The sequence below is a fragment of the Styela clava genome, chromosome 13 (genome assembly GCF_964204865.1).
Source record: "Styela clava chromosome 13, kaStyClav1.hap1.2, whole genome shotgun sequence".
NCBI lineage: Eukaryota > Metazoa > Chordata > Ascidiacea > Stolidobranchia > Styelidae > Styela > Styela clava.
The window spans coordinates 14760155-14821102 of NC_135262.1; the positions used below are offsets into that span (position 1 = coordinate 14760155).

Consider the following 60948-nt stretch of genomic DNA (forward strand, 5'->3'; position numbering starts at 1 on the left):
TTTTTTGTGCGCTGTGTGTGGTAGCGTGTAAATTCAGCAATGCACCAACAATAGAGGCCTCATCCTCTGTTTCAAATTCACATTCGTTGATTGGGCATCTGATCTTTGGCATCTTGATGTCACAAGGTATCCCACATAGGGTAAATCATAGATAATTATATATTACTATTTGTTTATTAGGCTATCAGTAAATAATAATTTACCCACTATATGAAAAGAAAGTATATGGTGAATAACGAATACCAATAAATATATAGACATAAAGAAATGCTCAATGCTACTGATAATCTACTAATAACTTTGTCATTTTTTAGCTCTCATTCTAAAAATAGGTTGGCTCTGGTTTTACTTGCGAAATTCTGTTGACGAGCTGGTATATATAATTGTGATGGATCATGGCTAAGGCAACGTGCTAAATTTGTTTTCGATTGATATTCATGCTAAAAATTTAAAACAAAATGATATTTTGTAATGTGGTTTAATATTTTGATAAAATTATATTTAAGCAGGATCAAAAAAACGCCGCTCCCGAAGTATGTGCACCAAGATGGCGCACAACCTGAACCATAACCTGGTACAAATACTATGTTCAGGATGTGCGCTATCTTGGTGCATATACTTCTGGAGCTCTGAAAAAAAAAACGGAGGTTGGCAACAGCAAGCGGATGTACTTGATGAATATCCAGCTTGTCAAGTTGAAAATAGTACGACAAATTGACATGTAAAAATAGGAATGATTTAAAACAGAGGAATAAGACTCGAAAGCATGAAAATGTTTTGTCAAACCGTACGTATATGCATAAGCTGCCGGGAGACCATTATGAACGTAGAGGATAAGAGCATGTATATATACTGAAATGAATTTTCTCGAATCATTGACTATACTCTATCGACCGTAAAGAAGATTTCGAATTTTTAAAACTATTAGTATATTTTGCAATAGAAACGTGAATGCAAAGAGAAGTGAGAATCTGTGAATGGCTTGTGTGTAAATCTTGCCAATCCTTCTGACCATTACTTTTTACCGACGGCGTCTATATTAAGAAACGTATAGCAGTCACATCGCATGAACTAAACTGACAACACAATCTTGTCCCAAGCCAAGCTAATTCGTGGCGGGTTCGCTTTACGTAATATCAATACCTTTCGAAATTCTCAAAATACCCAAATCAAAACCTAATTAACAATAAATTTGGTCATAGTAATTATATTTAACGTATTTTTTAGCATTTTACAGGTTACGAGTTAGTCATTATTTTCATTCATATACGGGTGTGATAAAATATATTTAGGTAATTATGAAACAACGTAATCAGCGTTATTTTTTAAAATACAATATTCTGAATAATAGCAAACATCGAGGACTGTTGATGAAATTAGTATATATATATATATATATATATAGATATGTAACTAACATTGATAAATAATAGTTGGTTAGCTCAAATAATGACTTCAGTCAGTTTCTGGACATGTTGAAGGAGAAAATTTTGCAGATATTGCGACATCATGCAAGACGTTAATGAAGGCTGCAACCTGTCACAAAGTTGGATTTGGACTTGGAAAAACTCCACGAATCACCTTATGATGTGAACAAAGTAAAGCACACAAGTTTTTTCGATAAGATTCTGATATCACGAGAGCCTTGCATATATATATAGCTAAGGCAAAACGAGACTGCTGTTCATGTCCACAATGGGTAGGGAACAAACGTTTGAACTTAATGGAAGGAGTATTTATATTCCGGTATTTGTACTAGTTCATGATGCAACAACAAATACTTCGACTTGGTAATTTAATTTACAATATCTTCCAGTACTTAAAAAGTTTGATATAAGTTTTCATACCTTTGTCGAGTGGACATAACAAAGCCGCAAAATAATTGTCATAGTCAGAAAGAAAAACTATAGCTGCATTGTCTAAAACAGGCCTGCACAACATACGGCCCGCGGGCCGCATGCGGCCCGCTAGATACTTCTGTGCGGCCCGCGGGTAATTTGGGAACACGCCACTTCTCAGGTCTAACAGCCTAAGCCGGCATTGTTATGCAAGCGCGCCGCTACTCCGATCGTACTCGAAATCGTGAGATTTATGTTTTGCACTAGTTTCAATAAATATCGAACGTTGTGTGAAATTGGTGTGCCCTCCGCGACCCTTGAAATTCGTCGCTCGACCTCTCGTCCCCCATGCAGTTTGGGAAACCCTGATTTAGATATCTCAGTATTCAAACTGAATCACGCTTAAAACAATATCGATATACAATCTCACACCTATTAGTGCATATTAGCAACCTATTAATAACCCGTTATTTTTTACTAGCAGGTTATGAAACTGAAGTTTTTTTTTGAATCAAATTTAGAACTTAAAAAAGAAATTCTCGCACAAAAAATATTGCTATTTACTGTAAAATTTCAAATAAATTGAAGCAGATTTTGTAAAAAAATGTAATTTAACAGTCAAAAAAGTACAACAGATGAAGATCTATCTATTGCTACTAAACGGATTATTTGTCCAGCCTACAATGGAAATATCCAATAATGGTGGATATGACTAAATAAATTGTCATACATATATTTGGGACGATTTTACAAAACGGAACCTTAGTGAAATATTTACCTGCAGTCAGTTTATACTGCAACACGCAATACCTAATTATAATAAAAAAGAAATATTGAAAATGAAGGGTGGGTTTTCAAGGTAGATGAACCATTAAATACATATTTGCCATCTCTTATTCAAAAATACTGTACCTTGTTTTTACTAAAGAAAATAAGATTCTTCATATTTTTGAGCTCCTCAGTAATGAAAGTGTTTCATTAAATTGAACTGTTTCACAATATTATTTTGATTTGTAGTTCATCTTGTGAAATACGTGTGTGGCAAAGTTTGCGGCCCGCCGGGCCTTCAGATTTATGCTTGCGGCCCTCGTGGTAATTTGAGTTGTGCAGGCTTGGTCTAAAAGGTTGTCTGATTAAAACAAATAGAATTAAATGAGTTTAACTGCAGACCAACACAAGAATAATAATTTATCTATATATCGAATATTATATTATATATGTACATGTATTAGTAATTTTACCCATATTTGACACCGCTTCATTCGCAAGTCCGTTCATTTCCTCTCCGTGCTCGAGGTGAATAAATTCTGCAAACGTTCAATTTGTGTCAAAAAATTAACAAATGTCTTAAATTAGAAGGAAAATAATAAAAGAGTTTACTAGTACTTTTCATTGTTATGCTAATCAATAACTTTCCACGACGTTTTGAAAGCATTCAATTGGGATACATTTTGTTTACACAACATACCATCGTCTGATTTCCTAATATGATAAGTTCCATCTCCTTCATAGTCAACATGAAATTCAAATTAAACATATCTGGCAAATAAAACGGTGTTACAAAAATTGTCCTTCTATGCAACCTGTTATCTAATTTTATAATTGTGTTTTCGAGAATTTATTGGAAAGCATTATTAATTAGTATGCTATCAGATCCGAGGAAATAGACTCGTAACTCTTGGACGAGTTCTCAGGTAGATTTGGTAATTTAAACAACATATGAAAATGTAGAAGAATCACTATAGGTAAATAATTTATTTTTAATTTTAGCTATTTTCAACAATATTTTACTTATTGTAACACATTTATACTCTGTAGATTTTTCTTTTTGTTTTCATATATTTACCTGGACCCCTTTTCCTTTAAAACAGCTTGGAATCCAGTTTCTGTAGACGTGATATTAGTGAATCAGGCACAAGAGACCTTAGACGTTGTTTCATCAGTCCAGAATACCACGTAGTTTTTGATAACTACAAAATGAGAAAAACCTAAATTACGGTGTTTCCCCGAAAATGAGTCCAATAGCCTGAAAAGAGGACCTAGCCCAAATTTAAAAATGATTTTAATCCAAGCCCTACCCTTAAAATAAGATCTAGCCGATAGCGTGAAATTTGTTTTGACCTAATCGAAAGCAAGAAATCTCTCCTACACGTTTCAAATGGTTAAACTAAAACGCGTGAGAAAGGAAAAGGTTCAATGAGTAAAATCTTCATTGGAATTTATGAATCTAGTGACTGGCATGACATTCCAGATGATGATGATATGGTCAATTTTGAATAATGGCAGTTTTTTGTTTAATAAAAACGTGTTATTTTTAAGTAAATGGATATCGGGTTTCATATTTTGTATATTTGAAAATCTCGTAAATTTCTACTTCGTAATTTTGTTTTTGATAAATGGCATCCTCCCATATAAGCCCTAGTGTTATTTTTTGAAAAAAAATTAAAATAAGACCCTGTCTTATATTTGGGAAACACGGTGTATGTTAGCATTGGTTGATTAGAATTTAATACTAGTTACACAAAAATGGTTTTGACTAATAACGGATTGTAAGTAATTACTTTAATATTAACTTAAAGCGTCATGTTTTTCATTAAAATCAGCAAAAACAAGTGGGTTCAACACACTTCTATAATTTAGTCTCAATTTGATTTGTTATCTTCATCTCCACCGTACCTTTCCAGCATCGATTTCCATGCCCTCTGAAATACAGCTTTTCTGTAACTGACTTGCATTTGTTATCAGTGCAATTGATGACAATAGTAAGAGTAATTCAACAATTGAAATCATGCTCATTATGACCATAAAAGTTTCGTGATTTTTCTAATTTACCTGTAACAAATAAGAAAACGTGTTGTTCGTATATGGGTTTGCTTTGTATAAAAGTTCATCTGTATTATATGTATCAAACAAAGGTTCTTTAAAACGCCTTATTCAAAACATCTCAACTATATTATCAAAAATTAGAAGTTTATTTCAATGAAACAACCAAAAATAGACTGAACTGTTGTTCGCATAGCTGCAATGTGAATGCTGTCATAGTCTATATTCTATTGTGCTGCTTTTATGCCTCCCAAGGCCCCTTTCCATTTCATAGTTCTTGAGTAGAATCTTACTCATTGTTTCGTTCTATCCTTCTATGTTTACTTTACGTCAAAATGAACTGTTTATAATTTGGGTGAAGATTCTCTGAGTCAGAGGACGCACAGGATACACGCAAAAAATCAATTCATGTTGTGACGATACAAATCTGTGGCAGTTCCACATGAAATATCCTGATTCAGTAACATTTGAATGAACTAGTTTGAATGAAATATATTTTATTCGCATTGCTCAAATTTTCTGTATATATATTTATATATATATATATCTATTTGCTACATTGAGGTTACATATTATTTTTTGCTGCATTTGGGCCACTCGTTTTCTGTGGCATATAGTGAGCTACTCACAGCGTTAATTTGGGTGGTTTTCAGTGGGAAATGTTTTGACAAAATTTCACGCAAGTAATACAGTTTGTTTAAAATATAGTCGAGTTGGGGCCCAATCGTCGTCGCCCAATTCCGAGAGACTATTTTTTTTTCCTATTTGCGGGAATGAGGAACATTATTGGATATGATCGTCACCGCAAGGAATAGATATAGTCATTGAATATTTACTCATTGTCCCTCATTAAAATCGTCCACAGCTACCGCTAAATGATTTGCTTGTAAGGTAAATTAAACCCCGGTTACAATTTGTACGCTGAAAGAGCCAAGAACAGTGGTTTGCATGTTTTAGGGCGTGGCTGAGGCTTGGCGTCTGACACTATTTACAGCATGGTACGATGTTATTTTGGCGTCACAGTTGATCGCTCGCTGAGCGATGTGATATTCATCCGCCGCTGATTTTGATTGCCTGTATCTTCAATTCTCGATGCCCTCACACGAAAGTATAAAAAGTTTGCGACCAACTCCCATGTGTTATACTGGTCGAGGATGCCAATGAGATGATTCAATCGTACGTCGACAAAACATGATTGACGGCATTCGTAAATGTAGGCTGGAATCTCAATTGGTAATCAATAACCATAATTAGTGGATTAAAAATGTGCTACTAATTAGGCTACTGATGGCATCGGGCTTGGAGTCACTGTTTTTAAAATTTTAACAGGCCTTTCGATATCGAAATATCTGAGTTCCTTTTCAGAAACTCATTTAATGTCGCCTGTATTTCCGTGCAGGGCAAAACGACGAGGAAGTAATCGAATATTTGCACGCTTAGTCTTTTTCAACGAATGTTCTGCCATATCCTTGTTGTATATACAATTTTTTTCTACGTGGCTGAGGAGGCTGAATAGTCAAAAACAGTCAAAAATATAAGTCGCTTAGTGAGTGTAATTCCTTCAAAACTATTTTTAAGACATGAAATGTTTTGTCGTAGCTAGCGTTGCCAACTGCCCTCCAATCCAGCGTGTAGTCCCAAAATTGAGCTTATCTTATCTGAAACTTATGAAGCTGCAAAGGTCGCAGCTTTTACTATAAAATGTCAAAGAAAAATGCTTTATACGAACAGGAGCACTACTGCTCATTTCGGATCGGCATCATATTGTCACAAGACTCACGACATGGCCAATTATTAAGAGCATAAAACGGCTTGTTAAAATTTAGAAAGAATTTCCAGCAAGAAACCATCAGTAGCCCAATTAGTAACACATTTTTAAACTGTCAATTATGGTTATTGTTTACCATTTGAGATTCCAGCCTACATATTATACGAATGCCGTCAATCCTGTTTTGTCGACGTACGATTGAATCATCTCATTAGCATACACGACCAGTTTAACCCATGGAAGTTGGTCGCAAGATAGTAAAGTTCAGTGTGGCGATCGGGTAGTAAATAATAGTACTGAATAGTATAGCACCGTAGGTCAAAGATAGGTTGTAGCAGATAGGGCAGTAGGTCGAGGATAGGTAGGTTGATCGAGATAGGGCAGTAGGTCGAGAGGGGAAAGGTTCAGGGAGATAGAGTGGTGGTTCGGGGATGCGAAAGTTGGGGGATGGGGCAGTGGGTCGTGGATAGGAAGGTTGAGGGAGATAGGGCAGTGGGTTGAAGATAGGAAAGTTGAGGGAAGTCGGGCAGTGGGTCGAGGATAGGTAAGTAGACTGATGAAGGGCAGTGGGTCGAGGACAGTTTTCAAGTGAACGAATAGCTCGCGGAGGTCTAAGTGTCTTTAACAGAGTCCTGAGGGTGCGTACGGAGCATTTTGAAAACCTGAAGTCTACGTAGTAGGATGTAACAATGCGAACAACTAAGTAACGAATGTTTCCTCGACTTTTGATCGCTTGAATTCTTCCTCTTGGATCTACACTCTACCATTGCAAAATTATTGGTTCTTATTTCAAGAATTAGGACTTAGTTATTTGATTAGGACGTATATTTACCAAAACACAACTAAAAACTAACAAACAACACGCGAAAATTACCAAAACGAGATAATATCCACAACCACGAAAGACTGTCTGAATGGAAAAAGTATCTGAGCGCTTCTGAAACGTTTATTGTTACTTCATTTTTGCAATTATGCTGATTGGCCAATGTTACGACAGTAAATAAGGAAGTGTATACTCGGGGAAACATTCATAATTATAATCAGTGATTTATAAAGTTGTTATACATAAATACGCTACACAGACGCAATGCTCATATTTATGGAAAATTTAAATTGTTTCGCGATCCAGAGCGGGGGGTTTCGCGTCACAAATTTGGGTCGCGACCCCGTAATTGCGGACCCCTGCCCTACAGTACGTCTAATTGTTACGTATTTTATGACTAAGATATTACTTTTTATTTTAAGATTAGAGTGACTAAGTTTAAACACGTAATCTATTACCCAAAAGCAGATAGTTTACCCAATATCCTATAGTCCTATAAGTGTCCCTGTCTAGGCCGGCTTTTACCTCTTCTTTCCAGTCGAGGGGTACTGGTACTGGTGTGTGATGAACGACAGGCTTTGCTTCAGGGTCTATCATAAGTTTTATTGGCGGCCTGTCCATCATATAGGGAGCGGTTGGTGTTCGCTGGTGTTGAAAGTGCTAGATTTGTATTATTCGATTAGATACTCCTGTAGCTTCTGTCGGTTTTCCCCATTCGACGAGTATGGTAACGACGTTGAGATTGGTAGGGGAAGTTTGCGGCGGGGACATGTGCCTATTTATATGTCATCATTTTTAGTCCCTGTCAAAGTTTTGTCCGTCATGTTAATTGATGTCATTTCCCTGTTGACTCCGCCAATCTTTGAAAAATTAAACAAGTTCAATGCATGCTTTCCTGCTCAAGAACAGCTTGTCCGAGCTGTCGATAATGTAAATGATCTGACGGGAACGAACTATTTTCCCGTTATCAGTTGTTTCTGAAAATCTTGCAACTAGGGCGCCAAGGATATGTATCCATTTGTTATTGGTCGCAGTCATTGTTGTTGGGGTTTGAAATTCTTTTTAAACCCCAATTTAGCAAAGTCAGATGGCAGTATGTCGATCATAATATCAAAAAATAGCTGTGGATCTGACTTGCGTTTTTCCCAACTTTGGCACATATTGGTGGTGGTCCAGAGTCATTCCGTTGGATGAATTCTTGTAAACTGAGCGTAATGAATTGGACATAGAGTTCTCCATGTCATCAGGTTCCTGTGATGGTTTGACCATTTTTGACGATGTTTTGCCTCTACAAACTGATTCAAAATGGTGTAGTTTCAAGCAGTGGTAGCAAGTCTGATTGAAAGCAGGACAGGAACGTTATTTGATTCTTAGTGGAAAACTTTTGCCGTGTCCTGTTTCTCCGCAGTAAGTACATGTGGCTTGCATCTTATCGGATGTGGGCTTGACTTGAATGCGACCCTTTCGATATGAGCTGATGGCGTCTGTGGACTGGGAATCTGTCGCTTGGCAGACTTTCGCTTGGCCACGAATGCGGGCGCCAAAGTTTCTTACTGGTTCGTCTCTGTCTTGTTTCATGTTGGCGAGCTTGACTCTGGCGATCATGACATTTTCCTTTGATAGCGTTCAGTATGTCATGTCCTGATTTTCCTGTAAGATTAGGTGAGGTTCGAGTTAGATCTTTGCGCAGTGGATCGTCACAGCATTCCAATAGTTGGAAAATTATGTCTTGGCCAAATATTTTTGTGGCAGCTTTGTAGTCTATCCATCTTGATTCAAAATATGTCCATTCTTCAGTTGAGCTAGCAGATGTGATGGTTGGACGTTTTACTTTCTCAACTTGGGTTGTGGGTTGTTGAGTTTTTTGTGCGCTGTGTGTGGTAGCGTGTAAATTCAGCAATGCAGCAACAATAGAGGCCTCATCCTCTGTTTCAAATTCACATTCGTTGATTGGGCATCTGATCTTTGGCATCTTGATGTCACGAGGTATCCCACATAGGGTAAATCATAGATAATTATATATCACTATTTGTTTATTAGGCTATCAGTAAATAATAATTTACCCACTATATGAAAAGAAAGTATATGGTGAATAACGAATACCAATAAATATATAAACATAAAGAAATGCACAATGCTACTGATAATCTACTAATAACTTTGTCATTTTTTAGCTCTCATTCTAAAAATAGGTTGGCTCTGGTTTTACTTGCGAAATTCTGTTGACAAGCTGGTATATATAATTGTGATGGTTCATGGCTAAGGCAAAGTGCTAAATTTGTTTTCGATTGATATTCATGCTAAAATTTAAATCAAAATGATATTTTGTAATGTGGTTTAATATTTTGATAAAATTATATTCAAGCAGGATCAAAAAAACGCCGCTCCCGAAGTATGTGTTGCAGCCTAGTTCATGATGCAACAACAAATACTTCGACTTGGTAATTTAATTTACAATATCTTCCAGTACTTAAAAAGTTTGATATAAGTTTTCATACCTTTGTCGAGGGGACATAACAAAGCCGCAAAATAATTTTCATAGTCAGAAAGAAAAACTATAGCTGCATTGTCTAAAAGGTTTTCTGATTAAAACAAATAGAATTAATTGAGTTTAACTGCAGACCAACACAAGAATAATAATTTATCTATATATCGAATATTATATTATATATGTACATGTATTAGTAATTTCACCCATATTTGACACCGCTTCATTCTCAAGTCCGTTCATTTCCTCTCTGTGTTCGAGGTGAATAAATTCTGCAAACGTTCAATTTGTGTCAAAAAATCAACATATGTCTTAAATTAGAAGGAAAATATTAAAAGAGTTTACTAGTACTTTTCATTGTTATGCTAATCAATAACTTTCCACGACGTTTTGAAAGCATTCAATTGGGATACATTTTGTGTACACAACATATCATCGTCTGATTTCCTAATATGATAAGTTCCATCTCCTTCATAGTCAACATGAAATTCAAATTCAACATATCTGGCAAATAAAACGGTGTTACAAAAATTGTCCTTCTATGCAACCTGTTATCTAATTTTATAATTGTGTTTTCGAGAATTTATTGGAAAGCATTATTAATTAGTATGCTATCAGATCCGAGGAAATAGACTCGTAACTCTTGGACGAGTTCTCAGATAGATTTGGTAATTTAAACAACATATGAAAATGTAGAAGAATCACTATATGTAAATAATTTATTTTTAATTTTAGCTATTTTCAACAATATTTTACTTATTGTAACACATTTATACTCTGTAGATTTTGCTTTTTGTTTTCATATATTTACCTGGACCCATTTTTCTTTAAAACAGCTTGGAATCCAGTTTCTGTAGACGTGATATTAGTGAATCAGGCACAAGAGACCTTAGACGTTGTTTCATCAGTACAGAATACCACATAGTTTTTGATAACTCCAAAATGGGAAAAACCTAAATTACGGTGTTTCCCCGAAAATAAGTCCTATAGCCTGAAAAGAGGACCTAGCCCAAATTTAAAAAGGATTATAATCCAAGCCCTACCCTTAAAATAAGATACTGCAATATCTCTTGGCAGACTTTCGCTTGGCCACGAATGCGGGCGCCAAAGTTTCTTACTGGTTCGTCTCTGTCTTGTTTCATGTTGGCGAGCTTGACTCTGGCGATCATGACATTTTCCTTTGATAGCGTTCAGTATGTCATGTCCTGATTTTCCTGTAAGATTAGGTGAGGTTCGAGTTAGATCTTTGCGCAGTGGATCGTCACAGCATTCCAATAGTTGGAAAATTATGTCTTGGCCAAATATTTTTGTGGCAGCTTTGTAGTCTATCCATCTTGATTCAAAATATGTCCATTCTTCAGTTGAGCTAGCAGATGTGATGGTTGGACGTTTTACTTTCTCAACTTGGGTTGTGGGTTGTTGAGTTTTTTGTGCGCTGTGTGTGGTAGCGTGTAAATTCAGCAATGCAGCAACAATAGAGGCCTCATCCTCTGTTTCAAATTCACATTCGTTGATTGGGCATCTGATCTTTGGCATCTTGATGTCACGAGGTATCCCACATAGGGTAAATCATAGATAATTATATATCACTATTTGTTTATTAGGCTATCAGTAAATAATAATTTACCCACTATATGAAAAGAAAGTATATGGTGAATAACGAATACCAATAAATATATAAACATAAAGAAATGCACAATGCTACTGATAATCTACTAATAACTTTGTCATTTTTTAGCTCTCATTCTAAAAATAGGTTGGCTCTGGTTTTACTTGCGAAATTCTGTTGACAAGCTGGTATATATAATTGTGATGGTTCATGGCTAAGGCAAAGTGCTAAATTTGTTTTCGATTGATATTCATGCTAAAATTTAAATCAAAATGATATTTTGTAATGTGGTTTAATATTTTGATAAAATTATATTCAAGCAGGATCAAAAAAACGCCGCTCCCGAAGTATGTGTTGCAGCCTAGTTCATGATGCAACAACAAATACTTCGACTTGGTAATTTAATTTACAATATCTTCCAGTACTTAAAAAGTTTGATATAAGTTTTCATACCTTTGTCGAGGGGACATAACAAAGCCGCAAAATAATTTTCATAGTCAGAAAGAAAAACTATAGCTGCATTGTCTAAAAGGTTTTCTGATTAAAACAAATAGAATTAATTGAGTTTAACTGCAGACCAACACAAGAATAATAATTTATCTATATATCGAATATTATATTATATATGTACATGTATTAGTAATTTTACCCATATTTGACACCGCTTCATTCTCAAGTCCGTTCATTTCCTCTCTGTGTTCGAGGTGAATAAATTCTGCAAACGTTCAATTTGTGTCAAAAAATCAACATATGTCTTAAATTAGAAGGAAAATATTAAAAGAGTTTACTAGTACTTTTCATTGTTATGCTAATCAATAACTTTCCACGACGTTTTGAAAGCATTCAATTGGGATACATTTTGTGTACACAACATATCATCGTCTGATTTCCTAATATGATAAGTTCCATCTCCTTCATAGTCAACATGAAATTCAAATTCAACATATCTGGCAAATAAAACGGTGTTACAAAAATTGTCCTTCTATGCAACCTGTTATCTAATTTTATAATTGTGTTTTCGAGAATTTATTGGAAAGCATTATTAATTAGTATGCTATCAGATCCGAGGAAATAGACTCGTAACTCTTGGACGAGTTCTCAGATAGATTTGGTAATTTAAACAACATATGAAAATGTAGAAGAATCACTATATGTAAATAATTTATTTTTAATTTTAGCTATTTTCAACAATATTTTACTTATTGTAACACATTTATACTCTGTAGATTTTGCTTTTTGTTTTCATATATTTACCTGGACCCATTTTTCTTTAAAACAGCTTGGAATCCAGTTTCTGTAGACGTGATATTAGTGAATCAGGCACAAGAGACCTTAGACGTTGTTTCATCAGTACAGAATACCACATAGTTTTTGATAACTCCAAAATGGGAAAAACCTAAATTACGGTGTTTCCCCGAAAATAAGTCCTATAGCCTGAAAAGAGGACCTAGCCCAAATTTAAAAAGGATTATAATCCAAGCCCTACCCTTAAAATAAGATCTAGCCGATAGCGTGAAATTTGTTTTGACCTAATCGAAGGCAAGAAATCTCTCTTACACGTTTCAAATGGTTAAACTAAAACGCGTGAGAAAGGAAAAGGTTCAATGAGTAAAATCTTCATTGGAATTTATGAATCTAGTGACTGGCATGACATTCCAGAGGATGATGATATGGTCAATTTTGAATAATGGCAGTTTTTTGTTTAATAAAAACGTGTTATTTTTAAGTAAATGGATATCGGGTTTCATATTTTGTATATTTGAAAATCTCGTAATTTTCTACTTCGTAATTTTGTTTTTGATAAATGGCATCCTCCCATATAAGCCCTAGTGTTATTTTTCGGAAGAAAATTAAAATAAGACCCTGTCTTATATTTGGGAAACACGGTGAATGTTAGCATTGGTTGATTAGAATTTAATACTAGTTACACAAAAATGGTTTTGACTAATAACGGATTGGAAGTAATTACTTTAATATTAACTTAAAGAGTCATGTTTTTCATTAAAATCAGCAAAAACAAGTGGGTTCAACACACTTCTATAAATTAGTCTCAATTTGAGTTGTTATCTTCATCTCCACCGTACCTTTCCAGCATTGATTTCTATGCCCTCTGAAATACAGCTTTTCTGTAACTGACTTGCATTTGTTATCAGTGCAATTGATGACAATAGTAAGAGTAATTCAACAATTGAAATCATGCTCATTATGACCATAAACGCTTCGTGATTTTTCTAATTTACCCGTAACAAATAGGAGAACGTGTTGTTCGTATATGGGTTTGCTTTGTATAAAAGTTCATCTGTATTATATGTATCAAACAAAGGTTCTTTAAAACGCCTTATTCAAAACATCTCAACTATATTATCAAAAATTAGAAGTTTATTTCAATGAAACAACCAAAAATAGAATGAACTGTTGTTCACATAGCTGCAATGTGAATGCTGCTATAGTCTATATTCTATTGTGCTGCTTTTATGCCTCCCAAGGCCCTTTTTCATTTCATAGTTCTTGAGTAGAATCTTACTCATTGTTTTGTTCTATCTTTCTATGTTTACTTTACGTCAAAATGAACTGTTTATAATTTGGGTGAAGATTCTCTGAGTCAGAGGACGCACAGGATACACGCAAAAAATCAATTCATGTTGTGACGATACAAATCTGTGGCAGTTCCACATAAAATATCCTGATTCAGTAACATTTGAATGAACTAGTTTGAATGAAATATATTTTATTCGCATTGCTCAAATTTTCTGTATATATATATATATATATATATATATATATATATATATATATATATATATATATTCATGATAAGGTGTGTCGAAAACGAATTGGCCCACAATGAACTTTGTTCTATCTTACAGAACACGTTTTTTCTCAGAAAACCAAAATCTCGTATTTATATTTACAATCTCACATTTAGTTTATTGGAAAAAATAATATTTTTGTAAAGTTGCACATATTTAACAAGATTTGGTATGTCTGAGATTAATCTAAAGTATTTACTGAACTGAAATAAATTTTTGAGGTTGAGAGAATGTTGTTGTAAAGAATTATTTTGTGGCTAATCGTAGACCACGCGTGTCCGATTGCAGTATAAAAATTATAAAAAAAAAAAAATTTGCCCATTTTCAACGCAACACGGTTGAGCAAGAAGCATACGCCTCTCGAGAAACGGCTGGCATAATTTCGGCAAAATACCGCTTTCCCATGATATCTAAGTGAAGATTCTCGCACGTTTGAACAAAAAGTTTGACATTTTTTAGGAGGGGTATTCAAAATGCCCCCCGGCAGAAGTCGGCTACATAGGATTTTTTAAATCTTGGTTTCGTAGTTTTGTTCATAATTGTAAAACAATCTTGATTATTAATTAATTCTATAAATCGCTGTAAATGAAAGACTTGTGCAGTGTGCTTTGTTAATTAAAACAAACAGCTAAACTACAGAATTTCATAGATTTATCAAGAATATATACTGCTGGATGCTATAATGCAGGGTGGCCAACCAGCTTTCAGCCAACACGCATACAAAAACTTCCACCGCTGCCGATAAGAAGTCTTTGTGGGCGCATTCGTAATAAAATCGACACAAAATTTGTATTGTTATGTTTTATTTTAGTTGATTATTTATTTGCACCTGGAATAAATGTTTCATAATTTATTTGAGATTTTTTCAAATCATACAATTCCGGATACTCCTGAATTATGCGCACCATGATGTCGCACAATCTGAATCCTAAGCTGGTACACAACCTGAGTTCAGGTTGTGCGCCATCTTGGTGCGCATACTTCAGGAGGTCCCAATTCAGATATGTAGCGTGCCTAATTTTCAGTCGTAGGTGTTGAAAATTCATCAAGAAACCTCGCAAAGTATTCATGCATTATCTAAAAGCAAATAATAAACATTCTCAAACCTTAAATGTCATATGACTGCTCAAACTTACAGTATATAATTTACAATTTCGTCCAAGTGCGATTCTTTGCTCGATTGTAATTGAAAAAAAAGTGCATTTTGATGCCCCTCATGCTGTAGTTGCGAATATAATTTATCACACTACTTTTGAAGTGAGACAATAACTTTTGCGTACTGCAAAAGTTATTGTAGGATCGTATGTCAGTCAAGACACGCGATACTAGGCACTTCATTTGCAAATCTGAGCAGCGGCAAAACTTGCATTTGCTACCTAATAATATGCTCTATCAGTCTATCGGGCTTGCCCAGACTCAAATATTGCATGTGTATATTGTATTTTGCGCATGTGCAGTACTGTATTCTTCCTGTTTAAAACACACAGCTGGTTCAAGGCAATTTTTTGGGATATTTTATCAAATTTACCCAACATCAGACGATCGACGTGTTCGCCACCCCTGATATAATGTATGGCAATTTGAATGTATAGTGAATATAACGTTACTTACGAACGCTCCGGTCGCTTGAAGATTCACTGATGCCCATGTGTAATCCTCGTCGGATTTACCGGTTGTGAAGATCATAACTTGGTCTTGTACGTTTAGACGATTTCCTGCTTTGAGCGACATCATGTATTCAGTAACATACTGAATTGCTTTGCCAAGATTTGAACCTAGTTATGCAAAAAAGATAATGCTGTTGTATAAACTGTCCCCTTTATTTGCTTTTACCCTCAATGCTTGAAAATAAGTCTGAAATCAAACGTTTAAATATTATTCACCTTAAAATTAGTATGGAGTTTGCTCGAACATATTATGGATCAACAAACCATTGGTAATAGAATTGGATTGAATTTAATTAAACCTTTCAGTTTTATTGCATTTAAAAACGCTTTTCTTAGATTTGTTTAATCATTTTTTGAATGTTCTGCTGGATTATGGATATAACAGATAACTTTACATTAAAAAGAACAATATCTTCTTTACAAAATCTATCTCTGATATAATTTCACTCACCTGTACCACCATATGGCAGGGAATCTAATGCGTACCAAAATTCCGAAGGTTTGTCACAACAATCATCCCAAGAAATCAAATTTTTCGTATAAACTTTGTTATTGTAACGCATTATAGAAATTTTCGTATAATCAGAGGATAATGCATAATCTCTGAACATATAAATATACATGATTATAAATTATTTTACTATAAATAGGAAAAACCGAGAAATAAGTCTTTTCTTTGATTACCAGATATTTATTCATAGTAAAGTGAATCCATTTGCCAAAATTACTCTAATTAATGAATTTTTCAATATATACATCAATAATATTTATAACTAAATTATACCTATTATATCTGTATTTAACTAAGCATATCGCATTCGCAGTTGTAAGCGGACCAACTTCATATGCATATCGTATCGAAAAGACTTGGATTATTAACTGAAGTTTAACATAATAATGATGGTAATCTACTCCATGGCAATTTATATTATTATGTACGTTGCAGTCTTGTTTCATTTGGAGTCTTATTGTCATGCCTAATTATAAATTATCCCGAAAAATAATGATCAACTAAATAGTCCCAAATATTTATCACAACCTGTGTTGATATATTTCACAGAATGCTAACTTCAAAGTTTTTGTTTTCTGGCTTAAAAAAAGAACTCCGGCTTAAATTGTACATCTGTCTTGTGCACTGCCCAATGGCATCGCTCAAATTTGCTGTAGTTATGCTGTGGGAGGTATAATCAGTCATATTTTCTTGAATAGAAGCCAGGTTAATAATTTTAAACTATATCGGACTAAAATTAAAAAATGATTTACCGAAAAGTCTGCTTGACATATTCTTTCATTAAAACCCAATCTTTAGCTCCCACCAAATCCGAAGAATCCAATAGAATATAGACATCTAGAACGCTAAGTGGAGGACATGGAGCTTCAATAACAAAAAATAAAGTTTATTGGACGATTATTATACTGTTATAATATATATTATCATATGACTATTATATACTACTATTGGAACGATAACTTTCCTATTTCCAATACTTTTCACGGAGGATGTTACTGGTAGAGTATCACGTAAATTTAATTGAATTTTTTCTCTAGGTCTTATGATAGCAGATATTTTCACCAGAGATTTCTTAGTTTGTGATTTTTTAAAGAGGTTTTGCTATACGGTAGATTATTTGCTTGTCAGCCAAACCTTTGCACAAAATCGATACTTTTTGGTCTTACCGAATCGTACTGGCAAAAAGTTTAGATTCATTTAAATTATTAAAAACTTACGTGCACAACATGGTATATTCCCGCTCCACTCTTTATTTGGCATACATTTGATTGTCTTGCTACTAACAGGATACAATGAATACTTCCGTTGCAAACATTTAAAATGACAAACTGACCTCACTCGGTTTTCTCGTGTACAACTGACAAATCTGTTTGGAACTGTATCAATAAATGATTTGCAACGATCAGCTAAAAATAAAACAAGACTTCAGTATTTTGAATTATTCAATTACTCGAATTGAGAATTTATTTACCTATGCAAATCGATGTAGTCAAACTTGTCCATTCTGGCTCTGACGAGTTCTGAACACATTCAATTATTTTTGGCCCTATTAAAGTGTAATAAGGTTCGCATGTAAATATACATTTGGAGCCGACCGATCTGCCATCATTGCAAAATACTTTTCCATTTTCCGGAAACTTGGGTTTGTTAGAGCAAAGAATATCTGTGTAAATACATGCAACGGTTATTAATAACTTAAATTAAAATATTATGAAGCCAGGCTTGATTTTTATGAAGGCTATTGTCGTTTTATACGTACCAATATAGTGAACTGTCAGATTCACTTAATTTAAAAAAAGGTTAGCTTTCAACAATAACGATTAAACGACACCTAATTTCCAATATAAAGGAATTGCATTTTTCGAAAGTGTAAAATCGAATTCAAAATAACTTTTTTCAAAAATTCAATATCAAACGAAAATATATTTTGGTAACATTTTGAACTATAGTAATACATGATTTTGCCATATTCAGCCCTGAAAAGAATATTAAAAACCAAACTTACCTGTGGAATTTACCATTAATATTATTGAACTGGTGATGAAGAAAACTATTATTAAATTTGCCATTTCATGCATACCCTAATCATTCTAACAACACAATCCACGAAATTTTATTCAGTTAGTCCATTCATGAACAGTCATTAATTTTTTATTGCTATGGCTTCCTGACCGCAGCGCATTATTGATTGTGAACTTTTATTTGAAGCATTTTATATGAAATTCATTTACATTTGAATATTCATCTATTTTTAAAAATAGAATGCAACAAAACGTGTCGTGATTAATTTATTTTGAGTCTGTTACTTTTTACTGCCATTTTCAATGGATATATTGGAATAAGTTTCAGCCAAATGTCACCTCCACATTTTTAATAACGATTCCCAAAATAACATTGTCTACGTTCTAACCGGGCGCAATACATTAGGCATGATAGTGCAGCTACAAAACGAGTCTGAACATTATGCTGTAAAACTGTCAATATAATTGTGAAATATATGGTTTCATGCAGTGTAAAGCGCATTTGCTGATTATTAACTAAGGGGGATTGAAGAACAGCGAAATTGAACTTGAGAAACAGAGCTTATGCTTAATCTAGAATTTAATACTCTAAATTTTCTTGAATATTTCGTGCAATGAAGTTCTTTAAAACTGCGCATGCAAATTCACATACATCACATCGATACAAATTTCTTAGTAACGAGACGCTATTTCTTGTATTGTTTTGTTTAAACATAATATATATGAGCAAAAATTAATGAATACTTCCCTTTTACGTAACGTAAAATTGTTTCAGTCATAGGAGAAATTGTAGTTATGCGTCTTTATTATATGTAACCAAACTCAACAATTTTAAATTATTTTTTAACGTCAATAAATTATTCAAGATTTTAACAGAATCTATAGCAGACATGTGGGACAAGCAGCAATGTAATTCATAACACCGTTGCTTGCATTATCTGACCCATTTTTCTCCAGATGTCTGCGATGTCTGGGTGATGCATACTGTGCAAATAGAGCTTTGTTTACACACTTGGAACTGATGTCTAAACTTGACCAAAATTCTATACTTCACCATTAACTGGTTCAGTAAAGATTAGGAGAAAAGGTTATAATCTTTATGTAACGATTGAGTTATTGTTTCTGTACCTAAAAAAATGTTGTATAAAAATCTAAACAATTTCATGTATTACTTTTTTTTATTACTTAGTGATTTTTTGTGTTTTACTGGCTTTGTTTCTATAAATCAGGGGTCACCAAACTACGACCCGCGGGCCGGATCCGGCCCGCGACGTCATTTTATCCGGCCCGCAATAACACGCAAATATGATTAAATTCGATAGTTTTTGGTTGTGTATCGGAAATTTAAGTATGAATCAAATAAGTCAATTATCATTTGCCTCCTTAGGAGTTGTAGTTTTAATAGTAGTAATGAAAAATTAGTCTTAAAGTATAGCAGTGACAAAATAGGGTAAATTCTTTACCGGTACGCAACGTTTTCTGCGAAAGATGTACTTGTACACTCTGGCGGGTGCTTTCTACGAAACAGTTCACGTTTTTTGTGCTAAAATAAACGTCCAATGTGCATTTTGCGCTAGCAGTACTGTAATTCCTCGCGTACTGCTCCAATTTCACAAGTCACACTAACTTTTGTCTGAATGCGGATATTCATGTAGGTATGTTTCCAAAAAATTGAAGTTCATCCGATTTAAATAAAAACTGCGCCAGTGGATAGATCTGAGTGAAAATAGAAAACAATACCAAGTTTATAAAAAACGGTCAAGAAATAACGGAGATTCCGGAATTTTTGTACCGCCTGACAGGCCACTTTTTCTATAATAATTGTAATATTTTTTTGATAAGAACTCTAATAAATATGAAAAAAGAACACATATCAATCACTAATCTTTCCATGTCCGTCCCATTAATCTTTCCATGTCCGGCAAGGGTCATTGACACCGCCGAAAGATCGTCTCAAATAAACGCTAAAGTTGTGCATGATCGTTTGACAGAGGTTCGTTATTGGTAATAATCAACGATGCTCTGATTGTACAAACTTCCTAAAAATTGGTAAGTATCAAGATAGGAAAGAAATACATACGTCCATATAAATTTATTGGTGTCCATAGAAAATATCATTAATTTGCACTACGTATAACTGGAATTATTTTTCATGTCGTTATTGTTGTTTTAATTACTAGAACAATAGCTTCGCCATTTCAGTAGATAATGAACCGTATACTCCCAAAGGTACTTCTTGTGGGCGCGGTGTTACAATTTGCATATTCTAGCCCCACCTTGCCACGTCATCCAAAAATTATGTCACTGCGACGTCACAATCCTACTTCAATACGAGAAAGATAGCTTGCATTTAGTGAGTTCGTTGTCGAAGGCGCAATTACAGGCGATCGTCGGTATACTATCATAAATTTTCACTACGTATAACTGGAGTGGTTTTTAAAAGCGGCGAATGCTAGAAAATTTAGGCGCTGATGAAAAAAATAAAATCCAAATAATAGTTGTTTATTTTATCTAAATTATGTCAAAATTTCATGAAACTCCAAGCTATAGCAGGCAGTCCGTAGTCGTTTTTATGAGCGGTATTCCAACACGGCGTAACTAAGCAAACGTGATGCGTACATTTTTGGCGCAAAAAAGCGGATCTTGTAACATTCATAATTCACGACAGCAACGTTTTGATAACAGCTAAACTCAGGATAGTTGTCTAGATATAGAAATCTTGTATATATATTTGTTTTCCTGGGATGTTCTCGATCTATATTCTGCGATATAGATAGAATTTAATATTCAAGTCTTCAATGTAGAATATATATTATTGTTGAATAAATTGAATGGATTTCCTAACTTTTGTAAATTTATTGTATTGCATTGACAAAAATATTCATCCAGCCCGTTTCAACACAGTTTGAGTCATACCCGGCCCGCGGTCCAAAAAGTTTGGTGACCCCTGCTATAAATCATATAAATCTAAAAATATATATGGTATACTCGCAGTATAAAGCAATAGGGACATGGGTGATTGCAATAACCGATGGGCGCATAACCTTAATTGATCACTTCTTGAGTATGGGGGAAAGGAAGTTAGTTTCCACGACCATCTCTGTCTGAATATTGACATTTTATAAAATACTTTTCAAAGGTTTTGACTTCCTTTTGTTTGTTTGTTTATTGATTTTTTTTGATTGAAGCATAGATGATGATAAAAACAATTTTAAAAATACATGTAAATACACATGATATTGCCTTTGTGATTTGATTTTGATACATATAAATATGTATCTAACTATCCAATCGTAATCGGTTACTTCGATTATGCGGAACAGAATACTATCTTCAACTCATATACTCCTGCTCTACTAAATTTGTGAGCTCGTTGTTCAATTATGTCTGAAGTATGGCATTTGGTCTCTTATGGAGATATGTAAGTTTTGATGTGTAGCGTGACGAGAATATCCGTTTAAAACAGTTGGTGCCAAGTCGGTTCATACGCATACTCTGTTGGGTAGTTTGCTCCTACCATTCGGCCAGAGTGTCAGCTGTTTACGTGATAAATTAGCACAATGTCAATTGGAAATATTCGTGTTGGATCTAAATAAAAACATTTTTATTACTGTTGTTGTTTTTATCACGTGTTTTCAATTTTCGGTTTCAAGATGATATCGAAAATCAAACAAAAATATATCAGTCAGTTCTTAAAATGAGCATTACAGTTTCATTTACAGAATTAGCATTTAATTCTGTATATTTTGTTTTCAACATTCTCCTCTGATAGATTTTTTGAAAAACTCTTTTGAAAAACTCTTTTGCAAAAACATGGGTTTAATGACCAAAAATAGGTTCCCAGCTTGATTATTCCTACAATTAATGAATATTCACGAGAAATCTATCTTGCCAAATTTTCGCTTTAATTGTTGTTGTATTTCATGGATCCATAAACATGAATGGCAAGTGGGAAGAAAAACGGGTTATGATAATCATGGGTCAATGTAAATGATTAGGCAATGAGATCACTTGAAACGACTATAAAATAGTGTAAAATTTAGTTTGATAAAGCATTTATACGCTATTGAAATATGCACTGTACTAAACATGGGGCATGAATAAGGATAAGTTGTTCCGGTAATTTGCTACTCGAATTTTTCTTCGAAAGTTTTGGATTTTTTTTTTTATTTTGGTTAAAAACACCGTTTTATTTACTTGTGTCGCCTTTGGTAACTTTATGTTGTGAACTTTATTATTCTACTCTATGCTTGAATTAGCTCGAGTTTACAAAAGTACCTGATTTCGTATGATGTTGTTCAGGATGAAATGTTCCAGACAAAACAAGCGACACATTCAGGTTAGAATTAAGCAAAGATTTGCTTTTTAACTTCGAGACTTTTTGTACCGGCTCAAATTGATATTTGACTTGAAGATGCAAACTAGTCTGAATATACTTGCAGCTTACGTTTCCGAACTTAACACCTAATCCATGTGGCCTGTATATATGGTACACTGCGTTTGGTACACAGATCTTTTTCAGCTCAGTCACCCTATCAACGTTTATCAATGTCACAGTGGTTTTCAAACGTTTTGGCGGAGCGGAACCCCAATGTATCATTCCAGTGGCTCGAAGAACTTTTTGCAATAGTTTAATTGTTCTAATCATTCGGATTGTATAAATTATGAATATATGCAAAAAAGCAAACCTAATATTGACAAAAACAAAATGGTATTTACAATTCATAAAGCTTTATAATAGTGGCAAGCCTAATATGTATTCGATTTGAATGGAACGTGCGAAGCCCTCGGACTGTATTGGGTAAATCTTAGGGTATCGCGGAACCAGTTGATAGTCAATGCCATAGCATGGTCTAATTTACGTTTATACTCAGATAAACAAAGTAATACAATAGCAATTGGACCGTTGGCAGACCAAGGTTTTTTTTACTCGATCACTTGTTTCATGTCATAATGATCCACAGCAAATTTATCTTATCGTTCAAGGTATGAAATTTCACTTCTTTTATAGTTATCAGTTTGTAATTTCACGCGGAAATCACAGAGCGTCTGTCATGGTGCACATTGTTGTTACGTGATGTAAAAAGATACGGCAGATAATATGTCAAAATGCATCTTATACAGCTGAACACTTTTAAAATATATATTATAAATATGGAAAAACAAAGTATGAACGACAATTGTGAGACAAGTGGCACACGTTGGAGAAGTGGCCCGAGTGAGAAACGTAGGACGCATGGGACGGGTGGCACACGTTGAAAAAAGGGAATAAGAGGTGGAAGAAGTGGGGCAAGTGGAAGAAATGGGACGTTTTTGAGACACCCTCTGTCTAGGCGATATATCTCAACGTGGGATTGTCATAAAACGTATCAGAAATGTAAAGCATGCTTTTTTAACAAAATTACTCATTCGCTAACCCGCTAAATAGCAAAAATCTGAATGATGACGAAAACAGTAAGCATTTTCCCACCCATATTAAAACAACTGTTATGATTGGAGTGTGTTGAGGCACATGGGATCAAGACAGAAAACTTTTCTATTTCAACAAAAAGGAATTTAATTTATTTATTCAAATCAAGTTTGTACTGTTACTGGTACTGTTCAGCTATAATTTTGCCAAGACACCACGATTTGTTAATATGATAGCTCAGAAAACACAAATCATCTCTCCGTTGTATACTAATATTTTCAAACTAACGGAAAAACACCATGAGATCTTCAAACATTTACGGGTCAGTAATTGACCCCAAATTAAGTAAGTATAAGTCTAATCCAGTGTGATTGACGTTCACCTCATGTTTGACTTCAGATTAGCGGCGTTTAAGAGTTTGCTGAAGTGGGGTGTAACCAGGAACAAACGCAATTTGAAAAGATACAAATATTAAGCTAAAACCAACAAAAATTTTTCCAACATATCCTATATTAAGATAACGGCGACATTAATCTAAATGTCCTTCATATATATATATATATATATGAACATCAAAATTAGTTCTATTCAGTTTTATATGATAATACTAAAAACGGCTTTGTAGATACACAAGTATTGTTTTACAGACAAGGTGCGAATATTTATCAAATTAGTCAACAAAGTTCTAACAAAGTAGTAATGGATTTGGGTTGAAACTTGATATTTTTGAGTAGGTGACCACGACCACTTGATGGTTTTAAGTTATTCAAAAGTTGATCTATAATCGGATGAAATGTATGTATGCAAATTCATACGAATATACTGCTATTCGATTTATAGTATATATATTCCAAACGGATGATAGGTCTACCTGTTCAAAATATCAAGATGAATACTTATGATACATTGAAACTCATTCTTTTGTATGCTATGCTATATAAATGTTATTGATATGAAAGAAACAATAGAATTGTTGCTTCAACTACTTTTCATTATTTACCTCGCAGATTGACAATTTAATACATTGACGATTTTCGATTCTTAATTAAACGTTTGCATTGTTCCTAATTCAACGATCACATATTGGTTTTCAAACGATTTGATAAAATATCCAAATAACCAAAGTGTAGCTTCAAATTTCAAATTTACCATTCAACACATTAATTTTGCGATAGATTCTCTTGGCGCTGATGCATTGGTTCTGACAAATTTAGACGTTGGTTTGGGGGGAATGTAGGTGTCAAAGATATTCCATTTATCGTTTTTGCCAAAGCTATGTAAATAACTTCTCCATATGCCATTTTTCTATATTCTACATCAACATATGAAATTCATAATTTATAATCAACGTATATTAGCTTTTACAGTTTTATCTTGTTACGTCTGGAGTAACTCAACTCAAATAACCCCGAACAATACTCCACAATTTCTTGAAGTCATATCTATTCATGCGTGTTAAATCATAACGGTTTCCATGTTCTTAAGTTTTTAAAAAGTATCAAATATAAACTAAGTTATTTGACAATAACATGCAATACACGTACACAAAACTTATAAATGCGTACACATTAATTGAATAAAGAATAAATATATTTTTTGTGATTAGCCTCTATTTTTCGAACTATAGTATACGCATTTTATGGGTCGCAATAGGCAAAGAAGTTAATGATAAGACTTAATTTTTAAAAAATAATCAAGTTTTTTTGAGATCTGCCAGATTCCAGAATTTGTTCCAAAAAAGAAATAAGACGATTGAAAGTAGGATTTATCATCTGACATGTGATTTACATAATTCTATTGTTTCTTTCCAATGTAAAATGTCGCGCATTCAAATCAAATACAGTGATTTACTTGTTGAATTAGGTCTCATGCTTGAGTCTGATGACTATCATTGAACTGGATCGTTGGGCGAACTTAGCAAAGTTACGATAGTGGCGATTTCGACATGTCGAGTTATTTGATACCATAACATCTTTCTTTGTTTTTGTTCAAAGTTGAATGACGTGACCATGAAACCACAAAAACATTTGTACAAAAATGACAATTTTATGTTTTAACATTTAGGACTTTAGAAGTATAATGCTACTGACCAAGACAGTGCTGTAGATCTACATTCTACATGATTGTTCGTGAAATTGGGGTGACCATTGTTACAAAATAATACTAATAAAGCATATAGACGACAGGGAATGTTGCTGATATTTGAATGACGATGATCCATATGTTATTGAATCAAACAAAATTAAAGATAATCAGATACTTATGATGATTGCCAACCGATTGTACAAGTTACACCGAGGATTGAGAGGTGTTTCTACGCGTGAGTTAAAATCTTTCACCAACGACTCCAACAGCGTTGGAGTCCATAGATCATCGCGCTCGAATAGTCAAAACTAACATACATAATAAATGATCTAAACAGGTAACTTTTCATTAAATTCAAATAAGGTTCACACCATTTTGAAAATAGTTTATTCAAAACGCTGTGCCGTAACATATCTGACAACGACACAGGTCAGACAAAATTGTCGCTTCCGGAACTTCCAACGTGACAACACCCATTTATAATGAACTGACTCATATTTGTTTTTTCATTTAACCTTGAAACTGAACCCTGATTTAAGATGTACACAACACGCAATAAGACCATCAACAGGATGAACCGATGTTTGAATAACCCTCAAATTTTAGAGAGTGGGGTACATGCATCATGCCTATATTTGCTTCAATGACAGAAATGATGTAAACCCATAAATTATTGTCTACAATCATAAATTTCGATATTCAACTAATTCGTACATTTGTATATAGTTTTCGTTTATTTATTTTCGGTGTGAGTGAATGAAATGCCATCAATTCTGCCCTCAATTTTCTTTAATATCGCAATCATGAATCATCATAATCAACGTATTTCAACCAATCTAAAAATCTAAATATTTCATATTTTCGCCCTACTTTTCACAAACAAGGAAATCTTGGTAATATTTTTATTACATACATTTAATATTTGCAGAAGTAGTTGAAGTGGTTATTTGTATGTATATATGAAATTTTTGAACTAACTAAGTTGAGTTATCACACAAACGTTTGGAAGCAAGACACAATCTCATCTTTATATGGTGGAAATATCGAAGTCACTCATTACACTTTTAAATACAGTAGTTTATTGGGGAAAAAACATGGAAAAAAGACCTTCCCATACAACAAAAGTTAGATGAGAACTATACAAAATTTATTAATTATTAATTTATTAAAATTTATTCACAATCTCTTCACCAAGTAAGCGGCTGCCGTCGTGTGGAAAGCTGTCTAAAGTTAAGTTTTTCGAATTGACATATCATACAAAAAGTGAGCTCATAAAAATTACCCAATCACTCGCCCTTTTCATTCATCCGAAGCCAATTAGAGATCAAAGTAATTTTGTTAGCTATGTTGAGTCATAATATGCAATTCAAGAGTCCTGCTGCACACTAACACAAATATATTTCTGTAACGTTTCGTCTGACCAAAATCAGACTTCCTCAGACAAGCAGTTTACAACAAGGAACTAACTGAGGAACAAGGAAATATACCCCCTGCCCTAGATTTTAGTCCCTTTACACAACTTTATGTAAAGTAGGTGAACAAAATTACCGTAGTTACCTCCATATTGGTACACACACTTCTGGAGCGCCAAAATTTGTCTCAAGCTGGAGTATCAATTCCAACACATTGTTGTAAACTGCTTGTCTGAGGAAGTCTGATTTTGGTCAGACGAAACGTTACAGAAATATATTTGTGTTAGTGTGCAGCAGGACTCTTGAATTGCATATTATGGTATTTTATTCCTGCTACAGCATCCTTGCATTACATGCATACGGATCCACTAGCGCAAAGGCATAGAGAAAGGATTGGGAGTTAGTTTCGCGCAACCTCTACTGATCGTTATATGTTGAGTCATTTTGAAAATACTGCAAAAATATCAGTTGGTTTTATAGTATTTGATAGTTATATTTTGCAGTCAATTAAAAAAAAAGATGGTGCTATAGAAAAACGATATGGATAATTTTTTGTAAAATGGAAGAGGATGTGGTAGACCTATAACTATAGCTATCAATACTGCTAGTAACGTCATGTTTTATTTCGAAGCACAGGTCTTCAACATTGTAAAAAATTTAGCTTTAGTAGGCTATACCTCCAAAAGTTTAAAATTTATATAATGCGATTTCACGCTGCTGCCATTGTCAATAAATGCGTCATATTCTAGAAAGAAAAATATTCTTTATAATCGTTCACAGGATTATGATGTCATAATCTCATATATCGTAACATTTGAATCCTATTTCAATTCGGTATTAATTGGCGTCCTATGAAGCCCAATATATAAAATACTTAAGAAATACTTTTGTGGAGCAGATGTTCAAATGACGTCATTGATGGTCTTACGCGGTCAATCGCGGCGGGAAATATGAATATATGTGGGTTATTCAGAATTGAGGCAATTGTTTTGTAATATTTTAAAATATAACAAAAATTCTCGAGCTATTTAGACTTTTATAACGATCAGTAGAGGTTGCGCGAGACTAACTCCCAATCCTTTCTCTATGCCTTTGCGCTAGTGGATCCGTATGCATGTAATGCAAGGATGCTGTAGCAGGAATAAAATACCATAATATGCAATTCAAGAGTCCTGCTGCACACTAACACAAATATATTTCTGTAACGTTTCGTCTGACCAAAATCAGACTTCCTCAGACAAGCAGTTTACAAGCAGTTACTTTCTCTAACTTTCTAGAGTTTTGAAAGTTCCCACTGGGCAAAACAAAAACCATAAAAGATTTTCGAACTTGAACACTTTATAAATTAGCATTACCTTGTTTGTGCAATTCCATCCGGTATAATAAAGTTTAATCTTGTATTGGTTTAGCCTTAGGGTCTTGCATCTACAAATGGGTACTTGTATTTGAAAGGCAGCAGTTATACATATATTTTTTGACGCACACGAATGATACCGAAACAGAAATATGTTTCATAACGTTTTGTGGGATCCATTTGCCTTGTGTTTAATCTGTTTATGAGGTAACTCGGAGTGAATTAGGTAGAATTCGGATTCATTCTATCATAAATTGCGAGAGTGAGTACTGACGAATTGTATCAGCTTGTCCGCACTAATAAGTATCTTTGGCGGAAAAGGAATTTTCTTTTCTTATTGTGTATATAGAGTAAATAACCCGTTTTTTCATTTAGTGCTTTACTGTTTATATAACAAATCCCACATGGATCAACTTATCACCAAACTGAGGTCAAAAGGTCAATTCTTTTTATCAGTTATGAGCTACTTTACTCTTAATCAGTTGAGTACAATTATTATGACGGATGAACACCACTGCTTATCTTGAATTCGTAATAAATTATGTGCAACAAAGCGTATCGCCTTTTTGTTCAATTTGTAGAGAAGCATACAGGCACTCTGGACTTGTAATATAAATTGTAGCATGTCCGAAATTATTTCCGTATAGTGATTGTCAAATGTTGTGAACTAATGGAAAAGGGTAGCCGTTCAAATGGAACGATGAAGACACATTTAATTAAATGAAATTTAACTTGATATGAAATTCAAACAAAATGGCTGAAGCATTCTGTGGCAATAGGTTATAGTCGACACAAACAATAACAAATTAGTACTGAATTCAGAGCTGACTATGAATTGGCTTCAAGGTATTTTAAGTATGAATTAGGTCAAACATGATGTTTGCTTTCGTTATTGACGCCATATTGAAGTAAGTGTTCAAATAGTCATTTTATTCTTCAATATATTTTTTTCGGGTAAACATTGACATTGGTGAAATGTGCAGGTGTCAGAACACACAGAATGTGTATTTGTCTTTCGGATAAGTGTCTTTCTTTTCACATATTTTTAAGTTTAACTGAAATTGAATATCAAAGTCATTACCAATGTTTCGGGGGTAAATAGTGGGACTCTTTGTCCGAGACCACTTTATCTGAGAATTTCCTATTTATTTCCGTTCTTATACCATAAGAAACATTTCAAAAAATACCAGAATGGCTTGACTGTAAATAGACTTCCCAAAACCAAGGCTAAGTTTAATCCCACCATTTATATGCTTAATAACGCAGATGTACCATGATATTGTTTGTGTGCCGTTGAGATTAGTCGGCACAGTGCCATTGTTAATTTTTTTTTCTCCTAGATTCGAAGTTTTCAATAAAGGGCACAATTTGTAAGAGATAGTTAGCATTGGCATGAATTTTTTTTTTTATCTTCACATCAAACTAGTTTGCAGAAACGTGTACCATTTGTACATAAGCATACCGTTAAATCTAAAGCTGATGCAACTTAACAATCGTATTATCTACTATTTATCTTGTTAGTTATTTTCTTGTTATCTAACCAAGCAGCATGTAGACAGGTCGCTTATTATCGGAGAACTTCCTTGGTTCTACATTCTATCATGATTACAAAATTCAACTATTTTGACAATTGTGTTCATATACATCATTTTCGATGCACTATTTGAATATTGTATATAACTTCTGTGCAATGCGTTCTTAAAACTTTTTGGTACAATTATGCGAACATAGGTTCCCGTGTTCATGTGTTGACTACTTTTTCGTGATTTTCGTAAAAGTAATGAAAAATTATTAGATTCTGTTTTATTATCTGTAAATTAATCGAACAAAGAATCGTTTTCGGATAAAAATGAAAAATTTGCCATTCACGAGATTTGTTATCTTTTGATGATTAAACAAAACGTTAATCAACAAGATTACTCCAATACATTTGTAACCAATTTGACAATGCCAATGTTCGGCATCGTTGAATACCGATATCATATTAAAATTAATGATCCATATAATTGAGAAATGATAATTTTTATTGATGTTAAGAATAGTGTACGCGTTCGAATATAATGTAAAAACGGACACTAATTTAACTAAATCGGATGATCACAAAAATGCTTACAATACAACTTTAACTTGTCGCTCCCAGAAGTAAAATATGCCTCATTGGCACAAATAACCTAAGGTCATAAGCGGAATTTATTCGGCCAAACCGAATTTAAAATTGGAAGCTTGACCCAAGCACCCTCCTCACATCATTTCTAGAAATCCCTATTTGACAGACAAAAACAACAGTGTGTAAATCTCTGTACAAAACAAAACGGTAAAATACCACCATTTTTTGAAATAATTGAATCAAGAAAACCACGGAAATTGGATTTAAAACAGTACTGAACATTTTGCTAATGAAGTCAAAACATAGAGATGTTATAGTCAAATTATTTATTGTTCACAACTTTGCTGAAATAGGTAAACCAGGGTGGTACCTCCAATTTTTCAGTTATAGGAGTATGTTTTGTTTTCTTGTTTTTGCTATTGCATGGTATGGTAATGACCGAGGCCATTATATATTATTAAGGAATGTATACAAAAACATTGTTGAATGAAGTAGAACTTAAATGACCAATTCCACTAGCAATATCTATTCGAGTGAAGGATTTTCTTCAAAAGAAACATTAACATTGAACAGCCTGAACTACTCCAGCTTTTAAGGAATTAATATTTCAAATTCAAAGTTTCGGACGATGAAATAGTTGTGAATTTTTTCAAAAGTGGTTGATAGTCACGGACTTTATTTTTCAAATGTCAAAACACAGTAACGACCAAGGTCATTACCGGGCTATTACCGAATTTACAAGGTTAATTGGTTTTAGTTTTGGGCTACTTGAAAAGAAATTGAGCATCAAAAATAAAATATCGTTATTTGTTGACTTTGCTGGTTTAGCTCAAATTGGAGGTATCCGCGCAGAGATGTCGATGGTTTGAAAATCAAAAACTTTTCAAATTTAAAATTTGTTACATTCATGTCTTGGGCTGTAAAAAGTTACGTCGTACTTAATGGTATTATGATCATAAATTATATAACAAATATGTACAAATGCGAGTTAGTTCGTATGAATAACAGTTGAAAGACAATAGCATTTGGTGCTGAAATTTTAATACGGGAAATGCATTCACGCAATAGTAATTATTGTACTTTCGTTTTTTAGGCAGAGATTGGTCTAAAAAATACAAACTCGAATATCTAATTTTACACATGCAATATTTGACAAGTCTACTTTGAAAAGTTAGTATGTACGTTGAAAAATTCATTTTACACTTGGTTAGTCGAGTACGTATTCAGTCGAACAATGATGTCATCTTCATGCTGAATGTTGGTCTAGTGGTCCGCCAGACCACCCACGTTGTGATAATAAGTTAAATGAGCTATACCGAACCGTAAATGTAATATTTTTATATAGAAGACGAAAATTAATTTTAGGATAATTTATGTATAAGTTTGAATGTGCGATTGTCGAAATGTAAAAATTAAAAGTGATGCAGGCTGTAATGAGACCTTGGTAAATTGATATTCTCTTTTTCTCAAGGTCGGAAACAGCGATCATTATCAATCTGTTAAGTGCCTGGAACTCGGAAAATGCATATCCAGTTTATCAAACTTTATTTCTAAGCTTTTTGTTTTCTATAAGTTACTAGACAAATTCCTTTTGTTACATCAAAGTTGCTTGATATCCTTTACTAAGAAGTCCCGCTAGATGTCATGAAAGTGTAAAATTATAGCAAAATCTGATCTGGAAATTTGATATAATTTTGTGCCTTTTTCTTTTGCAACAATTATTTGCGACTGTTTCGCTTAGGACAACAATGTAACTGACAAGGATATGGTAGAAATCATCAAAAAATTGCGTAGGAAAGATTCTAACAATATTTTTGTAAGTTGAGAATTGTAAATTTTGTATGTTTGGCTAACTTGTATTCATTCAAGCGCACTGTTAACAAATATACAAAAGAAGTGACTAAACATTGCACCGAAGACATTGCAGCGAAGACGTCAGGTTGTGTTGGAGGCATAGACAATGTAGTATTTACTCGAAACTTAATAAATTCAGTATACTTTCCCCAAAAAGGCCACTTTGTTTTATTTTAAAATACATGGTCAGTTGCTATGTACAATTTGTTTCTTGGCTTGATAAGATAAGCAAATTAGCGTGTTATTCGACTATCAGGAAAATGATCTTAAGATTATGGCATTTCTGAAATGAATAAAATAGGCTAAATATATAAATTTTTCCTGTTTCTTGGAATATTAGCTCCAATGGACACGTTTTATAATCAAAGTTAAGCTAGAACGTATTGAAAGTTATCTCTATATCACTGTTCTGTTTTGCATAAACACGCCATAAACTTCGTCTTCAATTTTTGCACTTTTCTTTTTATTTTTCAAAGAAAAGTTTACGCAGAAAGTAAAGTGTTTATATTTAGTGGCTGGCATTAAAATAAATCTGACTGATGTGACGTACGACAATGTTATTTGTTGAAAAATAATTTTTATAGCCAGAACGACAAGGAAAATTATTTTTTGTACGTTTTCACATTGATTAGTCGATAAAAGCTGATGGTTAGTAATAGTGGCAGAAAAATTAAAAATGAACTGAAATTTGATTTTTGTTATCTTTCGCGTATTCCAGTTTAGTCCAGTTCCATGTTTGATTTAAATAGGATACGTTTTAAAGGTTTTTCAAAATATGTATCACCTGATTTTTTTTTATTTTGATTTTTTTTAAGAATAAAGACTTAGCGGGTTATAACTCGATAAGTGTTAATATATACGTGTAATTCACATACTGTGAGTGATCATACTCGAAAAAACTTTAGAAAGATTGGACAAAATGGATAAACAAATTGTCATTTCTCTGTTGTCGGTTTTTGTTTTACAAGGGGCATCAGGAACTCGGCATGTAGTTTATTGGGACAAGAGCCTAATTCCAGAGTGAGTATATTGATTATTCGGTATCTAGAGTGTATTTATCGGTATTTTTTTTTGTTTCGGGATATTTTTTATTATTTTGTCGGGATATGATCACATTTATGCGGCAAAAAGCTGACTGAATGGCCGTTTAGTCTAATTACATCGTAAAATGAAATCTTGTCTGCGGCAAAGAGTTCGGTTATGTATGATATTGTAAATTGTAGTTTGCAAATATTGTCGAATTTATTCATTTTTATGTTTTGATGTATTTCCAACTGAAATACTACAAAAGCGAAAATATCTGAATCCCAAATCGTTGGCGCAAGAGGGAAAACAATAGCCGCGAACTCGTTGCTGAAAAGTTATATGTACTAACACATTAAATCACTCAACTGGAAAGTCGAGGTTTCAAAACTTGAAATTTAATAGCATCGATTGAACACAAAAGTGTATATTTCCGCCGCGGTAAAAATCAGCTTTCGATATGTTCATAAGGCATATGTCGTGTTTATGTAAAAATTTCAATTTTCTGAAATATTGCTAGGGATAGGAGAACAATACATCAAAGAACAAATTTCAGAATATCGAAAATGCTAGCAAACAGATTGCTTATATCTAAATATTCTGCGTGATCATTTTTATTATGGCGTTCGAATTTCTGTTGCACCTTTGTTGCTATAAACTACAGCAGATAAGATTTCAAAGTGGGCAAGGCGTCAGATTTTTTACCCAACTTAGGTGGGCCAGTAAGAACGACTAATCCAGCCACTAGATTGAAAACGAAAAGTGCTTGTATAAATTATTTTTGAGTCCGAGGTTTGACTGACTGCACCATTCATTATTTATCTAGTATTATCATTTATTATTTATTTTTTTCACTCAAATTCATTTAGTCGTTTGCTAATTTTTATTGAAATTCAAAATTGTCTTGGCCAAAAACAACACTCCTCAAATTCAGTTTCAGCTTAAAATAAAGTAGTGTATATTTGGGAATTAAATAGCATAATCAGTAGCATATTCTTTAAATCAGTCTGCTCGACATTTATTTTCAAATTTTCCTTATTCTAAGTTTGGAGAGCGCATCATTTTTTTTTAAATTTACGAAATCTTCACAAATTTACTATGCTGTATATACGATTTCATTCGAAAAGGGCTTTTTGAAAAACCATCAACATTATTCCATTGCTCCATACTGTAAAAGTTCTCAATGTGCAAGTAAGAAACATTTCTGATTATTATAAGAAAATATATATATATATTAATCTATCAAAACACTGCGAGCAGAAAGCAACGAAACTATTGTTTGTTGGGAAAACAACGGCCTCGCCCAGTATTGTCTAGTTTTAAAACCACATAAGCCGTATTCTTGTTTTTCTATATTTGGCCTTACCTGGAAAAATAATTGATAGTCAGATTTTCATCAAAGATTATAATTTTTAATGTTTATATTTGAATTGAGGCAACATTGTGCAAAACGAATTCTTAAAACCAAAATGTGCAAATGCAATATAAATGCAAGCACAACATGGATTTTGAAATACAACATGGAGAGTGACACAATAGCACATGTACTGTTTTGATCAAGTGTTTTCTGAGATGATTTTTCAGAATCTTTTAGATCCTTGAAATACAAGTAGCGGGTGGAACGTACTCGTAAGGCTCGTGTCGGATTAATGATTATGTTAGGCTTTGTTTTTTCTTATTGAGCTACAATCTCTACTTAATGGGATTGTGCGCTACAAATTGAATAAAATCAACTTGAGTAATTGTTAATTTTTGTCCTTTTGTCTGAGAAAGCTGTTATATATCAAACCTGGAAAACCTACATATTCAAACGAGCGGCGTCGTTTTAAAATTCTGACATCATTCGCGTTTCATCCTTAATTATTCATTATTTTTACGTTTCAAATATACCGCTAAGCTTCAATAGTTGAAGTTAAAATCTGATTTAATTTGAAAATCCATCAAATTTACCCTTGATATCACAAAACTTAGTTGAAAATGCCCTAATTCCTCAGTGTTAGATCATCTAGTACTGCAAAAATATGCTGTTTTACAAGCATGAGTGTTCCTGAGAAAGCAACATATTAAACTCACATTATACGAATGCCTTTTGTTAATGTAAACGAATATATATATATGTAAGTTATATCGGGTCGGTTTTCGTATCGGATCGGTTTTGAAAAAAAAAGATATCTTTGGTGACTACAACTACACTGACTACTATTAAGGAACAAATGTGATAATGCTTGTATTTCATATATAGGTCACACTCCCGCCTCAAATAAATAGTCTTCCGAATTTGACAAAAAAGTGATTATGCTTGTATTTCATATAGGCACTCTTTTATATTTTAATGTAGTGCACGTAAATATGCATAATCACATCTGCCTCGTTCGCAATCATTCATCATCATCAGTCTTCGCCTTTGTCCATATACAGGGCCAAAAACCCAGGCCAATTACCTGAAATATTAAGATAATTCCCTTTGGAAAAATTGCAATTAAACAACTACTAAATATGTCGGTGATTCATCTCATTATTATTACTGTCTTATTTTTAGTTCAGAATATAGTTTGGATCTTAATTAAACACCAATCAAACTACGTTAGTGCTACAATGTACAATATAATTCGTCAATGCCCTCTAAATTATCACCTCAATAAGTAATGCACCACCGACACAACCTCTTCCAATTTTATTGTGTTCGCTATAGTCCGGTTTATCAGGTATCTGAATAGCAGATATAATGGTAGTGGTTTACACTGGAAGAAATGTAAATTGCAACTCTTCAATTGGCAACTGAACCAATCAACATATATGTGTAAGGATTTTTATATGACCCCTTGACACAGAAGGCTACTCTATTTCATAAAAGTTGTTTCATCAATAGAAATCAAAAGAAACTCACCCATCCAGATGGAGAACAGATTTCTATTACACCTTGTACGAAAATGCACCACAGTGTTATGGCGTAATATTAAAATGCATAGAGTTATAAAACTACTGCGATTTAAATTAGTAGTTAGAGCTATAATCCAATATAATCCATGTCTTGCCAATCCAATAAAAGGTTTTCTCATTTTTACCGCTGATAAAATATCAAGAACAAGGAGTACTATATGAAAAATGCCGGAAACCATTAGTAGTCTAGCACCTAGAGAAAAAGAAGAATTTTTTTTTATTAAATGTTCACTCTCAATGGATATATAGTAGATTTTATATCAATAGACTATATCACACATCCTCCATAACCCTTCATTAACATCAAATCTCATTTACGTCTGAAAATACTGGTATATTTATTTAAATATGAACAGGAGGTAGGCGCCTAAGATCTCCGCTAATATTTGGGGCCCGTCGCCCATTCACCCGGAATCATTTATGTAAACTTGTGAATTTATAAGTGTAACGGTAATTTGTGACCGGGCCATCGAATTTGTCAGTTCATTTTGAAAGCTACGCGTCTTGTCGATATCTTTGCGTGTGTGATATACCCCACTGAGGCCAATAATTAGATGTTCTCTAAAATTCCCAAGGCTTCTCCACTTTATGGTTATAGAGATGAAAGGAGGTTCGCTCACAAACAGACAGACAGACATTCACACTGATAGGCGGACAGACAGACACATACATACAGCCAGACAGATAGTCAGACATACAGAATGATCTAGATCAGGGGTCACCAACCCGTTGCCCGCGGGCACCAAGTCGCCCGCGAAGACCACATGAGTCGCCCGCATGACTGTTCCAAAATAAGCATAATAACGGCGCTTGTAAGTATAAGCTAGATCAATTAATTTTTGTCATGCTATTCTTGTATAAATCGCACTTATGTCTGTATGTGGAAACTTAAACTATGTTAATTATTATTGTAACGCTCATCCTGCTTAGTATTTGACCTCAGCAATGAGACGGGTCATTCAGTATTCTCCCAATCATGACATCACAGATGTCACCTTCCACGAACCCGCGTTTTTTCTTGTCCGTTGATTTGTGAAGCAGCAATAATACAGTTATTGATTTCAAAGAAAATTGACAGAAAACCTACCATTTTCACGATGAGTGGGGGATGGATTTCCCTTTACCCCCTTGCGTATGTCTAATTTACGGGGCGATTATAGTAACGACAAAGCGGAGAGATATTTCACATTTTGTCACTATCCATTGGTCAGCGCAGTAAGGGCAGAAAAAGCTCGCCTTTTGAATCAAACAGCAACCCTATTTTCCGTGACCAGTGTTTGGTTCAAGCTATCTTTGTGAATCATTATTTTTTGACATGAAATTCACCAGGAACTAAACACGGAACACGCCTCAATGATGAAAATCTGCAAGACTCGCTCAGAGTTACCGTGTCAAGTTACACGCCGGAGTACAACACACTGGTGGAGAAGCATTAGACCAAATTTCTCCTTGTTGAAAACAAGATATTCATAATGAGTTAAATGTGTTTGTAAATTTAACAGTACAACTGTTAAATTCTTTTTATCTTATAGGCCTACGCATGGTGTTCGTAAACCTGTGGTGTGGTTTTCGAGGATATTATTGTAGTGATCACTTTGAAAAACAGTCAGTTTGAAAATGGATAGTGATTTATTTGCTACGTTGTGATAATCGTTTGATTTCCTGAAGAATTCTAAAGTTTATCAGTGTTTTTACTTGACTAAATACCAGTAATTATCATTAATTGAAGCTTAATCGAGCAAATTGACTTTTTTTTTGTGTGCATTGAACTGGTAGCCCTCGGCTTAATCTGTACTCAAAAAGTAGCCCTCGGCTTCGAAAAGGTTGGTGACCCCTGGTCTATAGAGTCTAGACGCAGACGCGACCGATGATGTCTTATTCGATGCATGCTATAATTATACGAATAATAAAAACTATAAACCGTTAAGATCTGTATACGTATGATATTTGCCTATACGAACCTTTTTAGACCATGGTTAGCATTATTATTACTTTTATGGCTTCATTACAGAAATACCGAGACAGTTACATTACTCCAAACATTTCATATAACAGAAATTTAAAAATAAAATACCAATAATGACAAATTTGAGCTTTTTTGTTTTAAATATCGCTATAACAACGATATAAAGGTAGGTAGATATCCAACATTTGTCATTATTGGATAACGCGAATACACAGAACGAAAATATCTATGAATGCTATCCCAAAAAGAATTGTATATTGGCTATCACTCGTTGTGTCATTTTTAGGATCATTATCACGCATTTGGAAGGAATTTGCCAGTGTCCAATGTCGAGAGTTTATTTAAAAGATTTACTTTCTCTCAATTAAACATTTTGCACTAAAACTTTAAAAAACCTCTTTTGTGTTGTTAGAATCGTGCGTATCCTATTTACAATTCGTGCTCGACGGGAAAGATTTGTGAATAATTCTTGATACTGATTTTGTTAATGTTGTTGTAGCTAATAGCTTCAACAATAGAGTAACCTCATGCTGGGATGTATGTGTTGTTATTGGAAAAGTAGCTGAATCTGATAAGTTGATACTTGTTGAATCAAGGATTTGTGTTTGTGTATGCCAGATTTGTTTCTTATTTCCAGCCAATCTGATATGTTATCTTGTTTTGACGAAGAATTGGTATTTTTAAAATAGAATTTTAAATTTGTAATTCCGTAGTTCAGAAATTCACCTCCCTTACGAAATGTGTGAACTAAATCACCAAAATCGTTTGTAACGCTCTTTTACGTTTAGAACTTTCATTTATATTATATCAACTAAATGGTCCACGTCAACCTTCCTGCCGTACCGCCTAATAATTCCAATATTATATTTCAAAATGCAAGGCATTGTTGGTCTGCCCTTTATTTTATGATTTTTACCTCCTATTGATGCGTGGACCAAACTTGATCCGGGGGTTGCTTACAACCCACTTATGTTAGAAAAGCTTTAATCGTTATCTTTAATCAAAACCAAATAGAGAAATCGCGTGGAAGTCAACTCTCTACTTCGCCCTGCAGAAACTTCATTGAAACCGCGTTTAACACGTATGATATCGAAAAGACATCAGTAAATTTCTAATTAATAAATTGAATTGTCTGCTTTTGAATAGCGTGCCTTTGTCATAATTATATTCGTTTAATTATGTTTCGTATTTTTGACATTTTGGGTTGATTTTGAAGTTCCACCGCGCTGTACGCAGAAATAGTTTGACATTTTACCGGTCCACAAACTAAAAATAACTTAAGAACCACTGATTACTAAATCGAATATCGGATCATCAAAATATTCAGACTTCAATTTCTAATGATAGAGGAAGAAAACGGAATATAGAAAGTTTCAGTTCATTTGCTCGAAAAAAAATAGAAAATTAGCCAAAATACTAATTTGTTGATCGCTACAAATAACAGACAAAAATGTATATTCATTGTGTCCCAAATATCATAATGGTAATAGAAAAATATTCTCTAATCTCCCCAAAGTATTTGTTTACATCAATAGAAATTTGAGATCGAGTTACCAATTCCCGACATAATTGGCTGTTAAATTGCTGTTGGTTTGAAAGATACTGATGGCTAGCCTTAACTTCTTGAAGAAAACCAATGATAAATAAAAACTCAAGATATGCTACTTCTATTTGTAGTATTACTCGCAAATTTACGTTGGTTCTGTTTCGATGATATCACAAGTCGATTGCCCTAACTTTGACTCCCGTGGGTTTCTCTTCATAACGGAGAAACAAACTGTCATTCGGTAGTCAACATTCAGTCTTGGCATGATATAATTTTAGCGAGGTATGTTATCGAGAAAATGCTTGTTATTTCTGTATGATTTTGCTTTCAACAAGACTTGCTTGGCGTCCCTCCGTAGAAGATATAAAAAGTTTGTTTTCAATTATTTTTTTACGTTTTTAAATAAAATGTCTATGTACAACCGAAGATATTCTATGCTCCCAACAACCAATCGTTCAAACGTCTTTATTGTCTTTTTTTATATTGTTAAGTCTTCAGATTATATCGAAATAGAAAATTCATTAGGGCTTCCAATTTGTAACGGTGAATGTAAACCGTCATTTGATATGATAAACGATCTTCAACACGGTGGTCTGATGTCTTTGTCAGTCAATTTTCCTAAATATGATCCTCATAAGAATTACCATTATCTAAATTCTAAACCATTTTTCTCTGCTACTAGTAGTATGATACCGCGACTTAGAGGTATCATTCCGTTTCCATGACGACTTATTTAAACAATTACGTATTTTATACGCCCATCAGATCAGGAATTTTTTCAAATGAATTTTTTTTATAATTAGTGATAAAATACATTGTGAAAATGCATCTGAAGTATGTAATCTACTTGTATTGGTGTCAGAAGTAACAACGGTGTCTGCTATAAACTCGTGAAATGCAATCTTCATGTCGTGCAACCTTGTGTTCTCATTTCATTACCTGTTTTTTACTTATTATTATCATTATCAATTATTATTGACGTTAGCAGGAATACACCTTAAATTTTCTGTACCGCCAAGCATCGGACTGAGATTTATAATTCCAGAATTTCCACACGCAATTTGTAAAATGATTGAAATTCATTAATGACCGATAAAAATCACTTTGCATTTGAGGACTGGTGGACAACAACTACCTCTCTTACCATTGCTATATAAAAATACTTTTGGTAAACAGGGTATTTTTATTATAAATATTTAAGCGGTATGATATTAGCAGAACGTCAAAGCTAATATTTATGATACGATCATCTTTATTTCACCAGAAGTTGTTTGTGTGAAATACTGTTATTTATATGTTCTCGTTGGGACAGCATTTTTCTTTATTTCACCGATTTTCTCGCTTAGAAATTCAAATGCATCAAATCGATATCAATTTTGTTAAGTTCGGAAACGTAATGATTCTTGTTGATAGTCAGTGATTGTTTATTTCAGAGAGTCATCTAAAATTTATAGGATAGGTTATGCTCTGGTTATATGTGTTTCACTAGAGAAAAAGCTTATAAAAGGGTTGTTTATCACGGCGTTCGCGCTCGATCCGTATTTGTGTAAATTGTTTGTAAAACTTGGTAATATGAAATGATTTTGATGTAATAAATATATTCATGCGATGAATATACAGTATTCAAACTTTTCGATTTAAAATATTTCGCCCAAAATCATGCGAGAAATATTACTCAGACTTCCAACGCCAGTCGTCATAACGGCTCTTGGCGTTCTTATTGGACACGAAATGGACCCATGTATCGTTCTGTTATTATGCTATTGTGGTTGTTTCTGGTATTTTTTTTTCGTTGTTACCGTATTTGAAATGTTAAAAGGTTAAAGATTGTATTTTTCGCTAGAAAGCTATTATTTTTATTTATTTCAAAACTTTGTATGGACTCTATGTGATTCGCTTTCACATCGAAATTTTGTTGGAAATTATTACAAATTATTTGTAGCAGTTCTCCGCCCTCTCTTTTGCATAGCGTCTCGCGGACAGGGCATATTGGTTTTTCATAGCAGCAAGTTTCATTTTTATATATACTGGCAATCAAGTATTGTTTAAATAAAAACGAAAGCCTTAATGTTATCAAATGCATGCTCAAATACATACCAACCGTTCCTATTGCTATATAATATGATTATTTTGATTAGCTAATTCCTTTGCGTAATGTACTATTACGCAGATTGAGACGACTTGTATATAAAAATACACAAATTCGAAAAAAATGATTTAAAAAGAGGATTGTGAATAGATGAACAAATGAGCCATTCGTTCATTTTATTAGCTTATGATTGGGCACCATATGTTGTTTATCAAAGTAAGTTGAGTAAATGACCAAATAATGAGTTACGCAACCCGGTTGTCACGGTATACATTCATATATAATCACCCCCTGTTTTTCTTCAGAAGAGATTAGCTAGAAATGGAAGCGATAAATAGGTCATTCCGGGTTAAAAATAATCTTGTGAAGTGGATTATTAAAAGAAGTTCCATAATAGGATAACTATTTTGGAAAACGATCGGTAATGTTAAATTGATACAATTTTTCGCTTTAATATTGGCAGAATGCAAACCCTTCCATTACCCAGAGAAATGTGTATATGTGTGCTTTCATCCGAATATACAAGATAAAGATTTACTCATACTAATTTAAGTACCGCAGTACTTCGCCAGACACACTACTAAAACGGTTCCTTCCATATTACATTAGATTCGCATAATATTCAACGATTCGCTGAATGTTGGCAGATTTGAAATTAGCTAATAATGAGAAAATAGGATTAAATTTCAAGATAGGAAATCTTTGTATTTTGACCCCCAAATGTCGACTATGTCATGGGAAACGTATATTTAATTGATCTTCGATATAGTTTTAGAGCCGAAGATTTTATTTATATCCGACAGTCAATATACTTAACTACTTTTTCCGGAATTAACAACTTTTTTCTCTCAAACGTTTTTCATTACGTAATTCATCTAAATATAGTATTCTACATAATTAAATTTATTCCATTTTGACACAAATTTTTTCCAAAAGAATAAATAAAACATATGCTGCACATGTGTTGAGCCAGTCAACCCCTGTCCAATTTCACACCGAAGGCCTACGTTCTCTATTTCACAAAATTTTTGACTAAAATTGACATATGAAGTGTATCGGTAATTAATCATTCCTCTGTGAGAAACCACCGGTGTATGATGTTAAATAACTCCTGGGAATATGTAAGTATGTTTTCATGCTCCAATTCATAAACCAGATGGAAAATGAAATGACACATATGAAATATTTCAAATCGTTGCCATTCATTCGAACAAAAATCGTACCGAAATTTTAACAAGAAATTACCAATATTGCTGAATATTATAAAGAAATGATATATAAAGTCATTGGGCTCAAATTCAAGTTTATCCTTCGATTCAAAAAATTGAGAAATCTCAAATGACAATTATACTAAATCGTCCATGACACAACACACAAAAAATAACTTCTATAATTGTTTTATTATGCATATTAGCATTCGATATTTTCATGGATGTTTTATAAATTTAATTCTCATAATTCATTTTTACATTATTCTGTAATATTTGTACTTTTAAAACGGCATCCTTTGTATACAATGAATAAACCTAAAAATCTGAGAAAAAATATATAGTTCAGCAAGTATTACATCGAATTTTGAGCAATTTACCGTAAAGTTCGAAACGCAACGCTTGACCTACATGACAAGAGTCCCGGATTTGTTTTTCTGCTTCATTGAAAATTTGATATTTTTAGCAGACACTGTACATTAGTTACAAAACCAATGCGTTTACAGCCAGGTTATATATTTTATGTACATTCAGCTGGTAATAGAATCAATAAAGTACGATCCGAACGACTGTGCTATATGTGCCTTGTTGCGATAGACAAATCTTGATTTATATTATCACTGATAACTAACTATTAGGTATACATTTACATGACATTTGGGTGAACATAAACAAGTATCATTTAGATATGTCTTAAGAAAAATTCTTTCCGAATGAACTCGAGTTTTGAAACTATTTTTGTTCCATGTCTGTCAAATGTTTTTAGCATGTTAGCAGATGTCTTGGGAAACAGGAAATATTTCTGAAAGACTACACGACTCTAAGTAAAATTCCCCTTTGACTAAAACCAACAACTGCGCTGCCAATAAGAGAAAATAAATTCGAGTTCATTTCCCCAAAGTATAGTATTACAATAAATCAATTTCGATTTTGTTTCCCAAATAACTCCATTTTCGGACCCAATACTTTCATTTGAACAGAAGAGATTTTAATTTTACGGCCAATTACGGTCATACTGACATTTTTATATGACAATAAAATTCACTATTAACCACGTACATTTTACTGCACTCAGCAAAATGCTTAGTTAAAATGAATTTTTAAATCTTTTCTCTCGGATGCTTGAAAAAAAAACAAGTACATATTCAGGCTCGGAAGTTTTGTGACAATTGGACCTGTTTCACCCAAGAACAGACAAATTCAGTAGAAACTAATACATAAGTTTCATACATTCTAGCCGTTGTTTGTACAAATTCAAATTTAGAGGAAGTATTTTCAACTTTCATGCCATTTCATCTTTAATGCTATTTTTTTTTTACTTAGCCGAGTACGGCCACCGATAAATTGTGCCGTCAAAGTGCGGTTTATATCCACGGCCATATTTGGCCTAAATAATTTAGACTATGTGTAATGAACGAAAGTTATACTGTGTTATCTCAACCTGCTAATGTACCGTGATGCTTTTGTGAAGACTGAGAAGTCATTAAAGTCATTAATCTCAATTATTGTAAGAATTAGTGAGGTTCAGACGATCTTGTTTCACTCCTACTTTTGAGTAAAGTGTGCTTTGTCTGGGGCAAATCCGTCTACAGCACGATAATTCTGATAGGGCTTTATTTGGATTTGAACGCAGAAATTTTGAATGTAAAAGGACATATTATTGTAAACTTTTCACATTGCTAATGCTAATCCAGAAGAAAGAATTGTTTATCGTTGTCCGCCAAAAAACGAACTAATCTAGACACGATTGACCACTGAGATACACAATACATACTCTTTTCCTGATATCTACATGTACGACTTTAATAAATGATTGGACTATACAAACATTTCAGATACAAATCACTAGATATTTCAGATAACATTGACGTAAATGTAAAGCAGGTCTAATCAAGCTTAAACCTCAATTTATTATCTTCCATAACTTCGGTTTGAAATTCATGAATCAATACTAATTAAAATAGGCAACATAGATTACAATATCGCAGAAAGTAAGTCTGATATAGGGTTAGGAATGCATATGAATTGTGATGAGTATCAATTCTTCATGTCTAGCATGTACAAAAGGAATTTACACTCAGTACTGGAACGAATTTATGACCTTCTTCCGCCTTGGGCACTTATGTTATCTAGAATTGCAATGTCAGGAATTGACTTACCTTTAAATATAAGAGTGGTGAACTAATGGAGTTGTTCTGAAACGAAATATTTTAAACGAATACTACTGAACTATTTGTAAATTCACAAACGATTGGGATAGATTAAACCATTAACGCCACTTTCATAAGCAAAAAAATTGGGGAAAAATGAAAAGACATCACTTTCATTTAATTTAATTAATTTTATCAGAACATCTTACTTGAGAACAATTCCCATTTGCACCATAACGCTTGAACATGATTTTGCATTTTTTCTTCAGAAAAAATAAAATAAAATGAATAGTTGTCTTATTGAAAATATGAATAGAAATATTTATTTGTACCTGTAATTCGTTAATGATTGAAAGTTTGATCCAATGTGCATCCCCAATTCATTTTAAAACAAAGGGAAAATACCAAGCTTCCACATGCATCAATGCTGACGCACTTGTTATCAAACAAATAGCTCAAGTAATAAACATGTTTTTATTTTTAGCAACTGAGATTAGTCATAAAAACAAGTCTGCACGAGTTTTTAGTTAGTCCGAAGAGAACTGTTGAGAAAAAAAAAATTGCGGCTTGGTTAATAGGCTGCTGTTCTTGACAAACATTCTGAATACAAGTTGAGTACAATTGGACTCGACTCAAGCTCATGAATCCAGAAAATACAATTGGGAATATCAGAAAGTGCGATTCCAATTTTCGTATCCGGACAAATTACAATTTTGACTCCAATTTCATAATGTTTAAAAACAAAATCCGGATTATTACAAACAATACTAGCAAAAAGGTTAGGCGCCCCCACTTCCCATCCTTGCGGTCGCATACACAGTTCAGATATTAGATGATCCACTCTATTTAAAAAAAAGCTTGGGAGTCTTATATATCAAGTTAATAAATAGAATTATTAATCCGCTATCCGTGACTCTCTCTTATCATTATGGAAAAATGAAAAAATATATTAGAATAAACAAGACAAATTATAGTTTGATTTTTCCCGGAACAGAAGAAATAAAAAAGTACTCACGAGAGGGATTTAATAATGTAGAGGTTAACATGTTGGACATATAATAAACAGGATGGTAAGCTTGATAAATAAACAAAATAAACTGCACAAAATACAATTAGAAAAAGAATTATCAGGGAAAATGTAATAACAAAACGTTTTTCCTCGATTTGAAAAAATATAGATTTTTTTCAAAAATAGTCTGTATATTCAATTTATGTCGTAAGTGCATTGTGTCTACTCGAGAGAAAGTAATTGATTTCGCCATTGCTAATCTGTCTTCCAGAAATTGATTAAGCCTCGGTTTCTGAGTAATGATCATAGTGTTATACTGTAACCTGTAAACTGCATTCATCAAAAATAAAAATGAGTAACGACTCTTTGGTCACAAATTTAAGAACACTAATTATGCATTAGTTGCCAAGTAAGCGATGCCAAGTAAGCATAAAATAGCGATATCTGACTGAAATGTTTATTAAAATCTGACTTTCCTGTGCGTTTCAACAAAATGGCGGTTTTTCACCACAAACGTGTAAATACTTTTCTTGATTAAATGTAAATAAAACAGGGTCAGAGAATTTAAGAATAGTTTTGGTACTATAAAACTGTACTATATATTGTATATAAAATTGCTTATTTTTACAAGGAATCGTTATGAAATTGTATTTATCCGATTCTTATATATATATCTTTCCTAACTTTTAAATTTGTGATATACAAAATATTTGAATTATTTTATTTGAAAATTATAGAAAACTTCATCATTTATAAGTATAATTTTTTTGAATTCTAATAGTTGTTTGATTATATTCAGATTATCCATAAAAGATGGACTTGATATCACTGTAGAAATAAACGATTGGATGGATTTATTGTGTCCGTACACAGTTACTCGTGATAGTATCTGGAGATCGAATGAAAGAGAATCATTTCTGCATCTGTATAACGTAACAAAGGAAGCTTACATGAACTGCGATACACGAGGTATGTAAACCTAAAAAACGTGCTTTACTATATTACATTATACGTTTTGGAATTATCGGCTATCTATAAACAAGGTTTTGTCGCGCCTCTGATAACACCCTACAAGCGAGAAAGTATTATGTTAAGCTTTGAACCAAACCTGTTCAAAAGTTCAACAAGGCTTAACATTAATCTGCTTGTACTGGATTTGATGTTATCTATTCATCAACGAATATAGCTACACCCAGGATGATAATAAAAAAAAAAATTGTGACTAAATAAATTTCACAAAAAGATCATCATTTTTGTCTTATGTCTTTCATGCGTAATAATGTGTTGCAATCTTTGATCGCGTCTACCATATGTTTATTATGCTGTTAGAAGATTAGCATGAGATAGTAAATTGATAATTCCATCACGTTTCTAAAGAAAATTTTAATAAAATATAATTTTTCCCTAATTAAAACTCGTGTTGTTGAATAACAAAATTTTGGACCTTGTCCATGTTTTAACCTGAGGCAGTTTCGAATCTTGTTGACAGTGTCATGATATATTGATGAATAAACAGATTAAATATTCCGAACAATTACACCCAAAGTCTCGTGTCATATACGAAATCTGATAATCAGATATAAAAAAAATTACAAATATTCGACGATGATTCTGTTTTGAGTACATTCAGATAAAAAAAAAAACTCGATCAAAATTATTACAGTATATATATAATATCATATTTTAAACAAATAATTATGCACAATTCCATTTATTTTAAAATTTCAATTTAATATACAAATATTACAAAATACTTTGATAATCACTTCTACAATCATATATTGTTTAATTAAAATGAAGAAATTTTCATTCTAATATCTGTAAAATAAAACAAAACTAAAGCATATTACATTTTACCAACGTTATAAAACAATACTGAAGTTTCTAAAAGTTTCGTCGTATGGGCAAGATGTCAACAGATGTTGGAAGTTTTATTTACAATCTCATTCTACTGTCTTACCACATGAGTAATAAACTAAATATAGGCAATGCTGAATCAGAATGATTCTTCTCCATTCAAACTTATCTCTTTTTGTTTATCATTTTCAAACGATAAACTCTGCTGGCAACAATTCCGCAAAACAATGGTTTCAGTAGAGTCCACGTATAGTTTTCCGTTACTTTTTGGTCGGTTCGTGGTTTTTCTCTGTAGTGAAGTGACAAATTAATGTTTTGATTTGTTGTTCAAAACGTTGCCAAGTCTTACCGTCTTACTACGGTTTTTGTGAAAATATTAAACACCCTGGCCTGGATTTACATAAATCTAAGTTTTTTAGTTCTGTCATTTTCAAGGAACGGAAGAAGCTCTTACATTTTCCTAATTTTTTTTCAGCACCGAGAAAATTTTTTGTGCCTGTGTATTAATTATATATATATATATATATAAAAGGTGAATTCTCTTCCACATGATAGAAAAAGGCAAATTTTTGTAAATTTGTGAAGATTATCATATACCACAAAATAAAATACAGTGAAATCTCACAAGTGATTTAGCATCATTAACTATCACAACAGCAATGGAACTAATTTGAGGGCGACCTGATAAGAAAATATCACATATTTCGCAAAATGCACCGATTTGTTATTGTTTATTCATTGATATTGTACTTTTGAAAATTATCAGGAAATCCTTATCCGTTTTGGTGCATGTAATACCGATTATTTAAATTTCTTCTAATTTACATATAATAATTTTATTTGTTTCAACAAAAAATAAACTTATATCTAACCTAAGCGTGTAACACGATTGTTATGGTTTTTCTCTGAAGTTTTCGATAAACAAGCTTCATGGTTAATATTTGCAACGTTACTTTTTTACATAATATCGGATTTTTGCATTGTTTCATAATAAAAAGTAAAAACTAAAGTTGATTTGTGTATTTTGGGCACGATGGTAAATTGAAAAAATCTAAATAATAGAATATCAGATAATATATACATATATAATGGATGAAATGCATATTCACTGAAACCATGGAAAAATATGTCTTGGAATTGTAAAATCTAAAAATAGACATCGGCTCATTGCAGAATTTTTGCAGAACGTCTCCCGCTTGGTATAATTTCCGTAGTTTTCCGTAACTTTATGGTTTAGTCACGTGTCGATCTGGGCAGATTACAGTAAACAAACTTATGTTTATTTTATCGCATTAAATTGATAGCAAACCGGGATCAATCAGGGATATGAAAACACAAAACTATGTTGCATTAGGTGTCGAGTTTATAAAACTTTTTTGGATCGGGTTTATGATTACAACAAAAAAAAATTTTTTTTGCATGGTATTATATCATTTATTCAATTCGAAAGATATAGACAGAAAGGTATACTATAGTCACACATATCGTCGTCTCTAACATTAATATGCCCAACAAGTCGACTTTGATTGATTGTTGATAAATAATTATTTAATTTTATTTTGGTTGAATTTATTTTGAAATCTTAGTAAACTTGGTTTTGCATTTCCAATTAAAAAATAGTCGGTAGTAATAAACATAACGACATATGTTTAATGTCGGTTTTCCAATTACTGAGAAGATCATCATACATATATACATAATTGTATATTTTTATGTGTATCTTGGTATTTACATGTTATTTTTATATTAATGATTTATTTATTTGAAACATGTTTTCTGATAAAATCTCGTGTTTGCTGAAACTAGCTATGCAATGCAATTTAGTTCATTAAGTGTTTGCAATAAAAAAAATAAAAAATCATCATAAATATATTTGATTCAAGTTTTAAATTCAGTTAGGAATCAATGCTTTAATACTTGAAAAACACAGCTATCATTAAAACATTTCATCACGAATGCAGCAGCATAGTAATATCTCATAACTCTTCAAAATCAAAGACGAAGGGAATCTTGCCGTATGATGATGTAATAAACATCTATATCAAAATGTTTGAGCATGAGCTTTTCTCGTTCTTGCGTAGCGTGGATTACCCAGCGGCTCCTCAAACTTTTCGTGCGCGCAAAATTATCAGAGAAAAAAATCACTGATTTTACTTTGAAATACTAAAAAAATCACTCATGTTCACTGAACTCGGTTCAGCAGATGAACAAACTGCAGCTAGAGAAATTGCAGCAAGAAGTGCCTACCTCTGCGAGAGTTTCGTAACGATAGAAACAGACACTAAGTAACAGAGGGTCAACGACATAGAAACCAAAATAAATTTATTGATTCATATACACAGCTTTAAGAAAATAAACAATAATACATTTATAATTAATACAATATTTCAAATATTCAATCCTATATAAGATATGTTCAACACGATTCTGTTCATTTTTTGGGCGCACTTAGCAGATACCCTTTGGGAATATAATAAAGAACATGTCACCTTTCAATCGTAGATATATATTTAGATCTCTCGAAATTGAATCGAAGCAGAAGTGTGATTTAACCAGACCACTGCTGGGCCTTGAGTGCGAATGATTCCCCTTTCAAAATATCAGCAAAATATGAAAATTATTTGTTAAATCAATCATAGTAGTTTAGTAAAAACTTGAAATAGCAATAACAAGAAAATTAAATAATATTTTATTTAAATGATACGGTTTTGCAATAACAATGTAAATAATTTCTGCGAAGTCAAAAGGTAGTATTTGGTGGTATTTCAGACTAATATGATAAACAAAAACAAGTCTAAAAAATTCCACGAATGCTTGGATTATAGCAAAAAGCCACAAAACCCATCTTTATCGATAAATATCTTGTTTATAAAAATCGTAATATGTTAGGCAATCTTATGTAAAGTTCTTATTGTGCAGGCAAAAAATAAAAATTCAAATAGCATTTACTAATATGAGTAAAATTTAAACTTTAATCTAAGAATTCGGACATAACTTTTGATGCCAATTGACAAAAATGAGAAAAATTTCCATACGACGTCCATTTTGTATTCAAAAGCAAAGTACTTTACGGTAGCATATCCAGAAATATTACAAGAAAACATGCAAATTCTTTCTAATAAAACTCGAAATATTCATTAAAATGTAAAAGAGTTGTCCAAAAAAATACGAAGCGATAGGAAATTATTCAATTTGTTAAATATATGTTTATTGTTTAATTAAAAAAACGTTACAGTATGAAAACGGTTTTAATTTGGCACGTATATGCCTTGCGCTGCATAGTAATAATATGTAGATGATTTTTTCATTTGTAATAACCCACCAGTCAAATTGTTTTTTCTTGTTCCAAATAATTTCAAAATGTTTAAAATAATATATTTTTATGTTATTATGTATTTACAGGCGGTATTCGCCTCCAATCATGTGACGATCCATATACAGAGAAGAAATTGACAACGAAATTTCAAGAACGAAGTCCATATCCGTTTGGATTTACATTCAGACCTGGAGCAACATATTATTATATTTGTGAGTGTCGAAAATTGTTGCAAGCATAATAATTTTATGTTTATTTAGCCTTTTTCAAATATAACAACAACGAAAAATTTCTGGTAATTAGAATTTTTTATATAATGGAGAATAACACGTTAATGGTGTCTTAATATTTTGGGGATTTACCCAAATCTCCCTAGTTTCCAGAAGTGAAAAGGTCACTAATAAATATGAATTGTAACAATAGTCTACGCATTTAAATCCTTCACAAACAATCAATTTCCAAAAAATGAAATATTCATTTTCCGTAAATGAAACAAATACAAATAAATATACAGTTTGACGGATATAAACAAAGATTGAGACGTTCATACTTTTTTTCTTCATTTTTTGTATTTTGTAAAAATGACAACGGCGACAAATAGAAAACGTTATACAAGACATGTTGCTCATTTCACCTATCCCGATTACACAAAGCAAACCGTACTCACCTCACCTTACTTATCAAATTTTAAAATATTCAAGGGTAGACAAATATGTGGGTAATAAAATGTAAACATTGATTCCAAACTTTTATATCAGATAAAGACAATTGAACTCATCAAATTATCGGTGTTCAAATACTTGAAATACTCACTCAAGATATCGGTTGTATTTATTTTTGTTTATTTAATTACATTCTTGAATATAGAATATTTCCTTGCATATGAAATACCGGAATAGGGTGGGTATGTTTAGTTATACACTTAAGATTAAATAGTATCATTGCATTGGTTATAAAGTCGATATTGACACGTGACCTGAGGTTCACTCAGAAAAAGTTTGAACTGGGATATATTAAAACTCATATGTTGCTTCCAAACGTGGAAAACTTTATCCTAAGATAAAATACCTAAAATATTTCAAAGAAAATGTATTTATTCTGAATTGAATAGTAGGATTTGTCCAATATTATCCGTTCTAAAACCTCAAGGAAAAACAAAGATATATTGGCGCAAATATAGCCATTGCCAAAATGATTAATATGATTGCACGATTGATGATCCCTCAAACTCTTACTAAAATATAATATTTGAAAAAATTGTCAGCCGTGGATCTAAAGTAAATCAGCAATATGTTCAAATTTACCTACAAAACGCTTTGAGAATATACTGTATAAAATTTCATATACTAAACCATTATAAGAAATTAACTTTTGTGTGAAATTGCACGAAATAAAAAGAATTAGTATAGTGCTTGTGCAAAGGGCGTGAAGTGAAGATGGATTGACGAACATTTTATTTACGTTGGTAAATCTGTTTTCGCTATTCAAGTGTTTACTTTACAATTAACGATAGACAGAAATCTTCGTTCCCAAAAGTGTGATTTCTTTTATACTCGTTTATAATAAATTTTTAAGTGCTTGTTCTCCTCTCATTCTCTCGTTGAGATTGCTTGTAATGAATTGATCTAGTATACGTATGGTCCTGGGATTATTTACCCCTTTACGGGATAATCATACTTGACACAAACTCCGCTTAACAACTAAAGAATTTATGTTTGTTTTCTTCTTCGAACTCGTTCATTTCACGATTTGTTTAAGCGGGGGTGCTGCAATCTATTTTGGACAGTGAATATATTTGTGATTTGTGCAATACAAAACAATTCTCTATACAAAAAAAAAAAAACTAAAAGAGAAATTCATTGTGAGGGCTCAAGGCCTTTGATTACCCAGTTTCGCAAGTATCAGGCATGAGAAATTTAATATTCAAAAACGCAATCTTGATTAAGTTTGTTTGTTTGCATTTCCTGCTATCTTGTGCAACAGATGATTAAATTTGAAAATGAAGAGACAAAATACATAAATGATAGCTCATATAATTTGAATAAAAGCTTTCGTGGTGAACTGTTTAGTTCATATTTTTATTGGATGTATATATATATCTCGATAAATGTGCAATCATCATGTTTTACTAGACCGCTAACATATAAATAATTGTTTAAGTTTATTTACATTCGATTATTGCCAAAATTATCAGATTTTCGGGTAAGGTTTCACCTTAAGCAAAACGCTATAAAAGTCTTATTATGGCATTAGAAGAGAATTTAAATTCTTAGTTCTGGTTTCAATGTTTTTTTTTTTATTACTATTACAGCTAAACCTCTTTACGACAGTAGCATTGGATGTACTCAAGATACGTTAAAAATGAGAGTAAACGTAAATAGAAAAGGAACAGGTGAGTTACAACCAGGGACATGTTCATGTAATAATTTCATCGTTGTTGTTGCTCTTGATCTTAGATAAAATCTTAAATAAAAATTCTACTGGGCAATTCTAATCGGGTTTGGAATACGATTGAGTTTTTATTGAGCAACCAAGAATAGTTTACCATTCTATTCATTTGAAATCAATTATTCAGGACATATATATACTTTTTATTTAACTTTCGGATTAAAATTATATCTAAGTACTGATCCTAGGAAATTCCTGAAAATACCAATACCTTCAAATAAATTATTAAAGTATATTAATAATCTCCTTTCATTTTCAGGATCAACAAGAAGAAACAATGAAAATAAGAAAACATATCACATAATGCCGTCATCAGAAGAAAGTGCAACAATTCCTGGAAATGTTGAAGATATAACAGGTGAAATAGTCACTAAGGCAATTAAGATTCTATAGTTTTGCTAGAGAACAGTGAATATGTTTAATGAAACTCGTTTAATTAAGCAGTTTGATGAATGACTGCTATTTAGAGCAAAGAGAGATTCTATTCGCTTAGTAGAGAGTATTGATATAATTTCACGTATTTCACACGGAAGATATTAAATAGGTGTTTCCCTGTTTCAGACATGAGTTACAATTTCTCACTTTGGGATTGAGTTTGTGGGCCGAGTTTGACAAATAGTTTCGTTGAGCAGGGATCTAATCCGTGTTCTTCAACGTGTGGTGTTAATCATTAGGCCTTTGTGCTAACACGATGTGTTTTGTTACCATATTCAACAAATATACGTCTTTAATAGAATATGTTCGACGTGATTGCATACATATATAAAGTTCGCTAAGTATTTCTAAATTTTTATTTCTAATCTTAGGGGATCAAAGGAGGAAAGAAAAACGCCACCACCATCATCCAAGATTTCAGAGCCAAACAACGACGTCCGCTCCCAAAATTGCTATAAGAATTGTGACGTCACAACGGGAGGCCGTATCGGGTTCGGTCCGCTCAGATGGATCAGAAAATTATGGTTATTCAGCAACACGCTCAACAAGAACAACGAACTACATGTTGCTCACGATAGTAGTATGCTGCACATACTTACATACTTTCTTTGATAAGTTTGGATCAAATTTATAGTTAATACTGATGATTGGAGGTTTATCAATGTTAATATGGTATACTGTACCATATTATTGACGAATATGGTCAAAACGCATCGAGGTAAAGCTTAAACGCCGGAATGCCTTCTAATGCTTTTCTAGCCTAAACTCGGTGACAAAGCGCATGTCGGAAGATGCCATCAATATTGACAAAAGTCTGTTCCATGAAAATGTGGTAATACTGGCTTAGAATAGAGTTTATCAAGAATCATTGCCAATCGAACAAAATTTCACAGAATTGAGATTTTGCCAAGTTTGCGATAGAATATAGCTGCCTGCGCTAGTAATAAGTGGAATAGACATTTGTTGTTACAAACTCTTAACTCTATTTAGTTCAAGTCACCACTCGCCCCAGGTCACATGTATAGAGACCGTGGTATGAGATATAAAAAAATCTATTGTGATTGAGTATGCCGTAGATATTAAGTCCGCTAAAGACATGTCTGTAGAATTACCATGCAGACTTCATTTTCTAGTTGAGAAGCATGCGAATAAAGGTTGCAATCCATTGGGACTAATTACCGAAAAAAACTCTTACCCTTCTTAATAATTTTTGACAATCTCTACAATTGATTTTCTGTCCAATTCAATTTTCTAATAAGTCAATTAGGTTTTATTTCTCAAATTCCCATATATTTTATGATTTTGAGTAAATCAATATACTCCAACAAAATTGTTATTGAAGATCGTTTCCACAAAGTTTTATAAAATGTTTTAAGCTGATTTTGTAAGGTACGAGCGAGCCAAACGTTCTGTATGTTGTCATTCACCATAGTAAGTCATTTCTATATTATTCCTAATTACTTTTAATATTCAAGTTTGTGCTGTTGTTTATTTTTTTCCCCCGCTTACGTTGGCGAAGTTACTTCTTGAATTCAGACAGCATTTTATTCCCTTTGTTATTTTTTGTGTGGTTGCGTTTACGAAATAAACTGTTACATGTGTCAAATCGTGTTCCGCTATATTTTAAACGTAGTAGAAAGATCCAAATCTCCTTGTTATGCAAAAGAAATAAATGGAAGTCTTAATTTAGCTAAATGAGAACAACCGTATATTGTCCATCTGTATCCTTGCTTTTGGAAAAATGCTGAACGCGTCAATGCACAAACAATTAGCTGCCTGTCATTAATTTGCAATCAGACACGACATCAACAACTGAAGTATAAATATTTTTGCACTCTCGCCAGAACAATATTTGAATAAAAACAAAAAAATGTGGGAACAATGAATGTATATATCTCGAATGTGTATAGGTTCATAGTTGATCAATATTTGTCCGGTTGCAATGAAGGAATATACATGGAGGTCACAAGGCATGAGAGGTCATTTATCATAGTGAACTCGAAGGTCGCATTTCAGCCACCGTAAATTTGCGACTTGGCAGGTAAATAAATGGACAATGAGTCACAAAGCAACGAAGACAACACATACCAAAGTATTTTATTATCGAGTGTTACAAACAATCATTTGGAATATTAGTAAGAGTTACATCAGTCAGGTTTTTCATGAGGTAACGATTTAAAGAAATTGCTTTTGAAACTGAAAGTGAATTTTGAAACACATAGCGAAGTCACATTACGCGAGGTCAAAGTAGGTCGTGTTTGAAAATTGTTTGCATGTCGAATATTTTTCTCCGGTTACCTACTACAATAAAATCAGAAATTTAAAATGTCCTACTGGGACAATATCATAAAACAAGAGAGCTATGCTCAAATATATGAACATGTAGCACCACCACATAATTTTAATGACGTCATAGCAAAAATAAAAGTAATAGCCTTCTGGAGAAAAATTCCATCTTTAACCACTGAATATTTCAAAGCAATTGGTCCAGTAATCAAAGAGAAGAGCGATTTCTTTAAAACGTGTCAAAGAGCAACAAGAACAACATAACAACAAAGCGGTCGTTATGTCCACTACGTTTCCAATAAAACAGCACAAATTGACTTAGCGACTTAACAAATATCAACAACAACGAAAACAGACGTGCTCACCACAAAAACGTTACCCGACTCTCCTCCGATCCGAGATAAAGCTTGCCACAAGATAACTCCGCGCATCTTTACATCCCGAGAAACCAATTAAAAGCGATTATTACACCTCATCAAAACATCATATAATTGAAAAAAGTTGAGAAAAATACCATGGAAATTACTATCACATGAGTACACACATTCAGCTTCAGTGACCAAAGTGAATCGTAATGGTAACTGGAACTTGTTTTGTACCTATAGAAGAGCTACATTAACAGATCATGGATACTCTTTTGTTTGTACAAATAGAATATTAGTTCATCGAAAAATAGAAGGGGCGGTGCCTTCAAAGGAATAACCACTAATTTTGGCGCTTCAGGAGTGTGTGTACCAATATGAAATAACTAGTTTTGTTCACCTACTTTACATCAAGTTTTGTAAAGGGACTGAAACCAATAGACAGGGAGTATAATTCACTTGGCTAACACAGACAGTCGCCTACCCTTATATTAACACTATTATTGAAGCTCATTCCAATTATATGTTTAACGTTTCATATTCATCTGGACCCAATTGATATATGTACTCAATTTATATATGATGCTTGAATCAAATTTAGTTTACCCACAATCATTATGCTTCAAATCAGTTTCTTGTCAAAATATACTATTATACTATTTTGAACGCTATAGATTTACTTTACCGTTATTCTGTAATAATTTAAGTAGCACGTTAGCAAAGATAAAATTGAAATTTAATTATTGGTATAAATTTTATGACACATTTTTGGGTACTCACAAAGTATGTGAACCAAGATGGCGTACACCGGAACGTAGTATGTGTACCAGGTTAGGGTTAGGCCATAATTTTATTCCATTTTATTTTTATTTTAGTTCTATTACGAGTTTGGGGACTAGCCAAGTGACTCCCGTAGTAGTTGTACTTAAATTATGGCCTAACCCTAACCTGGTACATATACTACGTTTCAGTGAGCGCCATCTTGGTTCACATACTTTGGGAGTACCCATTCATGTGCTCAATGTTACATGTAGTAGCCGATGCTGTCAAAGATAAAGTCTAGGTGACAGGAGGAATGGATAAAGCTACCTTGTATATGAATATTCCAGTAAAGATAATGAATTATTGAATTTCTAATTCATTTGCGAATCTCCTTGTAGCTTCAAAAAATTAGGAATGCTTGTTCAATTTTGCCATACATTATCTGAAGTATAATATCGATTCAGAAGTAGAAAACATCTTATACTTTATCAGCTACATGGTACTAATAAGGAATGTCAGGGCAGTAAGTGTTTTATACTTGTTCTTATTGGGTGGTAGGAAGAAGTGTGAAAAGCAACATTTGATTGCCTCGCACTTGCACTAACTTTTCTGCATACTAGAGAAATCATTACTAATAAGAAAATGAAATGAAATATTGATGCAATAGAATATATTGTAAGGAAAATCAAGAGTTTCGAAATATAAGATCAATAAAGATTACACAGTCAAACAGAATGAAATAATTGATCATTTCAACATTTTTTTCTTCATAATTCTACTTGCAATTCGTCGTTATCAAAGACTTGTCAAAAATATGTTAAACTTAATCCTAAATATTTTCAATTTAAACCACAAGAATTCCGACCATAACAGAGTAGAATTGAAACCATCGTTTGAGCTTATAAATAATTTCATTGAATTCATAATGATGAATAAAACACGTTTCTTTGAAAACGTAAAATGAAATTAAAAGTCACACAAGCAATAAATTAATCGATCATTCCAACTCAAAAAATACTATATTTAAAAAATATTACAATATTGTAACATTGAGAACGATATGGAAGAATGAGATTTACATTGCATCACCTCAATCATGCTTTGTACGTATTTACTCAGCTCCGCCTGAATTACCGAGAGTCAGACCGTTTTAAGGTTTAAGTCAAATGATATTCAAACAGTTTGTTTGTCCAGAAAAGTTTTGTCATGCAACGTTGACTGTGACAACATCCTTCATTAATTAACTTTCAAAAAATTTCAAATAGGGATTTCAACGTTTCTGACTCAAAAATGGGGTCAGACTAATGAACATTGTGAAGGCCAAGAAACGTTTCAACAGCTTGCATTGCTAAAAAGTTTTATGTTCTGTAACCGATTACAGTGAAAAATAAATATGAAGATTTGTGTTCACTCGGAAAGGAATACCAGTTAGACAAACATAAAAAGGTTATTCTACTTTGGAAGAGCTTCCTTCTCAAATGATGTAGTAATGATAAATAATAATTGTTGAACAATCATAGTTTGGTTAATATAGGCTACTCCGATTTTATCGCTTTAATAAGTCTTGTTGCGCCATCTGTCGGTCAGTTAATGCAACCCGGTCGCAATGAATGCAAAGGGGATGATAACAAATCAAAGTTTAAATCGCTGACGTATTATAAATACTATGAGCGATGTATAATACTTGAAATATCAAAATATTTCGAATAGGGAAATATGGCTCTATATCTCTTCGTGACAAAATAGTATTTACAGAGCATTTAAAATACCTCTCCGGCTATTCTTGATGTTGACAATCTCTCCATATGTCTTAATGACATGTTTACAAAATAGTTTTTACGGAAAGACCAATTCAAATTTGTTTCTTTCGTACATAACCAAATTCGTTAACCAACAGTAAGTGCATTTTCTCTATTGAAACCAAACTTTCTTTCTGCAAAACTGGATTTGAAGTCTAAATATATTCTAACAACAGCTGATAACTGTAACATTGAATATAAGAGTAGAGTGATTTGAATTCCTATTCAAATGTATTTGAGTCTGAGAACTTCCTTGGGGAACACTGAACTACTGACGCAGTGCTACGTCTGTTAAAATTTCTATTTTCTCAAAGCAATTCTGTATTTGAATAATACCATTCATGTTTTTCAGGTTATCACGTGTTCACAGGTTATCTTAACGCCCTGCAGAACACGAAAAACATAAATTCAACGCCCAGTTGTGGAATTCAACATGTTAATAATAGGTTTTCAATTGCATCGTGCTTACTAACAACAGGCTCTTCATTTCAGAAAACTATGCCGAATTTATAGCCCTATAAACTATGCATCATATTTACTATTATGTGTATCAATCACGTAAGCTACGTTAGCTTTCTCAAGGACATAAATTAGTAAATATGACGCAAACATGATACGATTTACATAAATCTAAAACAGGGTGTTCCAAGGTTGCAAAATTGAAGGGCCACAAAAAAGTAGAGAGGCCTTGCGGGCAACAGTCGGGAAAACCCAAAAGGGATAAAAATACCGCGAGCTTACTTTCTTTAGATATTGTAGCGTACCGGTAGTCTATGCAATAATTATCCAAGTTCAGAATATCTTCCAATATGGTCTGACGTCAAGTTTCCTCTCAATATTCACTCCAATTTATGCTATTTTGTTCAATTTATTAATTATCCTCCAATGAAACGGTTAATACAACCAAACACTCCGAAGAAACGGAAAGCACACAACAAAAATAACAATACCAAGCAGTAAAATGTAAGAAAGCAATATACACCATAAAAACACTGACGTCCCCTGAACTAGCTACTACAATTTGCAAAATAGGCTGAAAATAACCTATGACAGGCATTTTAAAAGACTATAAACAATTTTATATGTGCACAATATTTGAACAGTATTGATGATAGCTAATTTAATGATGAAACTGAAAATACAACACCAAATGAACTACAATGGCACTACAC

At 33.0% G+C, this 60948-nt stretch overlaps 2 protein-coding genes across 2 annotated transcripts; one reads left to right on the plus strand and one right to left on the minus strand.

The window, feature by feature from the left end:
• Positions 1 to 15173: 15173 nt before the first annotated feature.
• Positions 15174 to 18358, minus strand: LOC144431209 (von Willebrand factor-like). The gene is made up of 5 exons (XM_078119040.1): positions 18343 to 18358; positions 17090 to 17201; positions 16278 to 16429; positions 15771 to 15934; positions 15174 to 15236 (listed from the first exon to the last, which is right to left on the minus strand). Exons 1-5 carry the CDS (start codon positions 18356 to 18358, stop codon positions 15174 to 15176), a joined length of 507 nt encoding a protein of 168 aa, XP_077975166.1.
• A 15033-nt stretch (positions 18359 to 33391) lies between these two features.
• On the plus strand, positions 33392 to 56393 carry LOC120332601 (ephrin-A1-like). Its single transcript, XM_039399880.2, has 6 exons — positions 33392 to 33600; positions 47311 to 47480; positions 51771 to 51896; positions 53996 to 54076; positions 54392 to 54490; positions 54939 to 56393. Exons 1-6 carry the CDS (start codon positions 33500 to 33502, stop codon positions 55199 to 55201), a joined length of 840 nt encoding a protein of 279 aa, XP_039255814.2. The 5' UTR covers positions 33392 to 33499; the 3' UTR covers positions 55202 to 56393.
• The last annotated feature ends 4555 nt before the right edge of the window (positions 56394 to 60948 follow it).

Excerpts from the sequence above, each read along its gene's own strand:
- LOC144431209 (XM_078119040.1), bottom strand. Across the intron at positions 16,430-17,089 it reads TATGTCAAGCAGACTTTTCG|AGATTATGCATTATCCTCTG; the intron begins GTAAATCATTTT and ends TTATATGTTCAG. Across the intron at positions 15,237-15,770 it reads TTCAAGCGACCGGAGCGTTC|ATAATGCATGAATACTTTGC; the intron begins GTAAGTAACGTT and ends ATTTGCTTTTAG.
- LOC120332601 (XM_039399880.2), top strand. The coding sequence starts at position 33,500 with ATGGATAAACAAATTGTCATTTCTCTGTTGTCGGTTTTTGTTTTACAA. Across the intron at positions 33,601-47,310 it reads GACAAGAGCCTAATTCCAGA|ATTATCCATAAAAGATGGAC; the intron begins GTGAGTATATTG and ends GATTATATTCAG. Across the intron at positions 54,491-54,938 it reads AAATGTTGAAGATATAACAG|GGGATCAAAGGAGGAAAGAA; the intron begins GTGAAATAGTCA and ends TTCTAATCTTAG.